Source organism: Saccopteryx leptura, chromosome 6 (assembly GCF_036850995.1).
Source record: "Saccopteryx leptura isolate mSacLep1 chromosome 6, mSacLep1_pri_phased_curated, whole genome shotgun sequence".
In the NCBI taxonomy this organism is placed as follows: Eukaryota; Metazoa; Chordata; class Mammalia; order Chiroptera; family Emballonuridae; genus Saccopteryx; species Saccopteryx leptura.
The window spans coordinates 40,182,160-40,254,248 of NC_089508.1; the positions used below are offsets into that span (position 1 = coordinate 40,182,160).

Consider the following 72,089-nt stretch of genomic DNA (forward strand, 5'->3'; position numbering starts at 1 on the left):
TGGAGCCTAATGCCTCTTGTCACTTCTGCATATGGCATTCTGACTGTCAGTAATAACTAATACTTAATGACACATTATTCTGACCAACAAAAATACAGATTTATATTCATAACATTTAGAAAATGTATTCTTATTTCAAGCATATTCTGAAGTAATGTTTAATTTAAAACATACAATACAAAACAAAACTCACGGCACATTATTGAAAGAAATAAAGTAAAATTAGACTTCTAAAATTTTAAATTATAGTCTCCCTAAATCCTAAACAAACAAACAAACCCCTCCCCAAAGCTCCAACTAATTAAAGACCAGATGACTCAATTAAAAAATGGCCACTTCACCAGCTGGACGTGCAAGCGAAAGTGTATGAAACAAAGTCTTTAAGTTTCCTTCCAAGAGAAACCTCCAACGAGTGACATTTATATACTGAAATATTTATAAAATATTTTCTAACACCAAATCCTAACATAATACTGTACAAACAGGAATCAAAACTTTAAAAGGCTTAAACCTCTCAAATTTTATGAATAAAAAGTATACACATCATGAAATTCAAAATTAAAACAAAGAGAAAACCCTTAACCAATGTAATCATTTCTTTCAGAAATCACAAACTGTATTCTCATATGAATTTTTCCAGTAAAAATAGGCAGTGAAATTATTTATATATATTTAAAAATGCCTTAAACTCAAAATCCACCAAAATTTCTAGTTACAGAATTTTAAGAAATGCATTACCTATTTTTCTGACTTGCTTTCAGCAGGAGCAAAGCCCATTTGGTAAAGGCAATCAAGCATACTGAAAAGACATGTGCTTCATCAGTCCAACTTTATTCCTATGCTGAGCAAAACTTTCTTTTGAATGAGAAAAAAATTTTTTTTAACTTTGTGGAGGAACTAAACAGATTTTCAAGTGAATAAAGGAAATACAAATCAGCTCTTTAGGGCTGAGACCTGCCTTGTTCAGGAAATTATCTGATAGGTGAACAAAAATTTTTTTGGATGAGTTATATTATTACATACATTAGATTATAAAGTCTACTCAAATGTAAACTCCTTGAAGGCAAGGATCTATTTCCTCATTTCTTTATAGTCCAAGGGGCTTTGCCTAGAACAGTGTTTTTGCAGATAACTACTCAATACATTTGTGGAAAAGCTCAGTTATAAACTGGATTAATATGGTCAAATGGATGATCACTAATTCAGATTATTTGAATCAGACTCGATTTATCCTTTGATCCAAATTTCTCAATGTTATTAAGTGGCTGAAGCAGTACACTAATTGCATAGTACTCTAGAAACAAGTTAGTGCTTCATAATTAAAAAATGTTTGAAATAGTTCTAAAGCTAAGTAAGAAAAATACTTCTTGGATTTTTAAAAGTTAACGCTAATATTGAGAACTGTTCTGTTATCTGTAAAAGTATATTCCCTAAGAAAGTAGAAATCAAGAATTTACCTTGCTAAAATAAGAGATCAGTGAAATTCTTTAATGTTAGGGTAACAAGAGTTTGCTATACAAAATGTATTTCCTACTAAATTCAGCAAAGTGGGTTCATCCTATTAAAACATTTAAATTAAAGTACATTTTGAATAGTATATTATCATTACATATGGACTTTTTCCTGCCAAAGAAAATAACATACAACACATCAAAAAGTTTTGAGGCATTGCCCTGAGATGCTAATTAGCACACAAAAGGGGGTGGGAGGTCAAGAATTTAAGTGGTACAAAATGAAGTGCACAATAGAGGGCAAAAGTGCCTTTTAAAAGTGTGGTTGGTTCTCTACCACCACCATTACCCCCAGGAATGAAGAACACACAGTCTGCTGTTACAATGTATACTTCCTTCCTGTATTTTTATAATGAAAAATTATATCTAATATGGTAATGCTGACTCATGTGGAAAAGATTTAGTCTTTTTAAATCACAATACAGTTTTCTCTCACTTCCAAGCCTAATTTCAGTACCAATAATTTTAACAGAGGAATAATTAACTTCTTTTTTAAAGGCTATCAAATTTAAAAAGGCTCTATATATGCTATTATGGTTTAAAATATAGCTTTTTATCATATATTTTACTTGTGATTTAAGATTTTGCATTTCAAAATCTAATTCAAGGTTTTGAAATTTCCAGAACTAAAAACTTGAGTCTACTTAAAAAATTAAGGATCTGGCTTCTTGTAATAGAGATTTAGTTTTCAGTACCAGTCAGTATGTGTCTGGTAATCAGTCTATACATACTAAAAGTACTGCTATTCATTAAATGCACATTTAGATGCTCGCAAAGCCATAACTTAAAACAGTATCATAGTTCGCACTCTACCACAGATTTAGACATTAAACATTTATTTGTAAGTAGGGAATTGGTTCTGTAATTTCAACTGTTATGAATTTCTAAATATAAATATTGTTTTTCTTCATTCATGCTAGATTAAGATATAAATTAAATACAATTAAGTTACATTTAATCACCTCACAAATAAGAGGGATAATGAAAAGATTTTGCTGGTATGTAACTACTTAAATCTGAGACATTTCACATTACTTTTTCCACTATTCCCCTAACTTTACATTAGTTTTAAGGCTATATATACAAATATGTATATTTCCAAGTTATGGAAAAAACAAATATAACAAAACTGATTATATTACCTTTTATATACCAAGTTTTGATTTTGTATTCAAATGCTGAATTTTAATTATTTTCTAGTGGGGAACCTGCCTACTGAATGACTAAATTACATAGTGATAAATACAATACTCACCCTAAAGACAGAAATACAGAAGGGCACAGAACAGTAGTCTTTCCATGTGACATATTTTAAAACTTACTTTCACATGCTTAACCAGAGGAATTTAAGCCTAAATTAAATTAGGTTATTTTTATATCTACAGTTCTTTAAACTTTGAAAGTTATTTTTAAAGGCCAACAACTAAGTATTATCAACATGCTGTATTTCGAATCACAAATACATCTTAACTACTTGGATTCTAAAGACATTGGTCAATTAAAAATCACAGGCAAACACACACTCACAAACATACACACACACACACCTACCATAGAGTGTTGTTAGATTGTAAAGCTCTGACATTTTAATTAAACAGTAGGCAAATTTGAGCTGATACATATCTTAATGAAAAATAAGCAGCCAGAAAGAAACCCATTTAAAAAATAGATTAAGGAACAACAGAGACTTAAATCTTTTAGTTTTGCTAATGGAAGGGAAATAGTTCCATCTATGCCTTGAGTAACAGGATTTTCCAATTAAAAGAGACTAACATCTTTCCTCATGAGAAACTTCTCATTTACAGGGCATGGTGTTTTAAAAGGGAAGGTAAAGGAGGAATTACACATACATGATTAAATTTCTTGTTTGTTAAATCAAGCTTTATTGATAAAATGGAATTCAGAATATCTTACTAGGAACAGCAGCAGGCCCAGCCAATCATGATAGCAAAGATGTGGCAGTCTCCTACTGTATGTAGGAAGCTGCTGCTTATCAATAATTAAATGTGAGGACTTGTAAAGAGGTGCGAAGAATCAAGGCATTGCAGCCCCAAGACTGATATTCTTATGAATATACTGTATAACCTGCAATACTCATGGCAACAAGTAGAGAACCTAAAAGACAGTTAAATGAAGGGACCAGCTTTATCAACAATGCAAATCCCGCTGCCAAGAACATTAAGATAGTTTCCAATTAACTCCCTGGATGTTCGGCTTTACGAGATTTTTCGAATTTTTCTCCATAATCATGTGCACATTTGAGCATCTAGCTGACATGGCTGCTGCTCTCCCTGTCCCAACCCCAAGTCCACTCACAACATGACTTGAAAGGTCTATACATCTGTTGTATCACACAAGCCAAACATTTCTTGTAACTTTGATAGTGATTTAAAAGCAGTTCATAATTAAATATGAGCATTTTGTACAAGGACAATTACACTTTACAAAAAACAAAATCATACAACAAAAATTGCTGGAGTCTGATTTACAACATGAATTATGGTTTGAAATCATGTTTACATAAGTCAAATTTACAAAAAAGAAAAATCAGTTCTGGGCTAGCTGTTGTACTGCTGAAGTTCTCTGATGTAATCACTCTCACCCATGTCATATGCCCTTCTTTAAAGTCGAGGATGGATATTTAAAAGGTTCAATGAAGTTGAGCTGTGATCTCCTTTGGGTGTGAAGGTCAATTCCATGGACAGATGAGCAGTCTTACCACATATCATCAGTTGATGTAGAGTCCTTTATAAAAGGAAACAAAGCAAAACAAAACTAAGTTACAGCTTAGAGGGGCCACAATACATCACTGGCTGGATAATGCAGGAAGATAGGTTTTGTCAAGCTGACTTTCAGAATATAAATATTTTTTAAAGTATGTATGTGCATGTACGTATATGAAATATCAGTATTTAATCTTTCAAAAAAAAAACAAAACCTTGTTAACCCTTTGTTTTGTTCTGGAACAAAATACTACTTGAAATATGTCATGAGGTTGACCTAATGTATTTCTAAGCCAATAAAACTACTAAAAATTTTTATTTTTCTTCAATAAACCCAATTTATTTTATTAGAACACTATATTTATAAACATTTATTGCATAAGAGATTAAGACCTCAAGTACTATGAGTTTGGAGGCGGCTTTGTAATGTAATATATAAAATATTTCAGAGCTTTCCCAAATAATCTGAACTTACTACTCTGTACAACAATACAACACAATAGTAACAGGAAACTTAATTGAAGAATGGCATTCTACTATTTATTTATAAACAGAATTTCTATTCTGATACTTAAATAAAGTATATACTTCAGGGTTTCTGGCAAAGGTATTTCCAAGCATAAAAACTATTTAGTGGAGATGGGCATTCTGAAGTTCTGTTGCAGGTGCTTACAAACTCAGAATAATTCAAGATTCTAAGTAGAGATATTCTTCCTAACTTAAAAAAAAAAAAGCTTAGTGGAGGCAAACCTTCTGAAGGTGATTGCTGGTAGAGGCTTAAAAATCCCACGAAAATTCAAAGGGACTTTCTTCTTTTTTGAGAGAGGTGGCCACTCACCATGATTATGTCCTCAATCACTAGAACTGTGGTGCAGGCAGAGTTCAGAGCAATCAGTCAGGGTGTGTGTAAGAGAATGGGTGCAGTGAACAGTTCTGCAAAAACAGGTAGGAAGGATATGCATTTAGAGTGGCGGGGAAGGGAAAGCAGAGGGAACTGAAATGCTACTTACAGTGTCATCGTTTTTGTAAGGATTCAGTCTATTGTAAACGGCTTCAATTACATTCCGCCTAAATTTTAAAAAATGAAGAAAATTAATTCTTCTTCAGAGTACAAAATTGTTTAATAACTCACAGCCAGATGTTCATTAAAATGGCAGATGACCTTACATTTGGAAATTATTTTAGTTCTATTTCTTACTGTCAATAAGTGAGCCTCAGTTTAAGATACTTAGGGCCCACAGTTAAAGTAGAGGTAATTTTACTGTAAAATGTAACATTCCATCAACACAATTAACAGAAGACTAAAATTCATGATTAAAAAAAAAACAGCCTATATGGACTATTTCTATTTGAACTGGCTTAAGTGGTTAAGACTCAGCAATGACAATGCAGTTCTTAAAATGTAATACTAATTTATTCTGGTTAAGAGTTCAATGTTAATTTTGAAGTAGAAATAACCTCAACTTCTGTTGTAGTAATTTATATATTTTTTAGATTTAAGTTTGTAGGTTTTATAATGCTCTTTTAAAACAGATTAAAACTGAAATGTGAAACATTTTTCTGACAAGTCTAGGAATTAGTTTTTGAATCATATTTTGTTAAAAAAAAAATCTGTAATGGCATTTAAGTTATAGCTGCCCTACTTCCAAAACTGATCTGAAATAATTTTATAAACAATAACTTTATAGAAGGTCATATTGGAAGAAAAGGTTTCCAATACACAAAAGCTTCAAACAGAAAGTTTTATAATTACTATTCAGTGAAAGATTATAAAGAACATGGCTACATTTACAGACCACAGTGCAGAATCAAAGATATTACTCAATACATCTTTGTAGGTCAATTTTACGACTATCTAAGGTAAAAGTATTTTAAGTCTTAAATTATAAAACGGCTTAAAGTCTCCACTTGAGTTTATAAATACTGTAAATTCAATATGTAATAGACAAGCCCAGCCCTATGAAATAAAGTGCAAAGAGAAAAAGATAAGAAATTGAACCTTACACCAAACCCCAAGCTATCAGCAATCAACAACTAAAAACCTGGGAAAAGTCAGATGTAAAGAAATAGCCCCAATGCAGGAGAAAGATGCTCATCTCTGGAGTAAATTATCTAGAGCTTGACAAGATCAAAATATAATAATAATGACACTTAGAATTTTGTAGTGCTATATTTATTTTAGTTAAACAAATTCTTTCAATATATTATCTCATTTATGCTATAATGAGGAAATCAATATAACCAAAACTTCCACTAATATCAGTCTTCAGTTAATTAGTTAAAAACAGTACCATTCCGATACCTATTCTAAAAAAGCACTACATATCACTGATATTAAAAAAAAAAAGATTCACAAATTAAATATTCTGAAGATACAGATAATCATATCACTTTAGAAATTAGGTAACTATACATTTAACCAACAAACACCAAACATTTTCATGTACTGAAATCATAAGCATATGCAGACAGAATGTAACTTACTTGCTTGCCAATTCACCCCCTGGTGGGAGGCTGGGGATGTTCTCACTGGCTAATGTGCGCATCACATGGACTAAGTCAGGGACGCCTTCCCCCTGCTTCTTTATGATTTCTGGGAATCAGAAGTACTTTTTTTGTAAGTGTTATCCGAATTTAATTAAAAAAAACTGAAACAAAGATAACTTAGGGTTTTTAAAGATGGCATTTACTGCATCTGAGATGTTCTAAACTAGTATAAGAAAAAAATCAAGTTGACCTTTGAAAATTTATGATAAAGGATGCACAAAATGACACAGAATATTTTCCATAATTAACTGCAAAGAATAAAAATAAAAATGCAAAAACAAAATTTCATGTTAAAATCAATATATTACATAATCATAAGTACGTGTGTATAAATGAGAATATTCTTTTTAAGATGCCAACTGTATAGTTACTTTTGAGATCAACACCTCTCCTTAGACTGAAAACATGTTTCCTGAACTTTGCCCTGAAAATACACTGCACAGATTTTTAAAAAGATAAACAATTTCAAGATCTGAATAAAAAGTAACCTTTAAGTATAGGGGAATTTACTGATTACATACTAATGCAAATTATTTTTACATATAATTTATATTTGCAAAATGATAAGTAACATGCACAGGTTAGGTTATATATTCAAACACCATTTCGCAGTTCAATTTTTGTCTAAAGTATCTTTAAGCAATAAATAGATATATAATAACTTTTCCTTAGTTGATTATTTGAATAAATGTATAGAATGGAAAAAGGTCTAAATATCATGACAAAAATTTTAAAAAGAAAAAAAACTGATAAATTAAACTACATTTAAAATTATTAATTTCAAAATTTCAAAACATTCAGTTATTAAATGAATATAGTGATATGATCTGCAGTATTGTCATGCAGATGCATTTTATTATTCATACCAAAGAATACAAACAATTATGTACAAGCAACTTAACTTTCAAAATATTCACTTTAATACAAGAAGTCTTCACTTGAAGTTTTGCATATTTATTTTAAACGCAAGGTGATGCCAAAGGTATTTGTGTAAGTTTTATGTTCAAGTTTTAATTTTTTGTTTTTTAATGTTTATACTAAGATTATTTTCTTTGTCACCACTGGGGCAAGAAAATTATTCTAATTCTCAGTTTTTAAGTACTTTTGAAAATAACAATGCATATGAAGATCCTTCATCCTTTGATCAAATCTCAAAATATAAATTCATTCTTAAAGCGACATATTAAAAGACAGAAAATACTACCCATATTTCTTTAAATGGCTCAAATTATCCTTTTAGAATTAAGGCCAAATTCCACCATCTATTTTACTTTGCCTTGGAAAAAAGAAAAAGCCAGTCTTAAATCTGAACAAAAAGCAAGGATCTCAGATTTGGTTTGCCAAGTTCCTTTATTGTGTAATCTTTAACATCTAGTATTTTTATTCTACATGGTTCTAAAGCTGGAAATCTGCTGTACAAAAGTAAAGGGATTTGATGTTTACCTAAACTGCACAATTTCACAATCTATAGCTGTATTACACTTAACATACAGTCTCTGTTAAGCCAATACAATTACTGGATAGATAACTAGACATAATAGAAATAAACACTGGTGATAAGTTCAATCAATGATGGCTTTAGGTCTAAAAAACATTACCTTTAATTGTCTATATTTGATGTATCTTACATCTCCTTTGTTAAAATATAAATTAGAATATTTTAATTTTGAAGAAAATTAGAAGACAAATTCTTAAAAAATGATATAAAACTTTAAAAACTGTTAATATTGCCTATTACACATGGGATAATACATTTAAACTGTCTGACCATTAATTTTACACTAGCCTTGCTTCTTTCTACTTTTAAAAAATAAAAATAAATGAATTTCAATAAATATTCCTTTAATTGTGTTTGAACTATACATTTTAATTAGAATTGGAAAAAGTCTGAATGCTTTTTATTTTAGAACATATAAGTATAGAAGATCTGTTTCACATACTCATATATAATAAACATTCTGCTCCTCCCCACTTCCCTCCACCAAGTCTGAGGGGGTTCTAGCAGTTATCTCCAAATTAGCAAGTTTAAAGGTTGGGCAGTCTTTAGCAAAGATTTAAAAAATATGTATATACAAGTATAATCTTAAATTGGCTTAGAAGGACCTCGATCTTAGGTGGTATGGTTTAAATTATGAGCTGGATCTTTTCAAAACCAAAGAAAGTAAAGTTCTAGAAGGGTACAGATAATAGGAGAACCTCTGTCCCTTACTGCAATGTAGACAGAGAAGCCAAAAGTATTCAAAACAAATGAGGTTTAGTAGGTCACAGAATTTAAAGGCACATATTTAAAGAAAGAAAAGGTATTCTATGTCTGTTATGGAAGCTAAATGTAGTGTTTTTCACTTAAGACGTAATGACTTTTATAATGCAAACAGTTACATTCTTTCTATGTTTTTAAATAGAGTAGTGGTTTTAATTAATGTAATATTTATTCTCTAGCTGCAGTTCCATCAAATCTACCTCAGTCAAGAATATTATATTTAATTTATGAGATAATAATCTCCAACTGAATGATACAAGTGAAATACATTACAACATATCAAAAATTTGAGTAAAATGTTCAGGTGGAAATTCTTGCTCAATAATAAGCATATAAAACTAAGTAGTGTACCATAAAATTATGTATCTAAAGTAATTATTTAGAATTGCATCAAAAATTTAAGAGCACATACTAAAAAGTAGCAATTTATTTCTAACACTTGATCCCATTTCATAGTAAATAAAACTAAAGTACTTAAAATTGTTTCTTTAACACAGTAAGAAAACACGTATGCCCCAGTTTCTTTAAAGTGCCAATAAATTAAATATCAACATATCCCAATACAAATTCTTTCTATGACTTCATACTTTTCCACTAACCAGCAGTTTGAACCAAAGTGTTATGACTTGGTAGCATCCTACATATTTTATTGTATTATATATAAATAACTTACATTGAAATGATTCATTTAAAATATAAATATTCTAAGACCCTTGGTAATAATGAGGAAACAAACTCATTGAATAGTATATCCAATGAATGAAATACTAAACAGTACATACACACAGTCCTAAATATATCAGTATCAAGTGGGGGAGGACTATAAAAACATAATTGCAGCTCTACTAAATATTGTAGTACTGCAAATCAAACCAATCATAATTCTAATATCAGATCAATTATAATTGGTATCAAACAGTAAAAAGGGAGAAAACAAAATTAAAGTGCATATTGATTTTAATAATGCAGGCACAGCAGGATATAATAGTGTGTAGATCAATGCTTACATGCTATTAGGTCTTTAATGTGTAAACTCATGGTATTAGGAGCCCAAAATGCATTTTAACACTATTATAGGCATGCCACGTTTCTCAGGTTAAAGAAACTGCATGATTTACATGCTTATAGCATATATGAAGTAATTCGAATGCTTTGGGGAGATTTAATATTTATACCAAATAGTAGCTGTACTGAAGATCATTTAAATATTTTCAAATATTTAAAGGCATTACACTTGAAACTTACAAAAATCTTTGTTTCAAAGTAATCTGCAGAATTCTGACAATTATACTTGATTTTATTCAGCATTTACATTTCTGTCAGGTAGAGAGACCTAGTATGTCTTCTATTCACGTCTATGTTGTCTAGGTGAGGCAGTTTATGACTTAGGCAAGAAAGCCTAAAACAGTTTAAAATAAAAATTTTAAAGCTGTGGCACATGAAAGTTGTTAATAAACAGGCGGTGATCTTCAAGTTTTTCATTAAAAAATGAAAAACAAAACTCCTAAAGATCTTAAATTCATATACATAACTTTACAGAGAAAGATGGTAATCAAATTATAACCATCATAAATAATCTGTTTATAATTAAATAAACCACAAATCAGACTTTCCTGGCATAAAATTACTCATGCCAGTGAATTCTAAAGATTTTAAAGCATACAAACACTTGAGCCTTTTTAAACAAAAGTATCCTGAACAGAATGTACAGGACCACACTGGTTGTTAACTGTGATAAAAACAATCACAAACATCTAAACAGCTACTACAGAAATGCCCTTTCCCCCACTTTTGTACACTAAACACTAGATGTCAAAAGCATGTAAAGATCTAAAAGCTAAAATGTTAAAGTTTGACTGTGTTGAAGTTTTTCTTTAATAAAGCTACTTATTTTTTGTTAAATGATCCACCTTCTACTCTGCTTTCCAGGTACTTGTCCAACTCTGCCTCCTTCTTCACTGCTTCTGGTGATACTTTGGGTGCATTTGGAAAACAGATCAATATCACACTCATGTTGTCTCGACTTCCCTGGGAAGAAAAAAGTTTGAGAAAATATTTTGGTTTTCTTTTTGCTCTTGGAAGCCTTGAGAACCTTTACAGCCATGCCTATTATAAATATACTTGTTTCAGTGAAAATAATTGTAAATATACTTGTTTCAGTGAAAACATATATTGTTTTTAAGAAGGAAAAAAATATATATATGCGTATGTGGAAGGGGCACACCCCTCCTTATATATATAGTATAATGTACACAGTAACCAACACTCTAAAAGACAGAGAAACACTGCAGCTTACACTGCAATAATCATTTTTTAAAAGTCTATAAAACAAAAATATTTCTAAACATTGATTGGTGGCCTACTTAACTTGAATACCTAAAAACAAATACACATATACATTCAATTAATAAAACAGAAAATTCTAGTGCTAGTTCTTAAAGAGAATTTGACCTGTAATTACATGTATACTTGACATATTTATATTTAAAATAAATTATAATAAATTGTGGGGTTAATTAATTTGCATAAGTAGACATATGGAATTAGAAGTAAAACTACATATATAAAATTTATAAATCAGCTTTTGACTTCCATAATTCAAAAACATTGACAATTTTTATTTTTTCAAATTTTATTTTATTTATTTATTTTAAGAGAGGGAGAGAAAAAGGGAGAGAGATGAGAAGCATCAACTCTTAGTTGTATCACTTCAGTTGTTCACTGATTGTCTGTCATACATGCCAGGATGGGGGGTGGTGAGAAAGGAGGGATGCTGAAGCCAAGTGTCTTTGGGCTCAAACCAGCGACCATGGGATCATGTTGATGACCCCATGCTCAAGCTGGTTACCTAGCGCTCAAGCTTGATGAACCCACACTCAAGCCAGCAACCTTGGGGTTTCAAACATGGGACCTCAGCATCTCAGGTCGACATGCTATCCACTGTGTGCTACCATCAGCCAGGCAAAAAATATTGACAACTTTTATAAAGCACATTCATTTTTAAAGACACCTAGGTATTAAAAATACTATAATTAAAATACTTGAATCAATGATAGAGTCCCCATTCTCCCCTTCCTGTTAGTAATTGGAGTTAACTTTCACATTTTAAATACTTAATCTCACTATATGAGAAAATCGTCCTTTTATCGTTAGTTTAAGCAAACAATACAAAACTATCTTGGGGTAAAACTGTACAAATGTGGCAAATGATAAAGTATTGAATACTTTTAAAAATAGAATAGAATGCAGAAAAGAAAAAAGTGTTATCTGAGCCATAATTTACTAATATTTGAATCTGACAATTCTCTATAAAGAAAACAACTTTTAATTTAACTGACAAGTATTTAATTCTCAAGTAATACAGAATAAACCCCACAAGTAGATGCTACTGTTATGCATACTAACAGGGACAAAGAACATATGCATCAATGTTCAGTTCTCCCCAAATTCAGAAATTGACAGTTACACCATTAAGTTGTGACTCTTGATTTTTTTAAAGTTAGGGTTGAATGTTACATAAACTTGATTTTGTTGCATGCTATACAAAACTGGTTTCTAAGTAAGATCATATTTTTAATTAATTAAGATTTTAAGTTGGCAGTGTGCATATAATACTACAAACTTTCTATTTGTTGACTTCTATTTCTGAATGTTAAAAGGAAACCAAAATATAGCCCTCAGAAGAGCTGTACATAATCAACATCTACTTAAAACAATTGAATTAGTAAATGAGCATTAATGATAAAAGAGAACAGTGTGGTAGAAAGACACTAAACCTAAGTCAGGGCTTAGATTCTAGCCTTAGTGCTACCAGAAAAGTAAATTGTATAACTCCGCAGAAGTCATTTTAAACACCTTTCAAGGAATTGGTGGTCTTTTCTTTAAGATAGGGAGTAGCATGTATCCAGTACATACCATCTGCTAAGTGAGGCACTTCATATGTATACATTAGCTCATTAATTTAGTTCCTTGACAATCTTGGGTCAGATACTATTATCTTCATTCAACAGCTGAGAGGCTGAACAGTTTGCTCAATACTCTAAAATAGTGGTTAGCTTTGATTCCAGGTCTGTATGACTCAAGTCACAGAGCCTTCTCTGGCTTCAGCTTCCTTTGTAAAATAAAGGTGCTGAGCTGACTCATCTATATACATGATCCCACTTGATCATCACATAACACTATTAGACAGGGTATCAATATTTTTTACCTTTTTTACAATTAAGGAAACAGTTTCCAGATAAGTAGCTTTCCTGAAGTCATACAGTCTCCTATCAAGTTCTTCTGACTCCATGTCCAATACTATTTCTATTACATCACACCAATTGATCACTAAATTCTCTTTGTTGGTGCTACAGATTCATCAGACCATAGTCTCAAAGTACTAAATGTATTAAGACATCACACAGTAAAAATAAAGTATGAAAATTCTAAAATATATTTCATTTATAGATGCTGAAGCCTAACCTCTTGCCATCCTGTTTTTCAAAACATGCACTTTACCTTTGACAATCTTCAACAATATTAAAAAGCTCAAGTAGTCATGGTTACTAAAAAATTAAACATTGATTATAACTCTTACATATATGGTGCCTGGGTAATTTATTTATAAAAAGTGGTCCTATAGTTTCATAACTGGTGAAGAGTATCCTGCAATTTTGCCAAAATCTTATTTCAGAGAATTACCAGGTTCTAACATGATTAAATACTAGGGTAGTAATTAAGATGGCATAAGATCATTTCATCTTAAAAAAAAAACCAAAATTCTAGCTACCTTATACAAACAGGTGTCGACTACTTCATTGCAAACTTTCTCAAGGTCATCAGTGACTTCAAGTCTGGATCTTACAAAATCACAGAGCTCTTCATTTCCCATAACATCCCAAATACCATCACATGCAAGGATAATGAACTGATCATCTTCTTCAGATCTTTCAATATCATGGACTTCAGGCTCTGGTGAGACAAGCTGCTCTGTAGGACCTTTTCCATGAACACATTTGTAATCAAAGTCCCCAAGGGCCCTCGATACAGCCAGAGAGCCATTCACACGCTGAATCATTACTGAACCACCTGCATTCTGAATTCGTTCTTTTTCCAGCGGATTACTTGGTTTGTGATCTTGTGTGAAGAAGTGAACTTTCCTGTTCCTACAAAGTAAACCTCTTGAGTCTCCACAGTTAATGAAATAAGTATGTTGAGGAGAGATTAAGACACCCACAGCTGTTGACCCACTTCTATCTGCACCATGTTTCTTCTCTGACATAACTCTCATGTGTTCATCAATCTCCAGAAAACCTGTTCTGATTCCATTCTTTACATTTTCCACAGAAGGTGCTCCTGCAGACCCTTTGAAATCCTGGTTATTGGTGATGTGATCTAACAAATGCTCACAGCAGTATTTGGCAACCTGAGAACCAGCATGCCCATCATACACAGCAAAGAATGACCATGTTTCAAGTCCACTTGGCAAACCAATCACAGCTGTATGTGCATCCTCCATTTCAACTCGCCAGCCTTGCATGCTGCTTAGCCCATATCGCAACCCATTACCCTGCCCCTGGGCATTATGTTTTTCCATCTTTGGCTTGTCTAAAAATGCTCCCATTATGTCTTGACTCTTTAGGTCTGCAAAGGAAGAGAAATAAGGAAGTTAACAATTTTATAAACAAAATACATATCCAATAACCTTTTTGAGAGTGAAGAAGATACAAAGAAAGCTTTCAATAATAACTCACAACTCTTGTAATAAGCAAACACCCACTGTATTGTTGACTTGGAACCTGGCTATTAACAAAGATGACTTGGGGGAAGAATGATTAGAAACAACTAAGAATGGATAATAGAACTAAAGCAGCAAGATAAAAATGGCAGACCCTGACACTGTCTTCAAGGTATAACCACTTGAGGCAGAAAGAATACTTGGCAGTAGCCATTAATTTACATAAACCAGGCCGCAAATTTCAGGATGCACTGAACTTGTGACTCTTTTAGGGAATCTCAGAACTAAATTGTACATGTATACCGTATATCAAGAAAAGCCAAGTGAATTCACAGGATATACCAAAAGCCCACTAAATCAAACATTTAACATAGTGGAACATCAAACCTTCCCAAAGTTTGATCCCAAATTACTTAGTTTTATTTCTACTTGATCAACCCTCTGAAAAAGTAAAAAGTGACCTAAAGGTTCAAATGTGCACACTCTTGCCTTTATGTCAGTCCCCTTAACTGGAATACCTTGCCTCTCCTCCCTACTTATAAAAAAAGCATACCCATCCTTGAAAGTCTAGCTCAAATTCTACCTTTTGCATAGGGTTTACAGTCTTTGATACAGTAAGTTATTAAATTACCATAAGTGGTCATGTTTCAATTTTCAAGTTGCAAAGCAATCATACATATAACAAAACATATATAAATATAACAAAATTAATCTACTGTAATCCACTAGTATTCTAATCTATTGGTAATAACATGTATCATTATTATTGTACTCTATGACCATTAGGTATAAATTGTAAAGGAGATAAAAAGATCATTGGACAGCCCTGTGGATAAGCCTGAAAGCTTAGCTAACTTAATTCTTTTCTAATAATCAAAAGCTAAAACCCCTGGTCTAAAATGTGTAGGATTTAGGTTGGACTTTACTTAGGTAATAGCCGAGGAATGTAGAGACTTGGGGTCCAAGCCATCAAATGAGTCACAACTGAACACAAAGCAATGTGAAAAACGACAGAATGAGATTCAATGGAAGTGAAGGGGAAATAGGTACTAGGGGGTAGGATTGGGAAAATCTACCTAGGTAAATTAGGATACAGATATGAAACTAGGGGATTGATGATGCTGGTGATGCTAAGTAAGCTCTGAGCAGGAGCCAGGAGAGAAAAGGGAAGAAAAACCCCTAAGGAAAAGAATAGTTTAGCAGCAACCTACCCCAGTTCTTTTTCCTACTAGGGTCAAACACAGAGAAGTCTAGCTAATTGGTCCAATAAAATAATCTCCTGCCCATTCCTTTGACCCCTAATATAATTCCAGTAATCAAAGGTAAATAATGAAAACTAGCTATCATTCATTCTTTATGTTGGTATTCATCAGATTACCATCTGACAAGTTGATACACATTATGGCAAGGGTGAGTGTTTCGACTGGACAAAGATTAACATGACCTCTGAATGAAGACACCCTAATGGCAGATAATGTTTAAGAATTCTAAAAACAACTCAGTTTTACAAGTATTACCTTTCATTCTCTTCAACAACTCTATAAAGTGGGTAATATTATTATTTCCAATTTACAGAAGAACCTTAGACTAAAGAACTTGGCCAAGGTCACTCAATTGATAAGTTTAGAGGAATCAGGACTCTAATTCAAGCCTGCCTGACTCTAAAGCACCATTTACTACTAAAGCAATAATCCACAAAAAATTATCTGTGGGCCTTCTAAGAAGGTAGGGAGCCTGACCAGGCAGTGGCACAGTGGATAGAACGTCAGACTGGGATGCCGAGGAACCAGGTTCAAGACCCTGAGGTCGCCAGCTTGAGTGCGGGCTTATCTGGCTTGAGCAAAAAGCTCACCAGCTTGGACCCAAGGTCGCTGGCTCAAGCAAGGGGTTACTTGGTCTGCTGAAGCCCCACGGTCAAGGCACATATGAGAAGGCAATCAATGAACAACTAAGGTGTTGCAATGAAAAACTGATGATTGATGCTTCTCATCTCTCTCCGTTCCTGTCTGTCCCTATCTATACCTCTCTCTCTGTCCCTGTAAAAAAAGGGAAAAAAAAGGCTGGGAGATGACTGGGCCATAGTGAGCGTAAAAAGCATGTTGTCTCATCTGTGTACCTTGATATCTTAGCTAGGCTAAAGAGGAAGAGGGCAGTATTATTTTTGAGATGCTTGACACCTACTAATCTAGCATTCCTTATCTGTACAATGGGCATAATATTAATACTTAACTGTGAATGTGCTGCAAGATTTAAATGAGGTTAATGGCTGCAAAGTAGCCACATAAGAGTCTGACGAAAACAAGGCACTCAGCAAATGGAAGTTTAATTTTCACTATATTCCTATATACATAGCCACATTTAGATTCTGATATTAGCTAACAGGGGCCTGACTGTCTCTTATAAAAAAGTCTAGTAGTCATCTTCCAGATATACATAAAAAATTGTCAAATGAATAATCCATTTAAGATAAATAGGGCATACTTTCTAAAAACAAAACTCAAACTTTTGAAAAATATACACGGTATTAGTAATGTAAACATGTAATAGACCAAGTCAACCATCTGATAAAATTTTAGGTCCAGCAAATTAACAAATGGAAAATATAGTCATGAGCAAATTAATTTTGTGGTTGCACTTTCACATACTGATTCAGAAAACTTACCTCCTGGGATTGTGAGTAATTTGCAGAATCCTGGTAAAAAGAGCCAACTATAGCTACATAAATACAGCAGATGATTATGTAAATATAATACCAGAACTTATTTACTTATAAACACTATGTTTACATAGTCATCTTCCATAAGTGGACTACTAAAGAATATTTTTAGTCAAATTAGTTCACTGGCACATATCTGTAAACAATAAACACCCAAGGGAGTTCAATTTGCCCATGGAAGTTTAAGCTTCTGAGAAATTTTAGTTCTCATCTAGTCTTAAATGTACTCTGAGCACATACTAGGTCTCATCACAACACTAGCATTATCAGTTAATTTGAACTTTTCAAAACAAAGTACTATGACAAGTGTAAGACTGCATTCATCAAGGATATAACCAGAAAATTTGGTAAACATTTTTGTTTTTTAAAACCAAACTAATCCCTAAATTGAAAAATTGTAAAGCTGGGCCAGAAAGTCATTATTTAAGGTTCAACCACTGTGTTTTATTAAGCAAAAATGATCTCATAATCATAGCAAAGAATTTTGAACCTGCTCATTTGCTTTCATCCCCTCAAAATTATCCCAAAATTAAAAAGGTCTATGAACAGTATTCCACTGTTAAGCTCCTGTAGGCAATATATTCAATCCAAAACAAAAGTTATTCAAACTACTATTTAGGTGGAGTCCTTTAGTTAAAAATTGAAAAAGTAAAACCCTACAAGGTTTTTTTTTTCTGTTTACTTATGGACACAATAGTCTAACAGAACATGTTTCTTCCATAACCAGAAGAAAAATTAGATGTGTGTAAAGAACATGGAAAAAACGTATATTCTCTTAGCAATCGTTACCAGAATTCTTAGGGAAAGCCCTACTTTTTCTAAGAAATACTACTTTGATTGGATATGTAAAGAAGGGACTGTAGATCAAAAGTTATACTCATATAACAAAAGATTACTGCTTAACAGGCATTTGAAGGAGTGATGCTGGTAACTGAAGGACCTTTGATGAGCACCAAGATAGGTTTGGTTATAAAAACTGGGGAGGAAAACCTGGAGATCTGTGTAAAAAATAAGAAACATAAAAACTGGAGAACTCTGGAGGAAAGAAACAATATGGCAAGAGAGACTAGAAGCTTCTGGAGTTAGGAGGGAAAGGCAAAAAGTAGAACACTAGCTAGCAGCATAGGAAGCAATGTATAACATGGTAACATTCAGGTTGTAATGGGGTATGGTATGTAAACTATATATTATTACTACTGCTCCTCCAAATCTTTAGTATATAGTCTTCACTGCCCACTAATGCTTCCATATATGAACAGACTTTGTCAAAGGTGAGGACAAATGGTAAGTGGACCTCTGGAATCCACATTTATTGAATAGAATATTAAGCAATATATAGTATTACGTGGCTGAGGTTCTGTGAAGAAGCACATCTCTATATATCTCTGCAAAATATAATTTAGGGTACAAAAACTACTTTTAACTTGGTAATTCACAAATTACATTTTATAACCCAAGGTAGCCACCTCATAGATAACAGTTACCTATGGTAAAGATAAACGAGCACATGAACAAAACTTTACAGCAATTTGGGGGTGGGGAGTGGAAATAAGGCTAATCTTTGGGTACTTTTTCTCCCATTTGGAACCTGAAATTTCTCATTCATCATTACTTTAAAAAATTATTTCACATATTTGTATTTACATTTACAAATTTTGATAACATGTCTAATTAGAGTCAAAATGTAGAAATGATCTGTCTAAACCTAAATATTTTACAAATGAGAAGGTGCAGAGAAATAGAATTTGTCCAAGGTCACCAAGCTAATCCAGTAAGGTTAGGAATAGGACCTAGTTTCTGGACTTGCACTCGAATTCTCCTACTTAGACTATCCTGTATACTTGCAAACGAAGTAATGGAAATCTAAAAACATACACATTTTTTAAAGACAACACACAGGCAGATAGGTAGGGAAGGTGTTGCAAAGCTAAAACTTCCTTAAGAACCACTTCTCCCTCCATCTACTCTACATTTTTCTTCGTTTTCTAAACTTCTAAATGACCAAAGATAAATGAATCACACCACCACCACCACCACTCCACAAAAAAAGGGGAAAGGATGGAAAGGTGAAGAGAAAAAATAAGAAATTTATACATAACATGTTGTTCCACTTAACTGTTCATTTAGTTGTGCATGCATTATTGCTTCTCCTATGTGCCCTGACTGGGGAACGAACATGCTACCTTGGTGAGCTGGGAGGACGCTTTATTCACTGAACCATCCAGCCAAGGCCCCATTTCTTTTAACTGAATTTACTGGGATACAGCTGTTCAGGTGTGACACTCAATGAAACATCATGTGCCTATAACCCCAGGCAGTCTCTTTTGTCCCCATTCCACCCTCCTCCCCATTTGCCCATCTCCACCCAAACCTCTTTCCCTCTGGCCATCATCATACTGTGTGTGTATTTATTTTTTATTATTTTAGTTAATCCCTCTACCTTCTACCATACAGTCCCCAACCCCTCTCCCCTCCAACAGTTGTCAGCCTGTTCCAAGTATCCATTTGTTTCTATTTTGTTCATCAGTTTAATTTGTTCACTAGATGCCATATATGAGATCATATATGTCTTTCTCTGACTGGCTTATTTCACTTAGCATAACATTTTCCAGGTCCATCCATGCTGTCGCAAAAGATTTCCTTTTTTTTATGGTTGTGTAGTATTCCATTGTGTAAATGTACCACAGGTTTCTTTCTTTCTTTTAAGTGAGAGGAGGGGACATAGTGAGACAGACTCCTGCATGCATCCAAACTGGGATCCAACTGGCTACCCATCTGGGGCCAATGTTCGACTGAGCTATTTTTAGTGCCTGAAGCTGATGCACTGGGACCAACTGAGCTATCCTCAGCTCCCAGGCAGAGGCTTGAACCAATGGAGCCACTGGCTGCAGAAGAGTAAGAAGGAAAGAAGGGGGAGAGGGAGTGGGAGAGAAGCAGATGGTCACTTCTCTTGTGTGCCCTGACCAAGAATTGAACCTAGGACTTCCACATCATATGCCAGGCAGATGCTCTATCCACCGAGTCAACTGGCTAGGGCCTGTACCACAGCTTTTTAATCCACTCATCTACTGATGGGCACTTAGGCTAGTGTCAAATCTTGGCTACTGAAAATAATGCTGCAGTGAACATAAGGGTGCATATATTCTTTCAAATTAGTGTTCCAGGATTCTTAGGATGTATTCCCAGAACTTGGATCAGGAGATCAAAAGGCTGTTCCATTTATAATTTTTTGAGGAAATTCCATACTATTTTCCATAATAGTGACATCAGTCTGCCTTCCCACCAACCGTGCACGTGGGTTCTGTTTTCTCCACATCCTCGCCAGCACTTGTCTGATTATTGATGCAAGCCATTCTGGCAGGTGTGAGATGGTATCTAATTGTACTTTCAATTTGCATCTCTCTAATGACTAGAGACCTTGAGCATTTTTTCATGTCTATTAGTCATTTGTATGTCCTCTATGGAGAAGTGTCTATTCAGGTCCTTTGCCCATTTTTTTCCCCCTTAAGTGAGAAGCAGGGAGGCAGAGAGAGGCAGACTCCTGCATGCGTTCAACTGGTATCCACCCAGCATGCCCACTAGGGGGCAATGCTCTGCACATCTGGGGCCACTGCTCCATTGCAACTGAGCCATTTTAATGCCTAGGGCAAGGCCATCCTCAGCATCCAGGCCAACTTGCTCCTGTGAAGCCTTGGTTGCGGGAGGGGAAGAGAGAGATTGAGAGAAGGGAGAGGGTGGAGGGTGGAGAAGCAGATGGTCACTTCTCCTGTGTGCCCTGACTGGAAATTGAACCCAGGACTTCCACACGCCGGGCCTATGCTCTACCACTGAGCCAGGGCCCCTTTGCCCATTTTTAAAAAATTGATTTTAAAGAGAGGAAGAGAGAGAGCAGGAGGGAGAATGGAGCATCAGTTCCTGAGTGTGCCAACAGAGGATCAAACTGGTAACCTCTGTGCTTCAGAACGATGCTCTAACCAACCTAGCTATCCAGCCAGGGATCTTTTGCCCATTTTTAAATTGGATTGTTTGTTTTCTTGGTGCTGAGTTGTATAAGTTCCTTATATACTTTGGAAATTAACCCCTTATCAGGTGTATCATTGGCAAATACGTTCTTGCATTTAGTGGTTTTCCTTTTCATTTTATTGGTTTCTTTTGCTGTGTAAGTTTTTTAGTTTGATGTAATCCCATTTATTTTTTCCTTTGTTTCCCTTACCTGAGGAGATATATCTGCAAAAATATTGCTGCAAGTGATGTCTAAAATTTTACTGCCTATATCTTCTTCTAGGATTTTTGTGGTTTGTGATTTACATTTATAATTTTATCCATTTTAAGTTTATTCTTGTGCATGGTGTTAAGTTGGTAGTCTAGTTTCATTTTTTTGCATGAACTTGCCCAATTTTCCCAACACCATTTATTATTCTTTTCCAATGTTTCCATTGATTTGAGAGGGTGGGGGAAGGAGGAGGGAAAGCGGGAAGGAAAAGGGGAGAAAAGGGAAGGTGGGAGGGGAAGGAGGAGAGGAAGAGAAAAGGAGAGGGAGAGAAGGGGGGAGGGAGAGAGGCGCATTAACTCGTCATTCTACTTAGTTGCACTCATTGGTCGCTTCTCATATATGCCCTGACTGGGGATCAATCAATCCTGCAACCTTAGTGCACTGGGACAATGCTCTATCCACCCAGCAATCTGACCAGCGCACCAACACCATTTATTGAATAGACTGTCTTTATTCTTTACTCCATTGTATGCTCTTGCCTCCTTTGTCAAATATTAACTGACCATAAAGGTGTGGATTTCTGGGTTCTCTGTACTGTTCCATTGATCAATGTTTGTTCTTATGCCAGTACCAAGTTGTCCTTATTACAATGGTCTTGCAGTATAGTTTGATATTTGGTATTGTGATACCTCCAACTTCTTCCTTCTCATTTTTGGCTCCCTATACATTTTGGGAATATTTGCTCTAGATCTGTGAAATATGTCATTGGTATTTCAACAGGGATTGTGTTGAATCTCTAATAAATGCAGAGACTGCTTTGGTTAGTATAGACATTTTAATGATGCTATTTCTTCCAATCCATGAACACAGTATATGCTTCCACTTACTTGTATCTTCCTCAATGTCCTATAATTTTCTGAGTACAAGTCTTTTACCTCCTTCATTAAATGTATTCCTAGGTACCTTACATTTTTGTTGTTGCAATAGTAAATGGGAGTTTTTAAATTTGTTATTATTCATTATTGGTATAAAAATAAGAATGCCACTGATTTCTGAATATTTTGTATCCTACTACTTCACCACATTCATTTATTAAATCTAGTAGTTTTCGGTGGAATCTTTAGGGTTCTCTATGTACAATATCATGTCATCTGAAAATAATGAGCTTAACTTTCTACTTTACAACTTGGATGCCTTTTATTTGTCCATCTTGTCTGATGACTGTAGCTAGAACTTCCAGAACTATGTTGAATAAGAGTAGTGAAAGTGGACATCCCTCTCTTGTTCCTGATTTTAGGGAAAAAACTTTCAGTTTTTGCCCATTGGGTATGTTGGCTGTAAATTTGTCATATATGGCCATTATTATATTGAAGAATGATCCCTATGTTCCCACTTTGCTAAGAGTTATCATAAACGAGTGCTAGATTTTATTGAATGCTTTCCTGCATCTATTGACCATGTGATTTGTAGCCATCATTTATATAATGTATAACATTTACTGATTTGAAATATTGTTCCAACCTTGCATTCCTGGAATAAATTCCATTTGATCGTGGTATTTGATCTTTTTAATGTATTGCTGGATCTGGTTTGCTAATATTTTGTTGGGAATTTTATCATCTATGTTCATCAGGGATATTGGCCTATAGCTTTCTTTCTTTGTAGTGTCTTCGTCTGGTTTTGGGATTAGGATCATGTTGGTTTCATTAAAAAGAAGTTGGGAGTCTTCCCTCTTCTTGAATTTTTTGGAGTAGTTTAAGAAGAATAGGTTAGTTCTTCTTTGAATGTTTGATAAAATTTGCCTGTGAAGCTATGCATGTGCCTGTTCTTCCCTTTAGAGTTCAACTTCTTTAAAAAAAAAAGTGCTGATGCTCCAAACTGTTGTCTGGCCATTCCACCAAAACAAGCTCTTCCAAATTGCTTAATACAATGATGCTTTTTAGTTCTCATTTGATTGACTGGTCCCTGCAGCATTCAATACAATACTCCCTCTTGAAACATTTTCCCCGCTGGATTTTCAAGATGCTATACACCAGGGGTCCCCAAACTTTTTACACAGGGGGCCAGTTCACTGTCCCTCAGACCGTTGGAGGGCCGGACTATAAAAAAAAAACAACTATGAACAAATCCCTATGCACACTGCACATATCTTATTTTAAAGTAAAAAACAAAACGGGAACAAATACAATATTTAAAATAAAGAACAAGTAAATTTAAATCAACAAACTGACCAGTATTTCAATGGGAACTATGCTCCTCTCACTGACCACCAATGAAAGAGGTACCCTTCCGGAAGTGCTGCGAGGGCCGGATAAATGGCCTCAGGGGGCCGCATGTGGCCCACGGGCCGTAGTTTGGGGACCCCTGCTATACACACAGCTTTCCTTCTATCCCTGCTTTTCCATTCCTGTTTCTTTTCCAGACCCCATCCTTATCTCCCAAGCCATTATGTATTGACATTTAAGGCTTAGACATAAGCCGCCTTCTCACTCCATGATGACCCCTAGGCATTCTTTCACATATACAGCTAGTGCTCGACTTATGACCACAATTGGTTCCGACAGACCAGTCGTAACACGATTTGGTCGTAAGTTGAATAGGCTATATGTACAGTTTACTGTGAAATAATGTTATAAAAATCTTTAAGTCATATTTTATCATAATTTTCTTTCATTGTTATATATCATAATTTTCTTTGTTCATTTTATGCCATTTGTATCATCTCTACACCATATTGTTTCTTATTTTTACATTCGTCAGGTTTAAGTAAAACACTGCACTACCAGTACAACTGGTTTTATTTGCAAAGATAATTTCCTCTTGGTAGACATCTTGGGAGGGATTTGATGAAAAATATCCAAGACACAAAACACAAATTGCTGTACTGCGAGTCTGGGATAACAGTTGAAATGGTGCATACAGAGATGGTAGTACTGCCGGAAGCTGGTCAGCACTGTCCTACGTCCAGCTGGGCAATGCTTGCGCTGCCTGACGTGGAGCAGTCATGGCTAGCGATTGTGGTCATAAAGTCGAATGGTTGTAAGTTGCATAGGTCCTAAGTCAATCAATATTTGTATGCAGCTTTGGCCAGCAAATGGCACCATCATCCACTGAAGTGAACAGAAACCAAGGACATATCTTTGATATCTCATTCTACTTCATCTCCCATCAGTATATACGTCCTAAATGTTCTCAAATCTGCTCAGTTGTTTCTCTAACACCTTAGTCTTCAAACTACCATCATCTCTCACTGCATTACTGTACACCAGCTTCCTATTTTGTCTTCATGTGCGTTCTGGGTTCCTCTAATTCATTCTACAAACCAAAGACTAAGTAAACCTTTCAAAATACAAATTTTGCCATATCACTGAAGATTATAAAATGAAGATTATAAGATTATTTTACTACAGGAATATCAACTCAAAAGATATGCAAAACAGAAAAAAAGCAACTACCAACTAGGACTACAAGTTGGTAGGCTGTTGACCTTCACATATATTAATATACCCTCTCCCCAAAAAGATGTATTCTCAAGTCCCCACTAATCTTTATTGAACACATTTAGACCATTTCATCCACTTTTCCACCATGGCATCTGAGTTTGCATCATTTGGTAAAGAGGATAATACCTGTAATTGTAACAGCATACAATCCCAGAGGATTTGCTCTAATATGATTTTTTTACTATTGTGGCCACCTTGTTTCAAAGTAGCAAAACAAAATGATAACTGCAGTGGGCTAAATAATGACTCTCAAAGATATCAGGTCCTAATCCTGTAAATGTTATTTTATGCAGAAAAAAAAGTCTTTGCAGATGTGCTTAAGAAACTGGACGAAGCAGAGGAAAATCTGACACACCCAGAGAAAGTGATGTGAAGTCAGAGCAGAGAGAGATTTGATAATGTTGGCCTTGAATTTACAGTGATGTAGCTACAATCCAAGGAATGCTGATAGCCACCACAAGCTGGAAAAGGCTAGATATGCATTATCCCTTAAAGCCTTCATGGTGAACACATTCCTGCCAACACCCTGATTTTAGTCCAGTAAAACTGATTTTAGACTTGTGATATCCTAAGCTGTAAGATAATAAATGTGTATTAAAAATAGAAACTAGGCCCTGACTGGTTGGCTCAGCAGTAGAGTATCGGCTGGGTGTGTGAAAGTCCAGGGTTCAATTCCCAGTCCGAACACACAGGAGATGCGACCATCTGCTTCTCCACCCATTCCCCCCCCCCCCCCACCTCTTCTCTTCCCGCAGCCTTGGGTCAAATGGTTCGAGCAAAGTTGGCCTGAGACACTGAGGATGGTTCCATGGCCTCACCTCAGGTGCTAAAATAGCTCGGTTGCAGAGCAACGAAGCTGTAGCCCAGATGGGCAGACATAGCCTGGTAGGGGGCTTGCCTGGTAGATCTGGGTCTGGGTGCACGCAGGAGATGCATGCACTCTGCCTCTCAGCCTCTCAAAGAAAAAAGTGTGACTATGTACTGGCTTACATGTATTTGTGTATGTAAAGAGAATTGCATACACAGAGGGGACAAAAGAAAGTTTATAAAACAAATTCAGCAAAATGTTAACAATAGTTGGCCATTTAGGTAAATATGGAAGTTCTTTGTACTCTTAGTTTTTCAAATATTGTTTCAGCTGCTTTCAAAATAAAATCATTAAAAATAAAAATGTGACTTGACTGGTTTGTACAATGGATAGAGCATCAGCCTGGCATGCAGATGTCCCACATTGGATCCCCAATCAGGGCACAACTGAGAAGCGACCATCTGCTCCTCTTCCTCTCCTTTTCCCTCTTCTCTTTCTCTTCCCCTCTCACAGCCAGTGGCTCCACTGGTTTGAGTATCAGCCCTGGGCGCTGAGGATAGTTCAGTTGGTCTGAGCTTTGGCCTCTGGCACTGAGGATAGCTCAGTTTATTCTAGCATTGGCCCCAGACAGGGATGGATCCTAGTCAGGGTGCATGTGGGAGTCTATCTCCCCTCCTCTCACTTAAAAAATATAAAATAAAATAAAATAATAATAAAATACAATGGGCAAGACAATTTCATAACAAAGACCTTTCAAGCTGTAAAAGAACTTAACTCCCAAATTATATAATTACCTAAAAGAGCAGAGAAAAAAACTTCCCACTTCTTTTCACAAACCTATCATGATCCTGATATAATTGACAAAGATAGCACTAAAAAAAACTATAATTTAAACACACTCTTAATACAGATGCAAAAAAACCCTAAGTAAAATATAAGCCCTTATTACAAATCACCAATTAAGGTTCATTTTAGGAATTTAAGAGCAAACATTCAGCAACCTATTAATATAAGTCATTTAAAAAGTTCAAAGAAGAAAAACCATATGATCATCTCTTCATATGCTAAAAAAGATTTGATAAAATTCATTCCATAATATGGTAATTCAAGCCAAACAGGAAGCATAGTGATTAGAACAATTCCCAGGAAACAAGGATACTTGCTCTTATCCTTATTATTTAGCAATGTCTAGAAATACTAATTGATGATACACTAACTCAAGATTTTTTTTGAATCATAATTATGAAATGAGGTAAAGTATTATTTGCAGATAATGACTGTATGATGACAAACTAAAAATCTAAAACTAAAAATCTAAAAATTGAAAAAAAAGTTCAATAAGATTACCAAATGATAAATAAAAATAATCACTTCAAAAATGCAAGTGTATCTAATTCAAAAATTAACAAGAAATACTCAGGACCTTTAAGAAGAGAGCCTCAGGATAAAAGACACTCCTTTTTCTTAAATAGGAAGAGTTCAATATTAAAAAGATGTTTATTATACCTTTATTAATAAAAAAAAATTCAATATAATCACAACTAGGTATTTTGGTTCCCAGAACTTGATTCCAAAATTGTTATGAAAGAATAAGTGTTTGAAAATAGCCAAGTGTCCAAAAAAAAAAGAATTTGCCATACCTAACCTTCAAATAATTCAAATTATGGTACTTAAGAGGGAATTGATCAGTAGAATAGACTTTTGGGTCCTGAAAGAGAGCTGTGAGAACAAAAATTCAATGAATGGTGTTAGGACAGCTGGCTTGTCATTCCACATCTGCCCTCCTGTGGAGGGTAGCCAAATCCCTATCACAAAAGTTAAGTTTGAAACACTAATAATAAAACCATGAAAGTACATCCAGGCAAATATTTCTATAATCTTATGGTAGAAAAGGACTTTTTAAGTGTCAATGGCCAAAAGGAAAAGACTGACTACAAAGGAACAAAAAGTGACTCCAGAGAATACAACCTCTATTCTATTAAAAAAAAGCTCATAAACTTGAATGGTAAATATTTTTAAACAAGTATTTGCAATATATATAACAACAAAATGAACAATTTAAAGGAAAAAAGCTGGGGAGATCCTGGCCAGCCAAGGACATGGGATCTCACCCAACTCTTTGACCATTGCCCAAAGGCCCTCAATAAAATGGTTTAGCAATCCTCCTCCCACAAAAGAGATAAATTTATGAAGCAATCTCACTAGCTAGTAAACACAAATTTATTATTATTATTATTATTGTATTTTTCTGAAGTGAGAAGCAGAGAGGCAGAAATGGACTCCTGCATGAGCCTGACAGGGATTCACCCGGCAAGCCCACTAAGGGGCGATGCTCTGCCCTTCTGGGGCGTCCCTCTATTGCAACTGGAGCCATTTTAGCGCCTGAGGCAGAGGCCATGGAGCCATCTTCAGCAGCCGGGGCCAACTTTGCTCCAATGGAGCTTTCTTAGAGCTGTTAAGAATTATATGCTTTTAAAAAATGTGTAAAATATACTTTCAGACAAAAACTAGCCCATACTCTGTTACTAAAAAGATTAGTAATAATAATAAAAAGATTACTAAAGGATACACTTTAAGAAGAAAAGTGAACCTAGGAGTGAGTTACAAGGAAGAGAAAGTACTATAGAAACCGGTAAAATATACTAGCTAATCAAATTAGGTATTAACCATACACAAGAAATGAAACATTTTAATGCTATATAAAGGGTAAATAAAATTGTAGGCAATTATACAGATGATGGAGGAATGTTTGTTGCTGTTTAATCTCTCCCTCCCCCTCTTATCTCTAAAATCAATTAAACTCAAAGGATGACTTAAACAATGGATTAAAAACAAATGCAGTAAATTAGCTTGTTGCGTTAAAAAAAATTATGTTTGCTTCAGAAAAATTTCAACCAAGGATGACAGAAAGGGGAAGGAGAAAAAGAAAATAAAATTCTCCAACAATAGTAAGTAGCATAAATACTCCAGATGCAGGAACTAAAAATTTTACGACTTGGACACTGCATACCCCTGAAGTCCAGCAACTATTAACTAATCTTTATGTTCATGTTAATTCCCTGGTATTGGCTATGTATTATAATAGTAGAATTCTGTAGGCTCTAATTAATCAACACTTATTCCAGTGAAAGAATCAGAAAACACGGTAAATAACGTACCTTAATTTTATACAGAAAAGCTTAAATCTCATTTAACGAATGCTCCTCTGATATTTCATTTTTTTCTAAATATACTTAAATTATAGCAGTCTTTAAATTCTCACATCTTACTTTAGTTAAGGGTAGAAATGTCTTAAAGATGCATTAGTTTGTAGCTCAAAGGATAATGGTGACCTCTTATGTTTCCCCAATCTCCCTCAGAACTAAAATTTCACAGGTTTTTCTAGTTAAATAAAGCTCAGCCTTATAGATTAGTCAGTTAAATCAACAATTATTCTTAAGCTTCTCCTTCTACAATGTAACTATGAAACATTTACAAAGATTTACAGTTGGGCCCTGGCCAGTTGGCTCAGTGGTACAGCGCTAGCCTGGTGGGTGTATATCCTGGGTTCAATTCCCAGTCAGGGCACACAGGAGAAGTGACCATCTGCCTGTCCACCCCTCCCCCATTCCTTTCTCTTTCTTTCCCTCCTGAAGCCATTACTTGATTAGTTCAAGGGCATCAGCCCAGGGTCTCTTCCTTCTTCCCAAATTTCCAGTTTGCTTATTACAGGACTTGACGTACTTTAAAGCTATATGTAGGATTCTGGCTCTCTTGAGGCACTTTTATTGACTGTCCTTAAAATTTCACTAACAATTCTAATCCAACCAGAAGGCCCCTGATTATCAAATCAAATTAAGATTTAGCAGCAGTGGCCCTGGCCGGTTGGCTCAGTGGTAGAGCGTCGGCCTGGCATGCAGGAGTCCCGGGTTCGATTCCCGCCAGGGCACACAGGAGAAGCGCCCATCTGCTTCTTCACCCCTCCCCCTCTCCTTCCTCTCTGTCTCTCTCTTCCCCTCCTGCAGCCAAGGCTCCATTGGAGCAAAGTTGGCCCAGGCACTGAGGATGGCTCTGTGGCCTCTGCCTCTGCCTCAGGCGCTAGAATGGCTCCGGTTGCAGCAGAGCAATGCCCCAGATAGGCGGAACATCGCCCCCTGGTGGGTATACCGGGTGGATCCCAGTCGGGCGCATGCAGGAGTCTGTCTGACTGCCTCCCCGTTTCCAACTTCAGAATACAAAAAAAAAAAAAAAAAAAAGATTTAGCAGCAGCAACTTCTCAATTAGTGGCCATACTCTAATTCTAGCAGCTCACTGAATATGGGGGCACCCAGAAGAGGATTCTGCCCCTCCAATTAGCAAACCCCAAGAGGACAGTGCCTTCATTTTCTGTGAGACTTCTTTGAAGTATAATCCGAAAATGAAGGATAATCCCAAAATGAACACCACACTGGTTCAAACCTGAAGATCTCCAAAGAACCCAAAAGATAACACATGACTATGGTTCAGCTTCAAAATGCCTATGCAAAGTTTTGGAAAGAAAAATATGTCAAGGGTACTAATAATCAGCAAATGAGATGATCATTTGTGCTTCAATGATATATCACTAAAATTAAAAATTCAGAACTGAAAAAATTTAAAATTTCACCTATCATCTTACCTTCTATTACATTATAATATCTTTGCCTTCTGTCTACTCTCTAGGTCTTATTTTCTCCTAAGCAGCAGCCAAGTTTTATTCTTCCCACAAATTCAGATTCCTTGAAAATTTTATACAATTTCTATTCCTACTCTTACCACCTTGTCCCTCCCAGCCTGAGCAGTCTCTTCTATTTTCTCTTTCTTGCTTTTGATTCTTTCTCATTCTTGGATTTAGGGTAATGAGAAGGTAGAGTCCAGGCAAGCCAAATGCAAAAGAAACATTTCAACGAACTCCTGCAAATCTTGAGTTTGAGTGGAAAAGAAATGGCTACTACAACAACAGTTTAGGAAAAGTTTGGGGCTATTGAGCAACCCATAGTGAAAAGGTACTATTGGAGGTGAGAGTGAATGGTACATATTCATTGAAGTTATAATACAAGTGGAAAGCCTGAATCTTGGTTTAAATTTGGATACAGTCTTCCAATTATTGACTAGTTTGTCTTGAATACAGTAGAAAACAGCCATTATTTAAGCTATAAAAGGAGGCTAAATTATTCATAGCAGGCTGTCTCATGAGATATACAAGATGTTGATAAAGGCTGGAAATCACTTATCAAAAGATATCTGGATTCCACCTATAGGAAATATACAAAAGACAAAAACCTACAGAGGCAGAAAGTACATAGATGACTGAGTTGACAAGGGCTGGGAGAGAGGAGAATAAGGGAGTGACTGCTAATGAGAGTACAAGGTTTCTTTTGGAGGTGATGAAAATGTTCTAAAATTAAATTGTGGTAATGGTTGCACAATTATGTGATTACAATAAAAACTACTGAGCTATATATTATACGTGGGTGAATTTTATGCCATGTGAGTTATATCTCAATAATAATATTTTTAAAAATTACTGCCCACTGTTTCTTCAGCTTATAGTTTCAATTAAATATTTACTTCACTCTTTCAATTAAATATTTACTTAACTTCTTTCAACGAACCAAATTTTATCCAAATGAATTCTAATGCAAGACTGTTATTAAGTTAAATAATACCCTAATTTAAATGCCCTAAATTAAAACTTTAAAAATGAAATTTCAAATGGCAAACCAAAACCAACCAAAGTCACATAAAGCTCTTCTATACTAAATAATATTTCCATAAAGCACGTAACAGGCCATTCCCCCCCACACCAAATATTATTAAAAAATAATTAGTCTAATCAGTCTGAACTAAGTAAAAATGTACAAGTACCTAATCCACAGTCAGTTTGCAAAGGTATTAGCAGCAGTTTCGATTACACAAAATATGAGACTGAACTGCCAACTTTAATGTTTCATGTTTCACGATTTTTATGTATCACCATCTTCTAGACATGTGCCGTGATATGAATTATATACTCCATAAGGTAGTCTTACAGTTCTACATAGGTATATACCGTACAATTTTAAAAAGTAAACTTTAGAAGTACATAATTGCCTGAAAAATATCTAAGCCAAATTTACTTGGAAAGTTCCAGGGACTATAAAAATTAGATACTGACCTAATTTCACTAGCAATTATAGTATAAGCAAATCACTGAAAAGATTTAGAAGGCAAAGAGCTATTTAGTTTTTAAAGTTTTCTAAGAATGTTTTGGTATTCACAATCTCAATTTGCCTTACTTGTTAACTATTTCAAACTTCTTAGTTTTAAATAACTTGTATACAAATTGAGAAGTGGATTCAATTCTCACTTGCTATTTTTTTTTTTAATCCTTGCATATGTGAGGCTTCAGGCTCAGACTGACCCAGAAAACAATAAATGACTTCCTCAGCCAATCCATCCTTTTATTTATTTATTTATTTTTGCTAAAAACAAGTAAAACCACTGACACAGAGCATTTAGAAATGTTTGCCGATAACTTTGTATAATTAAGTTGAAAGAAGGGAAAATAAAACATTAAATATTTAAGATGGTAAAGGTCATTCACTCACAAAATATGTGGAGATTTTAAATATTTGACACATATGAAATGTCCCCACTGGAAAAAGGAACAAAAATTATTTGTTTCTAAGAGACAGACTTCTATCCATACAAGCTAACAATCTTAAAACAGAATCAGTCATTGAGTCCATCCATGAGGTAACTTATGTGTATGGAAAAGGGTGCTGGGAAATAGTGTGTGTTTTTTTTTAAGTGAAAAATTTATCTTTCTAATATCTTTCACACACACACACCCTCCAATACTTGATTAACCAGACCTCAAAAGACATGGCCTAAAATGAATTTCTCAACTCCCTATCATACACTTCTACCCAGTTCCCTGTCTCAGTAAATCTACCATGAGTAATTTCTTGTATTTCCCTTACCATAGCACATAAGGCCCTGTGAATAAATTATCTCATTTTAGATTTTAAGACCCATGGGAGAGATCATGCTTTTTTACCCATAACATTTAGCCATATCGTGACACTTGATTAATATGTAAGACAAGTGGGCCCTGGCTGGGTAGCTCAGCTGGTTAGAGCATCGTCCCAATAAGCCAAGGTTGCAGGTTCAATCCCTGGTCAGGGCACATAGACGAATCAACTAATGAATACATCAATAAGTGGAACAATAAACTGATGTTTCTCTTTCTCTCTCTAAAAAATCAATGAATAAAAATTTTTAAAAATATGTAAGACAAATGAGTGACAGCCATCATGTGACTTCTCCCTGATAACAGAGTTGGGAATTCTGTTCTAACCAGATATCCCATAGAAGCTGACCTGCAAACTGCACTGTGCCTTTTTCACTTTGTTATTCTATAGAATATAGATCACACTACATGGCTCAGTAGTTGTTGACATACTTGGTATAGTATCAGAAAGCATTTATACAGATGGAGAAATTAAGACAACAGATAAGGGGTAACAAAGGGTCAAGCTGTGAATTGACCACAAAAGATCAGCCTCTTGATGTCTACAACAGCCTTACAGCCTGACCAGGCAGGCAGTGGCGCAGTGGATAAGAGCGTCGGACTGGGATGCGGAGGATCCAGGTTCGAGAACCCGAGGTTGCCAGCTTGAGCGTGGGCTCATCTGGTTTGAGCAAAGCTCACCAGCTTGGACCCAAGGTTGCTGGCTCGAGCAAGGGGTTACTCAGTCTGCTGAGGGCCCGTGGTCAAGGTACATGTGAGAAAGCAATCAATGAACAACTAAGGTGTCCCAATGAAAAACTGGTGATTGATGCTTCTCATCTCTCTCTGTTCCTGTCTTTCTGTCCCTGTCTATCCCTCTCTCTGACTCTCTCTGTGTCTCGGGGAAAACAAAACAAAATAAAAACAACAAAAAAAACCCCAGCCTTACAGACTCTCAGCAAGAATAATATTCTTCTGCTTTATAAAAAGTGAAAAATTTGTCCTGGCTGGATAACTCAGTTGGTTGGAGCATCCTCCCAAAGCACAGAGGTTGCTGGTTCAATTCCCAGTCAGGACACATACAGGAACAGATCGATGTTCCTATCTTTCTCTTGCTCTCCCTTCCTCTCTATAAAATCAATAAAATAAACGTTTAAAAAAAAGTGAAAATTTTATTTATTGCCTATTTATTCTGAAGTATGATGGCATATCAAAGATGTTCTTCTAGGCCCTGGCCGGTTGGCTCAGTGGTAGAGCGTCGGCCTGGCGTATAGAAGTCCCGGGTTCGATTCCCGGCCAGGGCACACAGGAGAAGCATCCATCTGCTTCTCCACCCCTCCCCCTCTCCTTCCTCTCTGTCTCTCTCTTCCCCTCCCGCAGCGAGGCTCCATTGGAGCAAAGATGGCCCAGGCGCTGGGGATGGCTCTTTGGCCTCTGCCCCAGGCGCTAGAGTGGCTCTGGTTGCAACAGAGCAACGCCCTGGAGGGGCAGAGCGAGGCTCCCTGGTGGGCGTGCCGGGTGAATCCCGGTCGGGCGCATGCGGAGTCTGTCTGTCTCTCCCCGTTTCCAGCTTCAGAAAAAAAAAAAAAAAGATGTTCTTCTAAAATCAGGTTAAATTTTGTGATTCTGTTTGCAAAACAAAAAAAATAATATACAACCTTTCCTTGCTTATCCTTTTCACTAATATTTTCATTTCTGAATTTTCGTAACAAAGGTAGTAAGCAAGCTGCATCTCTTAAGAGATATAATACCAAATTTGATGCATTTTTTTTTACCACTCAAGCTAAAGAAAAGGAGCAATGCTAAGAAGCTAAGATATTCATTCAAACTTGGTGATGATTTACGGTTCTTATTCTTTGAAATAGCACAACAGTTCTATAACATATTCTTTAAATAAAAATTAAGTCACATACAGCATGACTCAAAACAACCAAAAACAAAACAAAAACCCTGTTTATCTATATTTCTGCCTGACACAGTCATATCACTGGGGAAAATACAAAGCACCAGCCTAATTTAAACTGGATTATATATGACCAATGCTCTTTCATAGTCTGTGTTTCTGGCTCATATTCAATTTTGTCATGTGATCATCAAAATAAGCAGGGACACTACAAGATTAAACAATCATATATTGAGCACCTATTTGAAACAAATGAAACTTGGTCTCTTTCAAGGAAATTTATTTTTCATAAATCTTAATATTAAAATGTTCCAGGTAGTAAACAAAGCATACTTATATAGCTAGTACTTAAGACTGTCTTCTTGAACTCACTAAATATTTCACTTGAATAAAGGACTAATGTAGGCCCTGGCCAAATGGCTCATTGACAGGGTGTCTGCCCAGCATGTGGATGTCCCAGGTTCAATTCCCAGTAAGGGCACACAGGAGAAGCAACCATCTGCTTCTCTACCCCTCTTCCTCTTGCTTTGCTTCTCTCTCTCTCTCCTTCCCTCCTGCAGCCATGGCTTGATAGGAGGATGGCTCCATGGCCTCCTCCACTAAAAAATGGCTCCAGTTGCAATGGAGCAACTGCTCCAGATGGGCAGAGCATCGCCCCCTAGTGGGCTTTCCAGGAGGATCCTGGTAGGGGTGCATGCAGGAGTCTGTCTCTGCCTGACCTCCTCTCACTAAATTAAAATAAGAAAATTAAAAAGGACTAATGTAACCATTTGTCAGTGGGTTGCTAAGTAGTGAACATAAATAAAATAAGCCGTAAAACAAAATTGTGTATGGCTTGTGGTACTAGTTGTAGTATAGCTGTAGCTTACATGTGTTTTTTTTTAATTTAATAGTTCCTCTTGGTGAACCTAAAGGGAGCTAACATGACACCTTGTGCTGTACTTTTCAAATTTAGTGTACACTTCCATCTCAAAACCCAACTCAATCACAAGATTCATTTTTTTGGGTGCAATGAAACCATAGTCATACCCTTCCTATACAAACATTTTTTATTCCATTACAACTGCCAACAGATTTTCTTTTAGCAGTAGCAATAAAACTGTAGTATCCACATATATAATTACTTTGAAGAGTCCAATGATATGTGTTTGGCTTCTGTTACTAGCTGTCAAACTCTGGACATAAAATTTAACCTCCGTTTCAATTTCCTCATCTGTTAACATACAGGTAATAATAGTATATATTCCAGATAGATATGAATATTTAATGAGATACTACTTGAAAACCTCTATATTAATGCTTGACATATAAGAGCTCACTAATGCTCCCTATCAGTTACTAGCTAATGTCAAGGCTAGAAAAACTGAAAAGGCACACAAAGAATCAATTTTAAGATTCTAGTCTTAGTATCATACTACAATAAATGGATCTAAGCAGCCACTGACATAAAATTATCCACTTAAAATTTCAATGTAGGTTGGCTCATTGGTAGAGCGTCGGCCTGGCGTGCAGAAGTCCCGGGTTCGTTTCCCAGCCAGGGCACAGAGGAGAAACACCCATCTGCTTCTCCACCCCTCCCCCTCTCCTTCCTCTCTGTCTCTTTCTTCCCCTCCCGCAGCCAAGGCTCCACTGGAGCAAAGGTGGCCCGGGTGCTGGGGATGGCTCTATGGCCTCTGCCTCAGGCGCTAGAGTGGCTCTGGTCGCAACAGAGCGACGCCCGGATGGGCAGAGCATCGCACCCTGGTGGGCGTGCTGGGTGGACCCCGGTCGGGTACATGCGGGAGTCTGTCTGACTGTCTCCCCGTTTCCAGCTTCAGAAAAATACCAAAAAAAAAAGAAAAAAAAAAAAAAGAAATTTTATATGTATTTTCTAAATACTCTAAATATTAGTTTTAACAGTTTGGTAAGTTTAAAGTTTAGCTCAGAGGTGTTAATAAACAGACTATTCATATATTAGACATTGGTTTGGTTCATATTAAATCAATAACTGCTAACACAATGTTTAATCACTATGCTTCCACAATTCTTCTCTGTTTAAATGAATGTATAGTTTACAGTATTTGCAAATGTAACTCTGGGAAGAGATACATGATTATGAATGTCTTGTTAAGCTTCAATTTCAAAAAATTAAAATGAAACCTTTAGGTCCAGAATCAGTCAACCTAATTTTCTATACCAATATAAACTCTGCTACATTTCAGATTTGTATAATCTTCACTCTTAAATATCCAGGTTCAGCTAAAATAATATATTAGTAATATAATAAATATTTGCTCCTAGAAAGTGCTTAACTCCCTCCACCACCTCCTACAGCAATCACTCCTACTCTTAGGTAGATTTTGCCTAATATTAACAAAATATCTGAATGTCAACTATCCACAAAGCACTGTGCTAGGCTTTGGGTATAATAAAAAGTTATTGTATTTTGCTCTTCAGAATTTTATAATTACATTGAACATACAATCATAATTATTATTATTTTTTTTTTGGTATTTTTCTGAAGTGAGAAGATAGAAGGCAGAAACAGACTCCTGCATGCACCGACCGGGATCCACCCGGCATGCCCACCAGGGGGCAATGCTCTGCCCATCTGGGCTGTTGCCCTTTGCAACCAGAGCCATTCTAGTGCCTGAGGCGAAGGCCATGGAGACATCCTCAGTGCCTGGGCCAATTTTGCTCCAATGGAGCCTTGGATGCAGGAGGGGAAGTGAGAGATTGAGAGAAAGAAGAGGGGGAAGGGTGGAGAAGCAGATGGACACTTGTCCTGTATGCCCTGGCCGGGAATCGAACCTGGGACTTCCACAACCACACCTACAATCTACCACTGAGCCGACCAGCCAGAGCCAAACATACAATTATAATTAAAATTAAATACCTAACAGTAAATTTTATGATTCAAGTTATACATATAATACAATAAATACTTCTACAGAAGGACAGAGAAAAGGAGATAGGAAATATTCTGGTGATCAGAGAGGGTTTTGTGGAAGAAAAAATATTAGAAATGAGCTTTGATACAGGAGAAAACAAAAGCTGAAGAAAGAAGGGCAAGAATTCCAAGCCACCAATTAGCATAAACAAGGACCCATAGAAAGAAAAGCATAAGATGTGTTCCAGAGATGGCAAGTGACCGGATGATACAGATCAGTCCTGAGGTCCAATCACAGAAACTGTCAAAAGCCAAACGAAGAATCGAAACCTTTATTCTAAAGACAAAAGAAATCACAAAGTATATTGAACAGATAAATAATATGAAAATAGTATTTTAGGAAGAATTTTGTGATGTTTATAGAATGTGGAATAAAGATGAAGTACAAGAAGCTAGTGGTAAAGACCAGTTAGAGTTCTAAAACCATGGTTTGGGTATGAGGTAAGACTGGAATTGCTCCAAAACAATTTTCAACTTTAAATAACCCAGGACTCACATGTAAAGCTTTAATGCCTTTTATGAAAACTCCCTATTTCTTTTTTATAGGAAGAACTAAGTTAATTAGGATAATTTAGTTGTCTTACTCTCTTTCATCTTTTCTTACAGCAGTATCTTCTTGCCCATTTCTTCTTTTCTTTAAATTTTTCCATTGATTTTGAGAGGAAGAGAAAGAGAAAAAGGGTGAGAAAGAGAGAAACATCAACTCTGTTTCACTTAGTTGTTCCACCTAGCTGTAGACTCATTGATTGCTTCTAGTATGTGCTCTGACTGAGGAGTCAAATCTACCTCTCGCAAGCTGAGCAACCTGCCAAGGCCTTCTTACCCATTTCTAATCATGAACTCCTCTTCAAAATATCAACCCTTTTATTTCCCTCACTTACTGAACATTCTAGTCTGAACATTCACCTTTGCTTCATCACTCACTTTTTATCCTCTATTTAACCATCAACTCCTGCCTAATCATTAACTCCAAACCCATGACTTTTTTCCAGCTTCATAAAGTAAAATAAATCTACTCATACTCAACTTTCTCTTCCATTATCTCTTAACTTTTAGTCTACTCATATATAAGTTCTAATACCCACAACTTTTATAATCTCTTCTAAAGTCTCTATTCACTCTCTTATAGTTCTTATAGCTTCCAGACTCACAGCTAAAATTATACTCAAAGACAACCCTCTTATAGCCACTAAGTCTCTCTATTCCCCTAGGGTACCTCAAGATTTTCATATACTCAATAATAACAGCTACCATATCTCTTTGCTTTATATAATCATCTCATTTAATCTTCAAGGTTACCTTATGAGAAAAGCTTTTCCATTTTATATATAGAGAAAACTGAGGCTTAGAGAAATCAAGTAGCTTGTCCACATCACCCCACTAAGAAGTCATACCTTCTCTCTGTAGCCTTCAATGTGGTTCTAGGGGCTGTGTATACTCAAAAACATTTCCCTTAGTCCTTCATTAAGGATATCAACCATTTGAGAACACTGATTTCATTCCTCAGTATGAACAATGATAGCTGAAGACATAAAATTAGCTCTGCTGACTTGCAAAACTTTGGAAATGAGGAAATGAACTTAACTTCTTAAATCTTTTCTGAATGTAGAAGAGACCCTTACATTGAAAGACTTAACTAAATTTATAGACTCTTAATTCTAGGGATTTGGATCAGAAATATTAATATTCAAGACTCATCTAATGGGGAAAAATCCACTCAGAAATATTTTGAAAATAATTTTATATCGACACAGATTTAATGCTGGCATATAACTGATTCTTTGAACCCATATTTCTTCATTTGTGAAAAAGAGATACCATCATAAATTTTAGAGGGTTGTGGTAAAAATTACAGCCAGACACAAATAAATGGTAATAATTATGGCTTTCATTATTCACTTTCTTCTAATATAAAAGTATATAGTTTGGTCTCACAGGATTTTAATTCAAATCATATCAGCTAAAAAACTTACTTTCAAACTGGATTCTAAATATGAATGCTACATATACTTGGTCAACAGATTCAAATTGATGCATATGTTTTATAAACACAGTACCAAGTCTACTTTATCAGAATACGCTACAATCCAGTACCTTTCCCTCAATTTCTAACAAAAACTCTCAAGTCCATTAAATTTTTAGATTAAAAGTATTCTGAAGCTCACCTATCTTAACTGTTCATTTTCTCTGGCTCTTCCTACCTGCCTCAGCAAAACAAAAGCTAGGTAAAGAGATTATCTAGGTAGTACAGAGATAGCTAGGACATGCAAAGGTCAATATCATCAAAGAATATATCCTGCAGCCTCAAAATAAAATAAAATTGTTCCGGGAGTAATATGAAGCACATAAGATATTAGAAGAAAAACAGAATATAATCAATCTTTTGATATAATTTAACCCAAGCTTCTTTCATATAAGGATCCAGGTAGAAATAATCCCAGGTGGAAAATCAGAGACTTTATACATCAAGGCTAATAGTGAAAAAAATAAATGAAGCAACTGAAGTTTTGACATTTTGTCACCAGCATTATTTGAGATGGAAAACAACATATTCTGGCTGGCATAAACTTACTACTCAAGGTATAGGAAGGCAAATTTTAGCCTAGATGCAGCAACCTTCCCCTTCCCCCAAAGTCCATTAATTTCACTGGGCCACTCCTTGTTTCATCTTCTTGCTTAACCCTTATAGAACTCAACTTGAGCTAATTTTCTTACATGGCTGCTTCCTTCCTGATCCAATTAAGGACGGAAAAAAGTCAACAGTGATATTCACTATCAAGTCATGTTCATGCCCTGATTTTAATACTAGTATCTATCAAAAAACATCGTGATACTTGTGTGGGGGGGAGAGTAACATTCAGGGTCAGGTGCCCATGTAAGAGTTGGATAATCATTTGGGGTGATCATCAAAATATCACCTTATACTTAATTATTTATACATGATTACAGACTTACAGCTTAAGAAATTAATCCAGCTCTCAAGGGTGAGAATTTCAGTGATAACAAGCTCCCTGTGGACACATGTCAGGTCTTTAGTTTTAGATTATTAAGTAAATAAACATTCTTAGTTAAAATCAGCTACATTACTATGCATTATAATAAATAAAGAATCTAGGTGTCATCTGAACAAATTCAAAGACTGTAGGTTTTTAGTAACTGCTTAGTAATACCATGTGACATGATATTGCTACAGATTTCTTTGAAAAAAAAAATAGGTATTAAGGAACATATTATTAAATGAAGGTTTACCCAAAAGTTAAGCAAGACACAACCAGAACTGATAGAAAAAACTTCATAATGTGTTCTTCTTATACTAGCCCTTCACATCAAACTACCAAGGGCCATGAGATTGTTCAAACTTGTAGTCTCAACCATCCTTTATCTCCTGCGGAATCTCTATTCCCCTTCCTCCCAAGAATTTTCTACACTTCCCAATCTTAGTAGAAAAGTCAATAAAAGCCACCTCCTGGAATTTCTTTACTAAAGAACAATTACCAATTTAAAATTCTTTTAAATAAAACAAAACCCATACAAAAAATCAGGTTTAGAATGCTGAAACATCAAACAGACCAGGTTATTTAGTTAAGGAATATTGAACAAAATAACAAAAAAATTTAACAACTAGACAGTACATTTGATAATGCAATCTACCCCCTTGGCTTTAGTGATTTGTAAGCTGAGACTCAAAGGTTAAAGGACTTATCCATGGACACAGATATTTTGGAGCACAGCCATGACTAAACAATTCTTGTCTCCTAGTGCAATGTTCCTTTCAACAGTTTATACTGTAATTATAGTCATCACTCAGGCTTTCAAACTAAAATATAAACAGATATAATCCGTGGTAAAATACATATATATATTTATATATATACACACACACATATGCATATATATTTGTCATGTAAAAAGATTTTTGATGACTGCAGCATTCAACCATGTTATTTTTCAAATATGATGAGGTACCCAGTAAACTTTCCCAGTCTAATATACCTCTCCCACAACGACTTCACTGATGTGGAAAAAAAAATGTTGAATGAGTTAGCAAATCAAAAATGTCTTAAGCAATTTTCACGTGCATTTCATTAAGTTAAAAATCATCCCTTCATGACCTAATGTGTTATCAGGTATAAAGCGAGTTACACATAAGAACAGGACTATAATATCAGGCCAGGGAATGTTGGTGCTTCAAATTATTTATTGGCAAAACAAATATTAAATTAATAAAGGTAACACGTATGATTAGAAAATAGGTGGTGGAATGGGTCACTATCTTCCTAGTCAGTTTTCTAATCTATAAAGTTACAGAAAGGCAATCTTTGGCAAAGACCCAACATGCAAAAAGATGTAAGTATAAAAATGAGGTTGTTCCGGTTAAGGAGTTGGAGAGCAAGACCTGCTGGACCTCTGAGGGCTCTTGGAACCCCTAGGGCTCGGCGGAGTACTGTTTTAAACAAATAAATCCTCTGACTCTTTAGAGCTCTTTGCATCCGAAAAGTGGTTGCGTTTTAAATCCCAACGTGCAAATTTGGAAAGACTAAACCTTATTCCTCAAAACAATTTTTTTAAATTTCTAATTTCTTTCAGCGTCAATTTCATTTACTGTGGGAAAAGAATATTTTTCTCCCACAGATCGTTACACCTCGATACTCCTCCAATCACTCCTTAGAAATCATTCGGCTCATTACTCCAATTAGCAGAAAACTTAAGGCTGGAGGGGGGTCAGGGGGCGCGTAGATTGCTTGGCTTGGACAACTTAAGGCGACCTCTTTGGTTTTTAAAGTACCGTGCGGTGCTTGAGGAAAACGAAAAATACCTCAGGTGATGAAATTCTCAAAACGTATCTAAAGCTTCGGTTGGCAGAAGGCTCTCCACTACCAGAAAATAACTCGCATCTACCAGCAGAACAGGACTATGCCTCAGCCAAACGCTAACATCAACAACTTTACCCACACAATTCACACGGTCAAAAAGACGAGAAGAAATCAGTGTGCTTGACTTCAGTGGATTTGTTCGACGCCTTAATAATGAATGAACCAGAGGCATCCCTGACTTGAGTTCTGAAGGAGCCTCCCTCTCAGCTCTGTCCCCAATAAATCCTAGAGCAAATTCTACAGAATTTGGTGTTTCGAGGCCAAGTCCGGTCCAAAGGAAACGCCCCCCCTCCGCGGCCTGCCTCCCCGGGGTTGGAGCGCAGGGCGGCCGGGCGGGTGGGGGCGCCGGCAGCCCCCTTGGCAGCCCGGGGGAAAGTTCCGCCGGCAGCTCTCGGGCCGGGCCGGGCCCGCCCGCGGCCCTCGCCCGCGTCGCCGCCGCCACCAACACCCAACCCGGCCGAGGGTCGCGCCCCCTCCGAGAGCCGCCGCCACCAACACCCCGCCCCCGCCTCCCCGCCGACGCCCTCGTGGAGCGTTAACCCCTCGCCGCCCGCAGCCCGGCTCCGAGCGGGAGGCCGGGCCAGGGGGTGGAGTTGTCGCGTCTCCTCCCGGGAGCACCCGGGCAGACGCCCGGCTTGTTTACAGGCCCCAGGCCTGGCCGCCGCCGCCGCCGCCGCGCAGGCCCGCGCCGCCCGCCCGTCCGCCCGCCCGCCCTCGGCCCGAGCTTCGCGCTTACCCGGAGCAGCCGCGAGCGGGCAGGTCCCCGGTCAGCCGAGGCGGCGGCGGCGGCGACGGCGGCCAGGGAGCGAGCGGGAAGGGGGTCACCACGGCGGCTGCAGACCAGGTCGGGCAGGGGAGGGGGCAGAGGAGGGGAGGAGCCGGGCTGCGTCCGGGCCCCCGGCTCTCAGCGCCCTCGCGGCTCAGATCATCCGGGCGTTGGAGCGGGAGGCGGAGAGCGGGTCCCTGAGGAGGAGGAGGAAGAGCCGAAGATTCATCGCTTTCGTGCCCCACCTGCCTGGAGCCCCCCACCCCCCTCCCCAACCACCCGTTCCTGAGCTGCAGTCGCCCGAGCACCCGAGGCTGCGGGCCGGGCCGGCCCCGAGACCACTGCTCCCTCGCTCCCGCGCGCGCTCCCGCCCCTAGAGCCGCCGCCGCCGCCTGGAGCGCGTACCCGCGCAGGCGCGCTCACGACGGAGCCGTGCTGTCCTTCCCCCGCCCCTCCCCCACTCCTCCGCCCGCCCCGCCCCACCTCGCCCAGCTTGCTCAGCCGCCGCTACGGCTGCGGCGCGGCGGAGCAGCTGGAGAGACCCGGATGTCGTTGGGCTGGAACTGCGGTGAGGGCCGGCCGGGAGGCCGGCGGGCGGGCGGGGGATGGGCGGCCGTAGATGACGGCGCTGCCCTACCCAGCTCTAGTCGCGGCGAAGGCTGGGGCCCCAGGCCGAAGTCGAAGGGAGTGTCTGAGTCCCGGATCGGAACTAGGCACCAGTGTGTGCAACTGTTAGGAGCCGTGGGGAATCGAGAGCCTTTCCGACCCAGGCGGCGTGCCGAGCCGGGACTCGGAAGCTCTCCCCAGGGCGGCCGCGCCTCCCGCCCCGGCGCTAACACCTGTCTGCGAATACACACCCCACTCCCAGCCAGGACGGTGTCCACAGATCCCCGAGGACGGACCCTGCCCTTTCGACCCGTCTCGGGCGAGGTCGCGGTCTCTTCGCCGCCTGGCTGCTGCAGCTCGAAGGCGTACTGGGTTCCAGGCCTCCGCCAAACCCCCTCCCCCGGGGCTCCACGTCTCTGGAGCCATTCTCCCCCAATGACCCCGGGAGGTCCACGACAGTGCCCCAGCCACCCTATCGCGTCCCGGAGGCAGGCGACACACGCAGTTTATCACTACCCACCCACGTGCACACACAGGGCACATGCTCTGAGTTTCTGGCAGGCTTCCTGTCTAGCTCGTGGGCGCCTACATTGTATTTATTTGCACGTGTTAGTCACATGATTCTGTCACTGGGGACCTCCAACGACCTCTAGGGAGGTTAAAGGAAAGGAGATTCTTCAAAGTCTATAGGATAATCAGAAATGTAACAGCTTCTTCTATGAAGAGTTAGAGATCAGCTTAAACCTAATTGAAACTGCACGTGCAAGCGGCCAAAATCCAGTTTAGCTAGCTAGACTACGGAAAACCGACCCACGCTGTTTGCAGACGCCCGGGGATAGAATGACAAACCCTAGCCCGCCAATGAATCAGAAGTTGAGAGCAGTACATCACCAGCACAGGCTCCCATTGGCTGGGGTGCTTTTCCCTCTCTTGTCAGAAGCTTAACCTGTTCATGGATTTGACCTACACCACATTTGTAGGAACAAGTTTAAAGAAATACGTGTGTGTGTGTGTGTGTGTGTGTGTGTGTGTGTGTGTGTGTGTAAATGCTTTGCTTTATATACAAAGAAAAAACAAATATGTAAATACTTCATTGTAGGAGACAGATACTTTTAAAAGAACACGGAAAAACAGCCAAATTGGGTTCTGGCCAATAAAATGTATGATGAGCCTCTCTCTCCATTTTATCTCAGGAGCTCACTGTAGAGAGCAGGTTGTACCTCCTAACACCACTTTGCTGCCCCAACTCTTATTCTGTCTTTCCGTCATCAGCAAATATTTAGCTGCTTTTAAAGCTGTAAAAGCCATCTCTAATTTCTTCAACGTGACTTTTGGGTGAAGGTTCTGTTCCTTTCACTTTTAGGCCTGGGACCTAACAATAGGATCAAACAGTATCACCAAATGGTCATTGGCAGGCCAACTCTTCAAGAAACCCCAAAATCATTATACCCACTGTTTGGGGTTAGAATTTCTTAGAGTAAGATGAAGATGGATCATTTCCAGGTACATAAAGAAATATAAAATTCACTTCTGCACTTAGCCCCAGTATCATGTGAGGACACATTTCCTAATTACTTCTTCACACACTTGCCAAAAGAAAAAAAAAGTAAAATTAGATCAAAGATCTTTGTAACTCTGCCTTATTGGAATCCTTAATACTTTAGACAAGTAACAGCATGATTAGCATGCTAGTGGACTCATTACTATTCTGAGATAGAAAAGCTCATGTGGCAACTATTTTTTGGAGTGTCTTAGGAAACAAGATTTCTTATTTATAAGGCAGAACCAGGGTTGCCAATGGCAGTAGTGGCACTGAACTTGAAGGTCTTGCCTATCTTTCTCTTCCTTCCTTTAGGCATCCATACCTTTCTTCTCTCTGCCCTATATTTGTAGAGGAAGCTGTCAATTGTAGCAGAAGTAGAAAAAGAAATATGAACACAAAGAGATTTTTAAGGAGTCTGCACAGTGTACCACAGACTGCTGATAAAACTGCACCTTTCTCTATTTCTCGATACAGCTTGCAGGGATATTTTGGTATGAACTAGGAAACATTTTAAAATTTGAAACAAAGATATCTTAATATTGTCTGAATATATATGTTTGATATTATACTATCCCCTTCCTTATACTAAATATTATATTCCCTAAATGTTATACTAGATATTCCCTAAATATTATCCTAAGGGAGAAAAATATTTAGAAAGGGACAAAAGGACATTAAAAAAAGAGTGTTAGAAGTTTTTTTTGAACTACATGTTAGGGATGTTATAATTCATAGTTCATAGTTTTTGTGAAACAGTAGGAATATACTCCCACATTGTAGTTTAGTAATTTTTATAGGTATACTTTAAAACTATCATACTCTGCTTTGGAAATCTGTTTATATTTCAATTACCAAAGAGGAAGAAGATTTTCTGAAAGATTGGCTTTCAAATCCTGACTTTAAGTGTATGCAATTATTAGTCTAGTACTTGGGAGGCTTGGGTGAGTACAGGGGCTGCAGTGAGGAGTCTACAGCTTAGACTGATCAGTAATACTCTCTCCTCTTTTCTTCCACAATCATGATTTAAAGAAAAGGTTAACATTCTTGGTTCCAAAATGACTATTGTAAATTCACCCAGGAGAGTCACCCCTGAGATAGCCTTACTTAGGCCTCTCAAAATAAATCTCAGCAATTTAAGTGACCCCCTCAAGGGAATCCTGGAGAATCCCCCTTCCCTGACCCATTCATCCTTTCGCACTGAAGTCAGTCACACTACCAAAGAGTTACAAAGCCAAGCAGAACACAGGTTCTGCTCTTCCTTTCTCCTCCTCCTTCACTACCTGTTTTACGTTTTATTCTCACAAACATCCTCTTCATTTGTCCTCTTCTCTCTCTTCTTTTTATTGCTTCTCTCCTTTTCTTCTGTTTTCTTTTCATCTCCTTTATCCTTTTCCCCATTCTTGTTTTCTCTTTTTTCCTTAGTTTAGTCCAAATTATGGCTTCTGCATACCCACTTTATAATGAAGCAATGAATGGTGCCCCTAAACTAGTTTTTGAGGGTATACCCTCCACCCCAATCCTCCTTCCGTCATCCTCCTATCCCCCACTATATCTTGAAAGACTTGGCTGTTTAAAGGACTGTCACAGAATGAAAAGCATTAGAGCATTCTGTCCTGTGTGACATCACTGAGGCAGCCTCCTTAGGGTGGGGCAGAGAGAAGTCAACAGTCTTCTGCTGCCACTTGGGCTCCTCCTGGTCCCTGAGAGAAAAATGGGCCCTGTGAGCACCACAGGCCAAGCCCTGAATAGTCTTTAGAATAGGCTCTTGCCTCAAGAGAACTGTATATGGCCATGGCCTTACAACACGGTGTGGCTTTTGCCAGACAAGGTCATCTATTCAACAGATGGCTGTTGTGTGCCAGGCACTGTGCTGGGTGCTGGGGGTACATAATGACATCAATGAGCAAATACCCAACTCCCAGGGAGCTGTTATTATAATGAGGGCACAGACAAAGGAGTAAGTAATAAGGAAATTACAGGTTGTGATCAGTGTTGTAAAGGAAATAAATAAACTATCAGGGAGATGACTTGAAACAAGGAGACCCTGCCAAGAAGGTAGCATTTAAACTGAAGAGTGAGAAAGAGTCAGGTTTGCAAGGAAACATTGGAGAACTTTCTAGGCAGAGGGATCAGCATGGGCAAAAAGCTTGATGTGAGAAAGAGCTTTGGCAGAAAAAGTTGCCTACAGCCCCAAGAGAAGTTCAGCAAACTCAAGGCATACATTTTATAAAGTCACTCAACTTTAGAATTTCAAATTAGGATATTTGGGTTACTTAATCCAGTTTACAATTAGAAAACTGCCTTGAGCAGAGGGGCACAATCCATACAAAATAACTTCGTGAATTGGTCTGGGCCAAAAAGCAAAGCAGCTTGAAAAATCCAATGAAAAATCAAAACACCTTTATGTAACTATTGAAATTAAGAAGCATTCCACAACCCCAGGAGAGTTCTTTTCAGACAATTCAACAGCAGCTAGAAATGAGTAAATTATAAACTGAAAAAATTCGTTTCCTCTCAGTATAGATAGCTATTCTTAGTGAGGAAAGACTAGCAAAAATTTGGAGCTTTTTTTCCCCAGTGGGTGTTTACTTCTAATGAGGGCATCACAGATCTCAAACTAAACCATACCTTTGAAAGCTGCAACACATTTGGCATCCTTAACAAAGGTGACCTGGTGTTAAGTGATAAAACTAGTGATGAAATGACCATCATGACAAAGGCTTTATTTCTATATCTGGCTCTGCACTGCCACTTAGACCAATGAATTTAATCCTCACAAGTCTTGTGGACAGGCAGGGCAAGGACTGTTCTCGTCATTAACAGAAAACTGAGTGTAGGAAGGGTAGCAACTACCCAGAGTCACCAAAAGTAATGACAGGTATCCAGGTGTTTCCTGGTGGCCTATGGGTCATCCCTGGCTTTAATATGCCAGTAACAGGCAACAAGGAGAGTCAAGGAGTGGAAAGAGCATGTCAGGGTGTGTGCACTCGGCTTGTACTAGCTCAGGAGAGCTGGCTGTTAAATTTTTAGGAACTTTTCTAGCTGTAAATTACCAATTAAGTAAATTTAAAACAAAAGTGTAATTAAAACTCATCACTTTCAAAGTATAATATTTTAATGTATTTTACTATTTTCTATACTTGGGGTTGATGACACATATTATATGTGCATGATGAAAATTCTCTATACTGTGTTATTCACATGTCTTCCCAACATCACATCCCGTGATTTCACTTTGGTAGCTTCAAGTTGACTGTGGAGGGAGTATGTACACCAGGGGTCCCCAAACTATGGCCCGCGGGGCACATGCGGCCCCCTGAGGCCATTTATCCGGCCCCCACCGCACTTCTGGGAGGGGTATCTGTTTCATTGGTGGTCAGTGAGAGGAGCATAGTTCCCATTGAAATACTGGTCAGTTTGTTGATTTAAATTTACTTGTTCTTTATTTTAAATATTGTATTTGTTCCCGTTTTGTTTTTTTACTTAAAAATAAGATATGTGCAGTGTGCATAGGGATTTGTTCATAGTTTGTTTGTTTTTTATAGTCCGGCCCTCCAACTGTCTGAGGGACAGAGAACTGGCCCCCTATGTAAAAAGTTTGGGGACCCCTGATGTACACCATGGATGTCAGCAAATGCCACAAATGAGGGTTTGACTTGCTGCTCTGTTGATTGTCTAGACTTAAGAAAGTGAAGGAGGGAATGTTAACAGTGCCGGTTAAACTTAAGAAGTGTGTTAAGTGTGTAGGTGTTACACAGTGAATAGCACAAAAACACCCAATTCAGCAAAAGAAGTCATATCATAGACAAGTACGCTCTCATATAGTACATTTTCGTTGCTTCACTTTTATCTTAAATGAAATTATTAACCAACAGGCATGACGAACTACATTTGAAGAGCTGGTTGTTAAACATTTGCCAGCACACCACTGGGTCTGCCTTCACTCTGCCAGTTGAGCCACTTACTGGCTTTATGACTTTAAGCAAGTCACTTAAAATATTAGCCCTAGTTTTCGTCTTCACAAAATACTTCCTCTTATGATGTATTTATGAGACTTAGAATAGATAAGGCATCCTTGACCACCACATCCTTCTTCCCCTCAGCGGTAGACGGCCCCTCCCCTCACTACTGGTTGTATAAGGATACATGTTCTCTCAGTCTTTCTTGTAGCCTAGCACAGAGTGTTCTAAGTCTATGTGCCAGCAGACACTAGTATGTCTTGAATGGGTTATAGACATGACAAAGTATTGGTCCCTTAAGCCTTTGGAATATTCAAGTGAGTTTCAGCTTTTGAAGCCCTGAGATGATCCCATTGGCCCCAAGCAACCTCATCCAGGTACCCCTTTGTGTCATAAAAACATCATTTTTCTATTTGTATCATGATGTGAGAAAAGGGTAATGTGATGCAGTTCTGACAGTGGAACCAGAGGGAAAGTCCTGGGGAGATGGATGTGAGAAAGCTCTTTCTCCCTAATAAAGAGTCTCTAGAGAGAAAATATCTTCTTCAGCCATATGCCGTTATATCTACATATGAGCATGGAACTTCTGCGTTATCTTGCAAAGAAGCAAGGTGATGGGGAGAAGGGGAATGATGGCAAGAGCCTGGGTCTTTCACACTGTTGAGCCATTGAGCCCATCCCTGGAGATGTCTACCTTGGGAATTTAATTTTAGAGGAGTGGATAATAATTTTTCTTATTATTTAAGCCACTCTTATTTTTATATTTGTCATTTGTAGCTAAAAGCACCCAAACACAGAAGAGCTGGTATATTCATGACATCAGTGAGTGCTCAGAAAGGTTAACCACCTGAATAGATCCTTGGCCTTTAGAAAAGCTGCCATGGTCAGATCAGTACTGGTCATATCCTTTAAATATTTAAGAACATTTTTTCAGTACTTAGATTCATGTTTTTGTTTTGTTTGTTTTTTTATAAACTAACAGGAGGTGAGATAGTTAGACAAACTCCTGTATGTGCCCTGGCTGGGATCCACCAGCCACTGGGTCTGCCTCCTTTGTCTGGGGCCGATGCTCGAATCAACTGAACTATCTTCAGTGCCTGAGGCTGATGCTGGAACCAATGGAGCTGCTGGCTATGAAAAGGGAAGAGGGAGAGAGAGAAGGGGGAAGGGGGGAGAAATAGATGGTTGCTTCTCTTGTGTGTCCTGACCAGAAATCGAACCCGAGAAGTCCGCATGTCAGGCCGATGCCATATCTGCTGAGACAACCAGCCCAAGCCTACATTCACTTTTCATCTTTACCTTGACTGTTAATCTTAGGAAAGAATAGTAAAAACGATAATTGAAAATAAATCATTTTAAGCTTGGGAGTGGTTAAATACAAGGATATTAATATGCATTTTCTTTTTTGCAGGATCTCACCAAACTAGAGCTTCATCACAGAAAAAGGTAACAAAATGCCTTTGTGTTCTGCAGAGTAGAAGTAGAATCAATTTGTGAGAATTGCAGAGATCATTTTAGTTAAATATAAGGGGATGGGACTGACCTTGATCTAGAATGGGCCAACCTCCATACCAGGCCCCTTATGGGTATTATTTAATTCTCACAATAATTTTGCAAAGAAGATACCCCCCCCCCATTTTACAAAAGAGGAAACTACGGCTGAGAAAAAGAGCTCTTTTGCAGACATAGGACCATCAGATTTTCAAATTCCTGCTTTTTCTGTTTCAGAAGCTGACGTCTTACTTTCTCCCTGAGGCCCTTTCCAGAGCATTTTCCCATCCAAGAAAAAGAACAATTCCAACAATGGTATCTTTACTGAAGATATGTTGGTGAGACAAGAGAAGAGTTATACTGCACATTACACAGAAAAGTCTTTATCAGCGCCCTGGCCAGTTTGCTCAGTGGTAGAGCATTGACCCAGTGTATGGAAGTCCTGGCTTCAATTCCCAGTCCAGGCACACAGGAAAAGCAACCATCTGCTCCTCCACCTTCCCCTCCCCCTCTTCTTCTCCTCCCACAGCCATGGCTCAAATGATTTGAGCAAGTTGGCCCCAGGCTCTGAGGATGACTCCATGGCCTCACCTCAAGTGATAAAATAGCTAGTTGCTGAAGCAATGGAGCAATGGCCCCAGGTGGGCAGAGCATCGCCCTGTAGGGGGCTTGCCAAGTGCATCCTGGTCAGGGTACATTCAGGAGTCTATCTGTCTACCTTCCTGCCTCTCACTTAATAAAAAAATGTTTTTCAAGCTTCATGAAAAATCATCACATTTCTGGTCTTGGCCAGGTGGCTGAGTAGATAGAGTGTCATCCCAGTGTGCTGAGGTCACAGGTTTGATCCCCAGTCAGGACTTATAAAGGAAGCAACCAATGACTGAACAACTAAATGGAACAACTAAGTGGAACAATGAGTTGATGCTTCTTGCTTCCTTTTTTGTTTTTTAAATTTTTATTGATTTTAATTTATTGTGCTTACATAGATTCAAGTGTCCCACTGAATATACTTCCCTCGCTCTCACCCCCATGTTCCCCTTGATACCCCCTTTGACTCCTCCCCCCAGCACTCTCCCCCTTCTCTTCAGGATTTGCTGTCCTGCTTTCTATAACACTATGTGATGTATATATAATTTCTCTAATCTCTTTCCCAGCATGCCCACCAGGGGGCGATGCTCTGCCCATCTGGGGTGTTGCTCCATTGCAACCAGAGCCATTGTAGCGCCTGAGGCAGAGGCCATGGAGCCATCCTCAGTGCCCGGGCCAACTTTGCTCCAATGGAACCCTGGCTGCGGGAGGGGAAAAGAGAGACAGAGAGGAAGGAGGGGGGGGAGTGGAGAAGCAGATGGGCACTTCTCCTGTGTGCCCTGGCCAGGAATTGAACCTGGGGCTCCTGCATGCCAGGCCGATGCTCTACCACTGATTCCATCCTCTCCTCCACTTTCTCTCTGACCGCTTTCCCTCTGGTCCCTTTTATCCCACCTCTACCTCTATTCCATTCCTCAGTTCACATTGTTCATTAAATTCCTCATATGAGTGAGATCATATGATATTTTTCTTTTTTTGCCTGGCTTATTTCACTTAACATAATAGTCTCCATGTCCATCCATATTGTTGCAAAAGGTAAGATTTCCTTCTTTTTCATGGCTGAGTAGTATTCCATTGTGTATATGTACCACTGCTTTGTAATCCACTTGTCCACTGACGGATACTTGGGCTGTTTCCAGATCTTGGCTATTGTAAACAATGCTGCAATAAACATGGGGGTGTGTTTCTTCTTTTGAATCAGTGATTTGGTATTCTTAGGATATAGTCCTGAAAGTGGGATAGCTGGGTCAAAAGGCAGTTCCCTTTTTAATTTTTTGAGGAATCTCTATACTGTTTTCCACAGTGGTGTACCAGTCTGCATTCCGACCAGCAGTGCAGGAGGGTTCCCTTTCTCCACACCCTTGCCAGCATTTATTTATTATTATTTTTTTGCCAGCTCTTATTATGTGTTGTTTTGTTAATGAACGCCATTCAGACAGGTGTGAGGTAGTATCTCATTGTGGTTTTAATTTGCATTTCTCTAATGATCAGTGATGTTGAACACTTTTTCACATGCCTATTGACCATCTGTATGTCCTCTTTGGAGAAATGTCTATTCAGTTCTTTTGCCCATTTTTTGATTGGGTTGTTTACTTTCCTGGTGTTGAGTTTTAGAAGTTCTTTATAAATTTTGGTTATTAACCCCTTATCAGACTTAGTGTCGAATATGTTCTCCCATTGTTTGGGTTATCTTTTTACTCTGTTCATGTTGTCTTTAGCTGTGCAAAAAGCTTTTTAGCTTGATATAGTCCCATTTGTTCATCCTGTCTTTTATTTCACTTGCCCGTGAAGATAAATCAGCAAATATATTGCTGCGAGAGATGTCAGAGAGCTTACTGCCTATGTTTTCTTCCAAGATGATTATGGTTTCATGACTTACATTTAAATATTTTATCCATTTTGGGTTTATTTTTGTGTATGGTGTAAGTTGGTGGTCTAGTTTCATTTTCTTGCAAGTACCTGTCCAATTTTACCAATACAATTTGTTAAAGAGACTCTTTATTCCATTATATGCTTCTACCTCCTTTGTCAAATATCAATTGTCCATATAGGTGTGGATTTACTTCTGGGTTCTCTGTTATGTTCCATTGATCTGTAGCCTGTTCTTGTGCCAGTACCAAATGCTTCTTTCTTTCTTCCTCTCTTGTTTTCTTCCTCTCTCTCCTTTCAAATCTATGGGGAAAAAATCATAACATTTTCTAGAGTTTGGCTTCCACTCGTTACCTCCATTCTCCTGCTCTCTCTACTCAAGGAAAGCTATTTGTTTCATCTGACCTGTGGTGGCGCAGTGGATAAAGTGTCGACCTGGAAATGCTGAGGTTGCCGGTTTGAAACCCTGGGCTTGCCTGGTCAAGGCACATATGGGAGTTGATGCTTCCAGCTCCTCCCCCCCTTCTCTCTCTCTCTCTCTCCTCTCTCTCTCTCTCTGTCTCTCTAAAAAAATGAATAAATTAAGAAAGCTATCTGTTTCTTTCTAACATACAGTCCTTTCCTTTTGACACACCCCTTAAAAATCCCACTTAGCAGGACAAAAGCTAACATAATACCCATTGACCCCCATCCCACAAGTCACTGTAGAGCTTATCCTGTCATTGGTACAAACTTGGCAGAGGCATCTGTAGAAAAGCATCAGGTAGTGGGAAAAATTCAGGTTAGCATTAGAAACCGAAAAAAATTTTTTTTGTGTTTTTCCAAAGTTAAAATTGGGTAAGCAGGCAGACAGACTCCTGCATGTGCCTGATCAGGATCCACCCAGCATGCCCACCAGGGGGCGATGCTCTGCCCATCTGGGGTGTTGCTCCGTTGTGGCTGGAGCCATTCTAGAGTCTGAGGCAGAGGCAATGGAGCTGTCCTCAGCGCCTGGGCCAACTTTGCTCCAGTGGAGCGTTGGCTGTAGGAGGGGGAGAGAGAGAGAGAGGAGAGGGGGAAGGGTGGAGAAGCAGATGGGTGCTTCTCCTGTGTGCCCTGGCCGGGACTCAAACCCGGGACTTCCACACACCTGGCTGACACTCTACCACTGAGCCAAGCAGTCAGGACCTGAAAACTTCTTTTTAAAAGGTTTTACTTATTCATTTTAGAGAGGAGAGAGAGAGAAGGGGGGGAAGGAGCAGGAAGCATCAACTCCCATATGTGCCTTGACCAGACAAGCCCAGGGTTTTGAATCAGGACCCCAGTGTTCCAGGTTGACACTTTATCCACTGCACCACCACATGTCAGGCCAAGACTGAAAACTTAATAGCCAACGATGGGGACCAGACAGGTCACTATAAGTGTGAGATGAAGAGTGGCAGGTAGGAACAAAGGCCGTGAGGTAGAAGTAAGAATGGCATGTCAAGAAAAAGAACTCTAGGATGGCTGGAGCATAATGAAAGAGAGAGAGAGTTTATTGTAGGCAGGATATCTGTAGACCACAGTAAGGACTTTCTTTTTAAACGTTAGGGAAAACTACTAGAAGTTCTTATGCAGGGGAGTTACATGATTTGATTTGTTTTGCTCTTGCTGTAGTACCAAGAAGAGATTTTAGGAAAGCAAAAGTGGAAGTAGAAATATCATTTCATGTCAGTTTCATCAATCCTTACAGAGGAAGCAAAATTAACTTTTAGCTTTAAATGACATAGAGTGATTGCATTTACATGCTCAGAGTGTGGTCTTTTAGAGATCTTGTGTTACTGGGGCTCATGTTTTTATTATCTGGGAACTGTACTTAAGATATTTTTGCCAATGACTCAGCCAGTAATTTTTCTTGGTAAAATGTAGTAAGGAGTACCTTATAGGAAAGGCCAAGAGTCATTAATATCCATTTAAGTGATTGAACGTAGGTGAGTACCAAATGCCCTCAGGTATATGCTCTAGGAACCTCATTACTCTCTTGCTCAGTACTCAGTGCTCTCCCAACACACATCTGAAGGCTGAAGACTAAAATTCTACGAATTAATTTATATGTGTATCTAGTAAGGAAGATAGTTTGGGTGTTCTTACCTGAGACAGACGTTTACATCTTAATATGAAAGTCTTTAGATCTTTTAGAGTCAAGTTTTAATACACCTCAAGCAAGTTGCCTTGACACACGTTGGTGAGATAGAGTAAAAGATATTTAGGAAGGGATTTAGTAAAGATCTCAATAACATCAAAAAGGAATTCTACTTCTTTCACAACCACACTTAAGTCCAGTCTTGCTCATGAATCTTTGTAAGAAATACATACACTTCATGTATTTAGTTTTCTTATTTGCTGCTGGGTTTCCTTCATTTAATTTAATGGTCAAATATTGGTGGTCTCTAAAGTATACCTAGAACAGGCCTTTGGCAAAAGACCATGAGCAATTTTATGTTTAATCTTATAACTTGTACATTATACGCAACCTAAGAAATATTTTATAATAAAAATTATATTACAATACAGAATATAGTTTTTACATTGATGAATCAAACAATAATTTCTGCCTATGGTGTCAAATTCAGCCTATGTACTAGATGGTGTAAATTATAAGCACCTATCATTGGAAAGAATAATCCATCATTCAGAACCAAGTACTCATTAAGAACCTACATTTGTCAAACACCATTAAACATGGAAAGGGATGCAAATAATAACTTTCGTAATATACTACAAATATCCTATTTTTTAGACTCTTATCTATGTCCTATCAATGCTATTCTTTTTTTTTTTTATTGACAGAGACAGAGTCAGAGAGAGGGACAGATAGGGACAGCCAGATAGGAAGGGAGAGAGTGAGAAGCATCAATTCTTTGTTGCAGGACCTTAGTTGTTCATTGATTGCTTTCTCATATGTGCTTTGACCGGGGATCTACAGGATAGTGAATGACCCCTTGCTCAAGCCAGCAACCTTGGACTCAAGCCAGTGACCTTGGCTTCAAGCCAGTGACCATGGGGTCATGTCTATGATTCCATGCTCAAGCCAGCGACCTTGTGCTCAAGCTGGTGAGCCTGTGCTCAAGCCAGATGAGCCCGCACTCAAGCTGGCGACCTTGGGGTTTCAAACCTGGGTCCTCTGTGACCCAGTCCAACATTCTATCCACTGCTCCACCACCTCATCAGACAATTCTATTCTAATATCTATTAGAAATACATTTTATGGAAGTTATAACTTCCTAAAAGAAATATTTGATAAAATATATGCATTTGTACTTTTAGAGAACCATATGCACATCTCCTGATGGGTGAGTAAAAGTACTGGCCTTTGACCAAGTAAGTAAGACATAAAAAATTCTTTGGTGTTGTCAATCACAACACAAGCATGGGAAGGTTAAAGGGAACATTGTCAGTACTTGAAACATGCAATGCCAACAGAAAAATATTGACTTTATATAAAATATCAATGATTGTATGGCCTGGTGAGTCATGGGTATCATATCTAGGTTATGTACTTATAAACATTGTCTTAAGGCAATAGTCAGACTATTTAGACCAGAGGTCGTCAACCTTTTTATACCTACCGCCCACTTTTGTATCTCTGTTAGTAGTAAAATTTTCTAACTGCCCACTGGTTCCACAGTAATGGTGATTTATAAAATAGGGAAGTAACTTTACTTTATAAAATTTATAAAGCAGAGTTACAGCAAGTTAAAGCATATAATAATAATTACTTACCAAGTACTTTATGTTGGATTTTTGCTAAGTTTGGCAGAATAAATTTTTATAAGACAACTTACTATAGTTAAATCTATCTTTTTATTTATACTTTGGTTGCTCCGCTACCGCCCACCATGAAAGCTGGAACGCCCACTACTGGGAGGTAGGGACCAGGTTGACTACCACTGATTTAGACTGTCATCACTAAACTCATCAGCATGTGTCAGTTCTGCCTTAATGTGAAAGCGAAAACTAAAGTATAAAAACACATGGAATTGACGACATACAGCGTTTCTGCTGTCCTACACTTGGATTCCCAAAGGTAAGGTTACAAAAGGATGTTTAAAAGCCCATGAAATGCTTGTAATTTAGTCTAAATTGGATTAGCTAGATCCTTTTTTGTTATTTAATATTTGTTTAAAGTTTATTAAGGGCAAGAACTTTCACTGACTTATCAATAAAATGCTCTAGATGATGTAAATCTTAACCCTGACCTATGAAAAAAACTAAGTTAGTCAACCACCTAGTATGGAATATGTGTCAAACCCCATTAAACATGTCAAGAGAGGCCCTGGCCAGTTGGCTCAGTGGTAGAGCATTGGCCTGGCATGCAGGAGTCCCGGGTTCGATTTCCGGCCAGGGCACACAGGAGAAGCGCCCATCTGCTTCTCCACCCCTCCCCCTCTCCTTCCTCTCTGTCTCTCTCTTCCCCTCCCGCAGCCAGGGCTCCATTGGAGCAAAGTTGGCCCAGGCACTGAAGATGGCTCTATGGCCTTTGCCTCAGGCACTAGAATGGCTCTGGTTGCAATGGAGCAACACCCCAGATGGGCAGAGCATCGCCCCTTGGTGGGCATGCTGGGTGGATCCTGGTTGGGCACATGTGGGAGTCTTCTGATTGCCTCCCCGTTTCCAACTTCAGAAAAATACAAAAATACAAAAAAAACCCCAAAAAACCAAACCATGGCAAGAGATGCAAATAATAGCTACAATTTATTGAGCATTTCCTGTTTTCCAGAATCTTTATTTCCACAGTGGTTAATGTAATGGTGACAATATCCCTTCAAGGTGGCTGTTATTACTATATTTTTCAAATGCAAAATGGAAGTTGAGAAAGGATAAGTCACTTGTCCAAATTAATAGAGCAAGTGTGTGGATAGAATTTGAAGCCCTTGTGATTCTAATTTTTGCTGTTTTTTAATAGCAGAGTAGAAGTTTAAAATATGATCTTGGTATCTATTAAAACATTAGACTATACAAAGAGGGGGGCAGACTGCAGGGTTTTAGCTTTGGCTCTGATGCTATGCCACTGTGTGCAACATAGGAAACTTATTCCATCTTTTTGCATTTCAACTCTTTACATAGTGTAAGATGAATGTATTGAATCAAATAACTTTTATAGACCCTTTTAGCTTTAACATTCAATCACTTCATCAAAGGAGAAATTCCTGAATCTGGAATTAGACACCTATTTCCCCATAGTCTGGTAACAGTAATACACATTTCTTTAGTTGGGACCACTCTTTCTCCTTTCTCGGTGTAAGTTCTTCTGACCTCAGAATCTGGTGCAAGGTTAGACACATGGCCTTAGTGGACCAGTTAGAGTAAATCCCAGGAATTGTTTGGAATGGAATTCGTTAGAAGAAAGTCACCCTGTTCCTCTATGATTGCTAGCAGTAAGGGTAATGAGTCAGATTCATGCCTAAGGTTAGATCCTCCTCTGGAGTGCTCAGTTTCTTTTTTATTTTTATTTTTAATTTTTTAGTGAGAGGAGGGGAGGCAGAGACAGACTCCTGCATGCACCCTGACTGGATCCACCCAACAAGCCCACTAAGGGGCGATGCTCTGCCCATCTGGGGCCCTTGCTCTATTGCAACTGGAGCCATTTTTTAGTGCCTAGGGCCAACTCACTCTAATTGAGCCATGGCTGCAGGAGGGGAGGAGAAGAGAGAGAGATATATAGAGAGAAGCAAGAGGGGGAGGGGTAGAGAAGCAAATGGGTGCTTCTCCTGTGTGCCCTGACTGGGAATTGAACCCTGGACTTCTACATGCTTGGCCAATGCTCTACCAATGAGGCAATTGACCAGGGCCTGGAGTGCTCAGTTTCTTGAGGCAAACATTCCATCTGCTATGCTATTTTAAATAAGTATTTCTGTCTATTGGTTCATAGATATCTTTAAAGAAATGGGCTGGATTTTCTTTAGAAGACTTTCCAGTGGGGGAAACCTATGTCCAGAATCCTTGAGATGGGAATGACTCCCTTAACTGGATTGGAAGCAAACTGTGAAGAGGCAATCAGAGATCAGGAAGGAGAAGTTGTATGAGACCTAACTGTCACAGATTTTGAAAGCCTCCAGGAGGATTGTAGACTTGATGGTTATATCAGATTTATTATCAAAAAATGCCTTTATGATATTTTCCAATACTCCTCTTTTAAAACTACTATTCTTGGATTTTCTCCCATTGATTTTGGATGATTCTTTGGAAATTCCTCAACAAATAGAATGTGATTAAAGTGACATCCTCATTACTTCCAAGCCTAGGTTAAAAAAAAAGCATTATAGTTTCTACCTGGTTCTCTCCCTTTCAGGACATTTACCCTGGGAACCATATTACTATGATGTTAGGAAGCTCAGGTAACATGGAATGGCTATGTGTAGGTATTGTAGTTGACAGTCTATGTAATTTAAAAAAATTGGTCTTTGTCCCTAGTTCCTGGGAAGTTCCCTCTAAAACCTTGGAATTTCCCAAGTGATAGGAGTGTCTTTGTTATTTGTTATGTTCCCTGATAGGTGACTAATGGTGGGCTCTCAGATAGTTTAAACAAAGAAGATGACTCAGGACAAAAGCTGACCACTCCAGAAAGACCAACCATGTGATGAGAGGGTTGGGCTTTTGAATTGAGTGATATTAGACCAAACTACCAAGCGGCTTGGGGTGTTGGAGATTGAGTCATATAGCCAATGATTTAATTAATCCTGCCTGTGTAGTGAAACCCTAATAAAAACTCTGGATGCTGAAGTATGGGTGAGTTTTCACAGTTGGCAATACTCTGGATATTGTCACACTATGATGTTCTGGGAGAAGAGGCTAAGAGTAATCACAATATCCTTATAAGAGGGAGATAGTAAGGGCAGAGTCAGAGAAGATGTGATGATAGAACCAGAGGTCAGTGATATGAGGAAGAGGTTACAAACTAAGGAGGGCAGGGAGTTTCTAGAGTTTGGAAAAGGCAAGGAAACTGATATTTTCCTAGAGTCTTCAGAAGGAACATGGCATTACAGACAAAAATATTATTATTTCTGACCTCCAGAACTGTAAGACAATAAATTTGTATTTTTTTTTATTTTACTTATTATTTTTTTAAGAGAACTTGAGGAGAGAGAGAGAAAGGGCGCAAGGAACGGGAAGCATCAACTTATAGTATATACAGTGTGTCCGTAAAGTCATGGTGCACTTTTGACCGGTCACAGGAAAGCAACAAAAGACTATGGAAATGTGAAATCTGCACCAAATAAAAGGAAAACCCTCCCAGTTTCATACCTATTCAGTGCAGTTCGATGTGGGCTCACGCACAGATTTTTTTGGGCTCCTTAGGTAGCTATCCCGTATAGCCTCTACAGACTTGTCACTGACTGATGGCCTACCAGAACGGGTTTCTCCACCAAGTTGCCAGTTTCCTTCAACTGCTTATCCCACCGAGTAATGTTATTCCTATGTGGTGGCACTTCGTTATAAACGTGCCAATATTCACGTTACACTTTGGTCACGGATTCGAATTTAATGAACCACAGAACACACTGAACTTTCCTCTGTACCGTCCACATCTCGACTGGCATGGCCGTGGGCTGCTTCGCTGTATACACGGTGCTATGTCATCATCTGCGCATGTGCACATGCTACCACATCATCCTACAGAAACTGGGAGGGTTTTCCTTTTATTTGGTGCAGATTTCACATTTCTGTTGTCTTTTGTTGCTTTCCTGTGACCGGTCAAAAGTGCACCATGACTTTACGGACACATTGTAGTTGCTTCTCATATGTACCTTTACCTGGGCAGGTGCAGAGTTTCAAAACCAGCAACCTCAGCATTTCAAGTCGATGTTCTATCTTCTGTGCCACCAAAGGTCAGGAAATATAAATTTGTGTATTTTAAACCACTAAGCTTATGGTAGTATTTTGGATCAGTAATAGGAAACTAATGCATTTATAGTAGTCCCTCCTTATATGCAGGAGATAAATTCCAAGAATCCCAATGGATGGCTGTAATCATGTGACCATGCATAGTACTGAAACCTATACATAACTTTTCACTTACAGAAATCATTTTACGGTTTCTCTGGCATATCTGAATTGCCAATATCACTACTCTTGCGCTTTGGGCCATTCTTAAGTTAAATAAGTGTTACTTGAACACAAAAACTGTGAGACCATGACAGTTGATCTGATAATCAAGATGGCTATTAAGTGACTAATGGGCAGGTAGCATACAGTGTGAATACACTGGACAAAACAATGATTCACAGTGAAGGTGGAACGAAATGGGATGGCGTAAGATTTCATCACACTACTCAGAACGGCATGCAGTTTAAAATTTATGATTTGTTTATTTCTGAAATTTTCCATTTAATATTTTTGTACTGCTTTTCTAGGGTTACCATGACAAAGTACCACAAACTGGCTGACTTAAACAAAAATGTATTGTTTTACAATTTGGGGGCCAGAAGTCCAAAATCAAGGTATCGGCAGGGGCCATGCTCCCTCGGAAGGTGGTCGGGAGCGATCTAATCTGGGACTCTCTGAGCTTCTGACAGTTCCTTGGCTTGTGGCAGCATAGCTGAAATCATCACATGGCATTCTCCCCATGTGTGTCTGTCTTCAATGAGGACATCAGTCATACTGGATTAGGAGCCCACCCTATTTCAATCTGACCTCATCCTAACTCCTGACATCTGCAAAGACCCTATTTTCAAATAAGGTCACATTTTGGGATTGACCCTTCAATATATGAATTTTGAGATGACGGAATTTTACCCATAACAGGGTTGGAGGGTCCAGGAGACTAAAACCAAGGCTTGTCAAGAAGATGGGCAGGATAACAGTAACAACTACCTTTCATTCTCACAGGGACTCTCCAAAGTACATGCTTTTAGCTCCACCTCAAAGACAAGGAGGCTGAGGCTGAGAGGGAGAGGCGATCTCTCCACGTTAACACAGTTATACAGACCGGAGTTGGGCGGCACACCCAGATCTGTCTGTTTCCAAAGCCCAAGCTTTTCATCTCTTCGCTCTGCCACCTCCAGGAATGTGAAAAGAGCAGGAGCCTTGGTTTTTAGGCCCAGTGCTGCCACATAAGAAGCATGAGACAGACATTCAATAAATCAGTTAACTTCTCTAGGGCTTAATTTTCTTTCAGCAAAATGAGCCTAATAATAATATGTGGGAAAGCACAAGTACTTCATAAACTGTAGAGCATCCTACCACTGTAATAAGTGTTATTAAGAGCAGCATCAGCATAAGACAAAGACAATTAACATGTTCTCAGTGGAGAATGATGATATATTTGTGGTCCCTAGGTTTTTAGAGTTTGTGTTGCTTCTATGATCTTCCACCCTCCTTATGTGGGTCTCTCCATCAGCACTTACACATATCTTCTGACCTTCCCCCTGTTTAAATTTGAATTTTGTTTTGTTAACTACATGCTATGAGTGGACAAATATTTTTCAGGCTACCTTTTCTTTTTCTTTTTAAAGCAAGTTTTCTCAGTTAAAATCATTGTTTTATTGAAATGATTTTTTGGGTAGTTATGAAAAAAAAAGTGTCCTCATTTGGGCTGTTATAACAAAGTGCCACAGACTAGGTGGCTTATAAACAACTGAAATTTATTTCTCAGAGTTCTGGAGGCTGGGAAATCCAAGACCAAGGTGCCAGCAGATGACATGTCTGGTGAGGGCCTGCCACATGGTTTATAGGTTGCCAGCTTCTCATTGTGTCCTCAATGGCAGAAAGAGTGAGAGAGCCCTCTGGGGTCTTTTTTTTTTTTTTTTTTGTATTTTTCTGAAGTTGGAAACAGGGAGGCAGACAGACTTCTGCATGAACCCGACCGGGATCCACCTGGCATGCCCACCAGGGGGCGATGCTCCGCCCATCTGGGGCACCGCTCTGTTGCACCCAGAGCCATTCTAGCGCCTGAGGCAGAGGCCATAGAGCCATCCTCAGCGCCCCGGCCAACTTTGCTCCAATGGAGCCTTGGCTGCAGGAGGGGAAGAGAGAGATAGAGAGGGGGAGGGGTGGAGAAACAGATGAGCACCTCTCCTGTGTGCCCTGGCCGGGAATTGAACCCAGGACTCCTGCATGCCAGGCCAACGCTCTACCACTGAACCAACTGGCCAGGGCTGGGGTCTTTTTTATAAGGGCACTAATCCCATTTATAAGGGCTCCACTCTCATGACGTAATTCCCCCCAAATATCCTACTTCCAAATATCATCACCTTGGGGCTTATGATTTCAACATATGATTTGGGGGGGGGGCATACACACATTCAGTCTATAGCATACAGAAAATGGAGCATTAGGTCTCTTCAGAAGCTTGTTAAGTCTTATTTGTCCTTTGACAAGTTATCGATTATTAAACTGCAAAAAAGCAAAACACATAGAATTGGGCACTTGAAACTTATATAATTATGTTAACCACTGTCACCCCAATAAATTCAGTTAAAAAAAAAAGCAAGCCCTGAGTGGTTGGCTTAGTGTTAGAGTGTCAACCTGGTATGTAGATGTCCCAGGTTTGATACCTGGTTGGGGCACACAGAGAAGTGACCGTTTGCTTCTCCAACCCTCCCCCACTTCTCTCTCTCTCTCTCCTGCAGCCATGGCTCAAGTGGTTCTAGTGCATCGATCTGGATGCTGAGGATGGCTCCTGGAGCCTCTGCCTCAGGCACTAAAAAATAGCTCAGTTGTGAGCATGGCCCTAGATGGGCAGAGCATCTGCCCAGACGAGGGTTGCCCAGTGGATCCCAATGGGGGCACATGCCGAAGTCTATCTCTCTACTCTCTATCTCTCTGCCTCTCACTTGGAAAAGAAGAAAAAAAATTTTTTAAAGCAAATACACAACCAAACAAAAGACCAATTAATTCACCTGACAATTTTACATAAATTTATTTATTTATTTATCTATTTATTTTTATTTAGAAAGAGGCAAAGAGAGAAAAATAAAGAGACAGGAACACCGAGATCTTCCTGTATATGCCCTGACCAGTGATCGACCCAACACCTCTACGCTTCAGGACGATGCCCCAATCAACCAATCTATCCAGCCAAGACTTAAATTTTTATTGATTGATTGATTTTACAGAGTGACAGAGAGAGGAAGGGGGAAAGGAAGCATTCATTTGTTGTTCCACTCAGATGTGCATTTATTAGTTGCTTCTGGTGTATGTGCCCTGATTTAGGATTGAACCTGCAACCTTGTCATTTTGGGATGATGCTCTAACCAACTGAGCTAACTGGTCAGGACCAAATTTATTTTTTTAACTTGGCTTCTGTTTACTTTTTTGATATTGGCAAAAATACATGTTTATTATGAAGAATTGAAAGAGACACAATAAGTACAAAAAATAAACCTTACCAGATCTCATATCTGTTTCCCAACAAAAAGAAATTATTAACATTTTGGTTATTTATGAAAAATTGAACTTTAATGCACATTTTGCTGTTTAAATTCAAGTGGGAGTGTTGCCTCCTGATTCCCACAGACGGATATCATTGGCTCATTTGAATAATTCTGTGAGCTGACAGGGAGCTGAAACCCCCTACTCAGGGATAAGCAGGCACTGTGCCTGGACCTTTTGATAAGAAGAGTTGTTTGGCTATCAGACCTTATCCACAGGAACAGAGTAGGGAGGGGAAATTAACAGTTAGGCCATTCAAGGGCCTCTGGATTTTACAAGATATTAAGACAGTGCATAATATTGAGCCTTAATTTCAAGACTTATACCAACATAATACTTCAGGACATTGGTTGATAATGGGCTCCAATGGTTAAAAAGAGAGAAAATTCCAGGAGAGAAATTCAGGTCCTGGGCAGAAGTTACTTTATACCTTCAGAAAGCAGATATTTCAAAACAAAAGGGCAGAAGGAAAACAAATTATCAAGACAGTTTGGGAGTGGAGGGTGGGCAAAATGGGTAAAGGGGGTTAAAATGGATAAGCTTCCAGTTGTAAAATAAACAAGTCTTGGGAGGTAATGTACAGCCTGGTGATTATAGTTAATAATACTCTATTATATATTTGAAATTAGCTAAGAGAATAGATCTTAAAATTTTTCATTACAAGAAAAAAATTGTAACTAGATACGATGATGGATGTTAACTAGACTTGTTATGGTGATTGTTTTGCAATATATATAAATATCAAATAATTATGTTGTACACCTGAAACTAATATAGTGTTATATATCAGTTATATTTCAATTTAAAAAATAAGAAAGGGGGGGAAGATAGAGTGAATATCAAATGATTGAGCTAAGAAAGAGCCCACGCAAGGGAGCACTCAGGAGAGTGCTTATTGTCATCCAACTTACGCCTAGTGAGCTCAGTGACGGAGATGGTGTTTACCTGTAACTTAACCTGCCCTCTACAAAGGTATGTGCCCTTCAGTCAATGCTGCACTGTGAGAAAAGGGGAAGAAAAAGTGAATCCCATGGTCCTGGTCTCTAGCGATCCACGTATCCTGTCACTCAGGTGATGACAGCTATAGAAAGCAGCTAGAGAAAGTTCTGGGGGCTTCCCAGGGATGTTTTGTCATAGTCTGACATAAGGTGCTGGGTGGTACTTTCCAAACAAGTCAGATCCTGGCCACAGACTTAGCAGTTGCTTACTTTTCATCAACTATTTGATGAGCACCTACCAAACACCCAGAATTTTTTATCTGGTTTCACAGGACAGGATCCCTTCTCTCAAGGAGCTCCTCATATCCTTAGGAAAACAATATAATTTTATATTAAATGGCAATGTAGCAACATGTATTAATATTTTCCAAGAAGAAGAGCATGGAAAAATAATGCTATAATAGAAGTCAGTATATGTTCTTTACATTGCTTACATTCTATGCTTTAAATAACTTACTATACAAAATATATTATGTGGTGAGACACTTTCTTTTGTTAATTTTACTAAATTTATTGGGGTGACATTGGTTAATAAGATTATATGTTTAAAGTGTTTAATTCTATAATACATTATTTGTATATTTCATTATGTGTTCACCACCCAAAGTCAAGTTTCCTTTCATCAAAATATATTCGCCCCCCTTTACTCTCTTCTACTTCCCCCTTCCCCTCTGGTAACCACCACACTGTTGTCTGTGTCTGTGAGTGTTTTTGTTTGTTTGTTTTACTTGCTCGTTGGTTGCTTTCTGTTTTATATCCCATATATGAATGAAATAATATGATTCTTGTCTTTCTGTTTCCCTGTGAGTCACTTTCTTGATCTATGAGCTGAATTTCTCATGGACCCACAAACTAATAATGGCTAAAGTTTCTTATTGCTAGTCCTTCTTGTTTACCCATCTTGGGCCTTTGATTTCTTCTGCTTGCTAATTATGGAGGAAATAATTGCTACCATATTTTAAAGTCTTTCCATGTGCCCAAGATTTTGTGAACTGAGTTATACGAGCTCATTTAATCATTACAACAATCTCAGCAGAAACATATTAGCTCCATTTTATAGATGCAGAAACTGAGGCTAAATGTCTTGCCCAGGGTCACATAGCAAGCCATAAATCAAACTCAGACATACGTGTGGTCAAAGCCTGTGCTTTACAAAGAGATCTTTTTCTGGGCAATGATGTTCTGACGGGCAGATAGGATCTACAGGAATTATATATTTGTTCCCTTGGTGCCTCCCATTATCTCTGTGTAGGCCCGAGGGAGCACCGTGAGAATGGTTTCAGCTCCAAAGATGACATTTCATTAGAGCATCTCCAACCAGAGCTAATTAGATATAAGAGGCTCCAGGATTCTTGGAATTCAACTGGCTATTAGGGCCATAGCAGGTACAACATTAAATGTGCTGAGATGAAACGAACTGTGGGTATATACACGCATGCACACGCACGCGCACACACAGGATTGTATGGTATAGAGGATGTCAGGAGCATGAGTTCTGGCCCCATCTACCATTCTACATTTAAGAAAGTCCAGGCTCTGGCCAGTTGGCTCAGCCGTAGTGCATCAGCCATGCATATGGAAGTCCTGGGTTTGATTCCTGGTCAGGGTACACAGGAGAAGCAACCATTTGCTTCTCTACCTCCCCATCCCTTTTCTCTTTTTCTCTCCCACAGCCATGGCTTGAATGGTTGGAGCAAAGTTGGGCCCCGGTGCTGAGGATGGCTCCATGGCCTTGCCTCAGGCACTAAAATAAAATAGCTCAGTCATTGAACAACGGTGCAGCGACCCAGATGGGCAGAGTTTCACCTGGTAAGGGGTTTGCCTGGAGGATCCCAGTCTGGGCACATGCAGGAGTCTGTCTCTGCCTCCCTGCCTCTCACTTAATAATAATAATAGTAATATAATAATAATAATAATAATAATAATAATAATAATAATAATAAAAGAAAGTCCAGAGGAAAAGTAGGCAAACCAAGGGCTTTTTGAGCACATACTTTTACTCTATAAATGCAGCAAGTTGCCAGACACTTCAATCTTCTAGAAAGCCTTGAAACCAACTGTCCTCCCCTCATCCTCTAGCCGTAAGCCCTCTTTGGCAGCTATGAATCCTCTTGGGCCACATTCCTATCACCAACCCTCTTCCCAAGGGCCCCCAAGCTTCCCAGCAGGCGCTGAGGTCTGCAGTGCCTGGATGGAGCCCCATGGGAAGCCACAAACTCATGCTCTTGGGGTCTCTAAAGACCACTGATGCCTTTCAGGGCTCAGAACCACAGGAAAATCAACACTTCCAAAAAAGCATGCTGATCTTCCCTTCTGTGTTTGGGAGCACAGTCTAGTTTAAAGCATGATATGGAAAATTGTGTTCACTTTAGGTACTCAGAACTGTATTTTGAGTCCTGAAAGATGCCTTTTGAGGCTTGTTCTTAAGGCTTTCTAACACAAAAGGTACCATCTGTATTTGTAGTCTTCTGGCTGTACCATCCCCAGGGTACAGGATCTGAAACGTCGTAGGAGCCTTTAGGTACGAGGTGCTCTGGGAGGGAACACATGATGGCATAGGCCTTGTGAGCAGGCAGCCGTTTTCAGGAAGTTGTTAGTTTGGCACATGACTTTAGACTCAGACAGACTTGAGTTTAGATCCTGACTCTGCCCCTGAGCAGCTGTATGTTCTTGGAAAGGTCACATGCTTCTCTGACCTTTGTTTCCTTCTCTGGAAAATGAGGGCACTAATACCTGCTGTGCATTATATGCTAATGTACATTATATGCTAATGAACATTATGAATTTCCAGTAGGAGGATGATCAAAACCAAATGAGCCCCACTTGTCATTTATGCCTCACTGTGAAGGAGTTTAATCAAAACCTTGCCAGGGAGTGAGTGATGGAGAAGAACCAGCCATGGGCTCCGAAGGTGAGGAACGGTCTCTCTCCAGTCTGCCCCCAAACACAAAGTCCCTGGGCACCTGGGAGCAAAATCAAGTCACGTCTTGTATATCTAAGGCAGGTGGACTGATCACATCTCATCCTCCACAGCTGACACTTGGCCCAGCAATCTCAACCTGGACCTCAGTCCTTTTTACTACTATTCTTACCAAAAGACTTCTTACTTACATCAGCTATGGAGGGATTTCATCTGTTTGTCATCTTCAATAAAAAGTGACTCCAACAACATAGTGTAAGGTTGATGTGTCCCAAGAAACAGACCTGGTCTCTGTCTGGTTTTGTTTTCTTTTATTGCCTTTGAAATCCAGCATTCCTCTCTTTGTTGCTGGCTTGGGATATAAGACAGTACTGGTTTCTCTCAAGTGGATTATCTATTTGGAGTTGATGGAAAAAACAAAGCTGGCTCAAGGAAGGGTCAGGCTAGACCTAAAGATAATTAGAATTGAAATAAAGTGTGACACTTAAACCAGACGGGTTGGTTTGCATACTTCATATATAGCCTTCCGAGAAGCTGAGTTTGATGTGAGCGTGGGGCAATGCTGGAAAGTTTGCAATGGATGCCGCGTGTCAATGAGCTTGACTAGAACAGAGTTGGAATGTTGGCTATGATTCTTGCTGCTGCTAGGATGTCCCCACAGTATCAGGGATAGTGTTTAGAGGCAGGGCAAGACTGAAATTACTAAGAGTTTGTCTCTAGTCCTTACCATATCCAGCTGGGAAACTCAGACTGCTCCCTTCACTAAAGTCACCATTATTGCTTCCCAACGTGGTCTAAGGATCTAACTTATTTCTGTCCATTGATTCAAGTTCTGATTCTGCTTTTAAAACTAATGGCTTAAACATCTGACTTCCTCCTACCTAACGTATTTGGATTTTTAAGGAAGGTCTTCTGCTGAAACCAAACAAGTCCCTCAAATGGTGGGAAGTCAGACAGCAAGACAGACACTTCAGGATAGACTGTCCTTCAGTTCCCTTCCAGCCCTACACAGAGGCAGCTGTCTGCTCCGGCGTGGCAGGACTGGCGCAGTGACAGACCTCTGCTGTGGAGTAAAGGTAGGTCAAAGGGCAGCAGTGCACCAAAGGGAACCAAGAATAGAAAACAGCACATGGAGATGGCATTTTGTTCATGGATCGGGGATTACTATCCTAAGCAGCCAGTAGAGTTTTATACAATAAAACAAATATGTTCTGCACTTTTAGCGTTTAAATAAACATGGAGGATTTATTTCTAGCCATAATGTAAATTGGTGATGTGGAAAGTTATGAAAAAAGAAGGCGTGCTAAAACTTCAGACCTCCTGGTTTCTGTCAGAGTGCTGTGTGCTTAAATAACACTGATTTCTATATAAATAACCTCTTATTCAATATTTGTAAGCTATTTCACTTTAAGCATTCCTCCCCTTGCTTCTTTAAAAACGTTACTGTTAATATGAACAAAACTTTATGGAAACTAACATGAGTAAACTAAGGGAAAAGTGTAATATATATATTACCATTTGAGTTTTTGATTTGCTGTATTTATGTTTAAAATTACAATTAAATACTATTACCCAAGATATCCATTCCTAAAATATACCTTAGAATAGTGTTTTGACTTTGACTTTCAATAATAAATCTATTTTACCATGTGATCTAATATACACATACACACAACTAAAAAAAAAAGTTTCATTAAACAAAGTTTACAGTTGTTATATGTAATATATCTTAGTGTTTCCCATTCTATTCTCTTTTATTTTTTTCTTGTTTTTTAATTTATTTTTTATTTTTTCCTTTTTATTGAATTTATTGTGGTGGCCCTGGTTAACAAAATTGTACAGGTTTTGGGTGCACAGCTCTACAACACCTCACCTGTCCACTGTATTGTGTGTTCATTACCTGAAATCAAGTCTCTTTCCATCACTATTTATTCCACTTATAACCCCCTCTACCTCCCACAGTCCCTGCTCCTGCCAATCAACAAATCACCACACTCTTGTCCATGTCTATGAGTTTTCTTTATTTCATCCTTTTTTAAAAAATTGATACTACTACCCACTTGCAAGTTAGGACCCACAGTTTGAAAAACATTGCCTTAGAGAAACTCTTGTGCAGGTATATAAAAATGTCCATAGCATTGTTGTTTGAAATGGCAAAAAAGTGGGAAATGCATATGGCTAATGATGAGCATGTGTGTTAAGTAATTGAAGGGGTTTAACTTGCACTGGGTATTAGGAAAGAACTTTCTTAGAAAATGACGTTTAAATTTAGACTAGAACGCAAAGCCTGGTAAAAAGTATCACACATTGAACAGAGCTTTAATAAGCAAAGAACTTGGAACCTTCAAAGAACTAATGAAGGCCCGGGAGGGTTGGTTCAGTGGTAGAGCCTTGGCTGGGTGTGTGGATGTCCTGGGTTTGATTCCCAGTCAGGGCACACAGGGGAAGTGACCATCTGTTTCTCTACCCCTCCCCTTCCTCTCTCTCTCTCCGCCCTCCTGCAGCCATGGTTCAATTGGCTTGAGCAAGTTGGCCCCAGGCTGAAGATGGCTTCCTGGTCTTGTTTCAGGCACTAAAAATAGCTTGGTTGCCAAGCAATGGAGCAATGCCCCAGTTGAGCAGAGCATCGCCCCATAGGGGGCTTGCCCAGTGGATCCCGGGGTACATGCAGCAGCCTGTTGCTCTGCCTCTCCTGCTCTTACTTAATTAAAAGGAAAAAGAGAAGAACTGAAGGAGGCTATTGTGATTGGGTTGCTGTGAGCCAAGGGGAGAGCCATGTGATGAGATTGGGATGGTAGGTGGAAGATAAATTACGTAATACTTTGAAGGTAATACGAAAGATAGCATATTTTTATCCAGGTGCAATGAGTTTCCATTTAAGCATTTTAAGCCAGGAAATGATGTGATTAAATTTATCTTTTCAACTCTTTCCCTAGTTCTTGTTTGAAGAATGGCTTTTAAAAAAGGATGGAGGAGGCCCTGGCGGGTTGGCTCAGCGGTAGAGCGTCGGCCTGGCGTGCGGGGGACTGGGTTCGATTCCCGGCCAGGGCACATAGGAGAAGCGCCCATTTGCTTCTCCACCCCCTCCCCCCTTCCTCTCTGTCTCTCTCTTCCCCTTCCGCTGCCGAGGCTCCACTGGAACAGAGATGGCCCGGGTGCTGGGGATGGCTCCTCGGCCTCTGCCCCAGGCGCTAGAGTGGCTCTGGTCGCGGCAGAGCGACGCCCCGGCAAAACATCGCCCCCTGGTGGGCAGAGCGTCGC

The 72,089-nt window shown here is 38.6% G+C and overlaps 1 protein-coding gene across 7 annotated transcripts; it reads right to left on the reverse strand.

The window, feature by feature from the left end:
• Positions 1-1,007: 1,007 nt before the first annotated feature.
• PPM1A (protein phosphatase, Mg2+/Mn2+ dependent 1A) lies at positions 1,008-44,454 on the reverse strand. Of its 7 annotated transcripts, none has more exons than XM_066343965.1 (9): positions 44,321-44,454; positions 43,434-43,660; positions 38,408-38,457; positions 13,813-14,666; positions 10,952-11,069; positions 6,719-6,827; positions 5,245-5,302; positions 5,073-5,167; positions 1,008-4,256 (listed from the first exon to the last, which is right to left on the reverse strand). In XM_066343965.1, the coding sequence occupies exons 3-8, from the start codon at positions 38,415-38,417 to the stop codon at positions 5,126-5,128; spliced, it is 1,191 nt and encodes a 396-aa protein (XP_066200062.1). In that variant the 5' UTR covers positions 38,418-38,457; positions 43,434-43,660; positions 44,321-44,454; the 3' UTR covers positions 1,008-4,256; positions 5,073-5,125. The 7 variants fall into 7 exon arrangements, with proteins under 7 accessions (XP_066200062.1, XP_066200061.1, XP_066200060.1 ...); XM_066343964.1 differs by lacking the exon at positions 44,321-44,454 and adding an exon at positions 43,869-43,912; XM_066343963.1 differs by lacking the exon at positions 44,321-44,454 and adding an exon at positions 43,772-43,849.
• Between the last annotated feature and the right edge of the window lie 27,635 nt (positions 44,455-72,089).

Coding starts and splice junctions, on each gene's coding strand:
- PPM1A (XM_066343965.1), bottom strand. Junction 11,070..13,812: donor TCGACACCTGTTTGTATAAG/GTAGCTAGAATT, acceptor TTTTCTTCCCAG/GGAAGTCGAGACAACATGAG. Junction 5,168..5,244: donor CTTACAAAAACGATGACACT/GTAAGTAGCATT, acceptor CTGTTTTTGCAG/AACTGTTCACTGCACCCATT.